Source organism: Anabrus simplex, chromosome 3 (genome assembly GCF_040414725.1).
Source record: "Anabrus simplex isolate iqAnaSimp1 chromosome 3, ASM4041472v1, whole genome shotgun sequence".
In the NCBI taxonomy this organism is placed as follows: domain Eukaryota; kingdom Metazoa; phylum Arthropoda; class Insecta; order Orthoptera; family Tettigoniidae; genus Anabrus; species Anabrus simplex.
This window is the reverse complement of record NC_090267.1, coordinates 490,595,410-490,667,498: the sequence shown is the minus strand read 5'-3', so window position 1 is coordinate 490,667,498 and position 72,089 is coordinate 490,595,410. Positions and strand designations below refer to the sequence as shown.

The window sequence follows — 72,089 nt, the reverse complement described above, 5'->3', positions numbered from 1 at the left end:
TCTTTGTGGCTACTACCTTAAGCACGTAGTAGCGGGCAATTTGAAAAGTTCTGTTAGCTATCATCCGCCATCTTTAATCAAGAGAGCACCGTGCTGCCATCTTTAGCTAGATACCTTTGAAATGTGGTGGCGGCAAATTGAAAAATTCCACGTGCTCTTGTTTGGAAACAAACTCACGTGCTTTTTCGACAGCTACCATCCGCCATCTTTAATCAACAGAGCATAGTGCTGCCCTCTTTGGTTTGAAATGTGATGGCGGCAAATTCCACGTGCTCTTGTTTGATAAACATAGCCATGTGCTTTTTTGACAGCTGTCATCCGCCATCTTTAATCCAGAGAGCACCGTGCTGCCCTCTTTATCGTAGTAGAAGTAAATTCGTCACCTGTCATCCGCAGTGCTGCCATCTTTAGCTAGATACCTTTGAAAAGTGGTGGCGGATAATTTAAAAAGAAAAATTCTACAGCAGCCCTCTCTCGACGCTAATTGCATAAGATGGCGGCTATACATGACTCCTTAAGGGTGCTTACGCAAGATAGCTGCTATACACAGGTTCTTATGAGACGCCCTTGGGATGCTTGCGCAAGATGGCAGTTATACATGGCTCCTTATGAGATACCCTAGGGATGCTTGCGCAAGATAGCGGCTGCTCTTATGGGACGGCTTAAGGGTCCTTGCACAAGATGGCTTGAGACGCCCTAAGGATGCTTGCGCAAGATGGCGGACACAAGATGGCGGCTATACATAACTCCTTATGAGACGCTTTAAGGGTGCTTGCGCAAGATGGTTGCTACTCTTAGCTTAGAGGCTAACGTGTCGTGATAGTTCGATTCATTAAATTTAGGGCTTAAATGCAAAATGTTAAATATATCGAAAACGGTGCACCGTAGAGCAAAACGGACAAAATTTTTCTGCCTAATACCCAGGTTCGCAGTATAAGGAACAAGAAAATCATAGTCTAATGATGGGATCAACGGTTCGGTTCCTACTTAGGCCCTTTGGCATTTGCTCTGTTTTAGCTTGTATTGAAGCGAGTCTTCGTAACATGATCAGGTCTAGCTATGGTAGAGAGTATAACGTACCGTGCAGGTTCGATTCATTAAATTAGGAGGCTTAAATGCAAAATGTTAAATATCTCGAAAACGATGCATCGTAGAGCAAAACGGACAAAATTTTTCCGCCTAATACGTAGGTTCGTAGTATCAGGAACAAGAAAAAACATAGTCTAATGATGAGATCAACGGTTCGATTCCTACTTAAGCCCTTTGGCATTGGCATCTATCTATTTCTACAAGATGGTGGCTGCTCTTATGAGAAACAAGATGCCTTGAGACGTCCTAGGGATGCTTACGCAAGATGGCAGACACAAAATGGTGACTATACATAGCTCCTTATGAGACGGCCTAGGGGTGCTCGCACAAGATGGCGGCTACTCTTATGAAGAAAGCTAGCTTAGAGGCTACTGCGCAAGATAACAGCTGCTGTTATGCATGTGGTGGAGGGCAATTTGAAATTCTATGTGCTTAATCAACAGAGCACCCTGCTGCCCTCTTTAGCTGAAATGTGGTGGTGGATAATTTGAAAAATTCTTTTGACAGCTATCATCTTTAAACAAAGGCGACTATACATAGGCTGTTAAGGCCTTATCATTCTCCTCCTCCTCCTCCTCCTCCCCCTCCTCCTCCTCCTTCTCTACCTCCTCCTCCGCCTCTTATGTCAAGGCATAGCTTTATATCGAACAAGTTTAAACCTGCATCGCGAAGGCAAGCGTGTGCAGCGATAACATTATTGTGCATGTTTAGACTTTCGAAACATAAGAAGAGTAGAATCAAACGCTGTACTCGATACGACATGTGATCAGAACATTGATTGATGCGTTCAGAAAACAAAATAAGTGATCAAGACTAGAATCGAACAATGTACTCAATACATCATGTGTTTAGAATATGTCAGGGGATACGCTTGTTCTAAGAAGATCAGATTGAAACATAACAAGACTAGAATAGAACACTGTAATCGATGTTGTTAACTTCAACATGTGATCAGAACATTGATTGATGTGTTCAGAACACAAAATAAGTGATCATGACTAGAATCGAACACTGTACTCGATACAACATGTGATCAGAACATTGATCGATGTGTTCAGAACACGAAATATGTGATCAAGACTAGAATCGAACACTGTACTCAATACAACATGTGTTTAGAACATGTTAGGGGGTACCCTCGTTCTAAGAAGATCAGAATGAAACATAACAAGACTAGAATCGAACACTGTAATCGATGTTGTTAACCTCAACATATGATCAGAACATTGTTTGATGTGTTCAGAGCAAAAGTACAATTTTGATGATTTGCACAGCTAACTCGCTCGGTAAACGATATAGCCAAAGTATAACTTCAAATTATTTACCTTCCATCATTCGTCTTGTGTGTAAAAATCAGTCGAACAAGTTATCGCATAAACATGGCTGAAAAAAATCGTGATAGGGTATGGAACCCAGGGGTTACATCTTATCAGAAGGGCAAAAAGGATGAAAGGACTCTTCCTCCTCCTTACCGCACATTCCTTGGCTAAAGGGCTAATGGGCTAAAGGGCTAATGGGCAAAAGGGCTAAAGGGCTAATGGGCTAAAGGGCTAAAGGGCTAAAGGTGTAACAACCTCATCGATCGCTATCAGCAAGAACGCTTGTACTTTGTAGAAAATTAATATTTATTGGTAAATGGTTTTATGTTCAGAACAAGGAATGGAACCTAGGGGTTACGTCTTACCTAATAAAATCCCCGAGGTGCGATGAGTTACGTTTTTCGAACTAGTGTTTGGAACACTGAACTTTTCAAGATGGCAAGAGTGAGGTTAGCAATGTTCTGTTGTTGGATTTTAAATTCCGCGCTACAACATGCATAAGGTGGCAGCCCTTGAGGTTTACTCCCGTAAAGATGGCAAGAGTGAGGTTAGCAATGTTCCGTTGTTGGATTTTTAAAATTCCCCGCTATAACATGCAAAAGGTGGCAGCCTTGAGGTTTACCGCCGTAAAGATGGCAGCAGTGAGGTTAGCGACGCTCCATTGTCCTTCAAAGTGAGGTTAGGGTTCGTCAAGAAGACAGCTGTCAAAAAAGCACGTGGCTATGTTTACCAAACAAGAGCACGTGGTCGTGACGTCACGGTCACGTAGTATGCTGCCTCAGCATATAAAGTTCAATGTCTACACCTACGTAGTTAACACTCTGCTATGTTCACAAGATTTTTTACACATAACTATTCTTTATGCTTTAAGTTCATTCACATAGGCTATGCTAAGATAGCAGCACAAACACATGCGAACTTTGTACACTCTAATGGAATAAGTTTAGTACTGTGTGCATCATGGATACATGATGTGTGCACGCATTTAATCTTGACTATACGTAATGCTGCTGCTTTGTTTACAAGATTTTTATACATTGCTATTCTTTATGCTTTAAGTTCGTGCACGCACAAGCGATACTCGTACGCTCTAGCAGGAGAAGTTTAGTACGATATTCGATACATACATTATCGATAGGTGATGTGTACACGCTTTAGAACATAGCTCATCTTTATGCTTTAAGTTCATGCACATGGGTTAGGGATACACAAAAGCGATTGCTACATGCTCTTGCGGAAGAAGTCTAGTACGATAGTAGATGCATGTAAAATCGATAGGTTATGCTAAGAAAGCAGCACACTTACATGATTTTAGCACAATCTAGTGGGAAAAGTTTAGTATGATAGTCGTTTCGTGCAAAATCATTAGGTAATGTGTAAACGCTTTCGAAACAAGGCTATTCTTTGTACTTTAAGTTCATGCGTACAGGTTATGCTAAGATAGCGGCACAATCTAGCGCAAGAAGTTTAGTACGAGAGTCGATGTATGTAAAATCGATAAGTAATGAGTACACGCTTTAAAACATGGTTATTCTTCGTACTTTCAGTTCATGCATCTTAGTTATGCTAAGATAGCAGCACAATCTAGCGGAAGAAGTTTAGTACGATATTTGTTGCATGCAAATCGATAGGTGATGTGTACACACTTTGAAACATGGCTATTCTTTTTACTTTAAGGTCATGCTAAGATAGCAGCACAATCTAGCGGATGAAGTTTAGTTCGATGGTCGATGTATGTAAAATCCATAGGTAATGTGTACATGCTTTGAAACATGGCTATTCTTTGTACTTTTAAGTTCATGTGTATAAGTTATGCTAAGATGCCAGCACAATCTAGCGGAAGAAGTTTAGTACGAGAGTCAATGCATGCAAAATCGATAGGTAATGTGTACACGCTTTGAAACATGGCTATTCTTTGTACCTTAAGGCCATGCGTATAGGTTATGCTAAGATACCAGCACAATCTAGCGGAAGAAGTTTAGTACGAGAGTCGATGCTTGTAAAATCGATAGGTAATGTGTACACACTTTGAAACATGGCTATTCTTTTTACTTTAAGGTCATGCGTATTGGTTATGCTAAGATAGCAGCACGATCTAGCGGAAGGAGTTTAGTACGAGAGTCAATACATGCAAATTCGATAGTTGATGTGTACACGCTTTGAAACATGACTAATCATTGTACTTTAAGTTCATTGGTATAGGTTATGCTAAGATAGCAGCACAATCTAGCGGACGAAGTTCAGTACGAGATTCGATGCATGCAAAATCGATAGGTGATGTGTACACACCTTTTTACTTTAAGGTCATGCGTATAGGTTGTGTTAAGATAGCAGTACAATCTAGCGGAAGGAGTTTAGTACGATATTTGATGCATGCAAAATCAATAAGTAATGTGTACACGCTTTGAAACATGGCTATACTTTCTACTTTTAAGTTCATGTGTATAAGTTATGCTAAGATAGCAGTACAATCTAGAGGAAGAAGTTTAGTACGATATTTGTTGCATGCAAAATCAATAAGTAATGTGTACACGCTTTGAGACATAGCTATTCTCTGTATTTTAAGTTCATGCGTATAAGTTATGCTAAGATAGCAGCACAATCTACCTGCAGAAGTTTAGTACGAGAGTCGATACATGCAAAGTCGATAGGTAATGTGTACACGCTTTAAAACATGGTTATTCTTCGTATTTTCAGTTCATGCATCTTAGTCATGCTAAGATAGCAGCACAATCTAGCGGGAGAAGTTTAGTACGAGAGTCGATGCATGCAAAATCGATAGGTAATGTGTACACGCTTTGAAACATGGCTATTCATTGTACTTTAAAGTCATGCTAAGATAGCAGCACGATCTAGCGGATGAAGTTTAGTTCGATGGTCGATGTATGTAAAATCGATAGGTGATGTGCACACGCTTTGAAACATAGCAATTCATACTGCTGCTCTGTTCCCAAGACTTTTAAGAATAGCTAATCCTAATGCTGCTCTTAGCGACGTCGAGCTAAGGATTGATTACGTGACCGTGACGTCACGATCACGTGCTCTTGTTTGGTAAACATAGCCACGTGCTTTTTTGACAGCTGTCTTCTTGACGAACCCTAACCTCACTTTGAAGGACAATGGAGCGTCGCTAACCTCACTGCTGCCATCTTTACGGCGGTAAACCTCAAGGCTGCCACCTTTTGCATGTTATAGCGGGGAATTTTAAAAATCCAACAACGGAACATTGCTAACCTCACTCTTGCCATCTTTACGGGAGTAAACCTCAAGGGCTGCCACCTTATGCATGTTGTAGCGCGGAATTTAAAATCCAACAACAGAACATTGCTAACCTCACTCTTGCCATCTTGAAAAGTTCAGTGTTCCAAACACTAGTTCGAAAAACGTAACTCATCGCACCTCGGGGATTTTATTAGGTAAGACGTAACCCCTAGGTTCCATTCCTTGTTCTGAACATAAAACCATTTACCAATAAAGATTAATTTTCTACAAAGTACAAGCGTTCTTGCTGATAGCGATCGATGAGGTTGTTACACCTTTAGCCCTTTAGCCCTTTAGCCCATTAGCCCTTTAGCCCTTTTGCCCATTAGCCCTTTAGCCCATTAGCCCTTTAGCCAAGGAATGTGCGGTAAGGAGGAGGAAGAGTCCTTTCATCCTTTTTGCCCTTCTGATAAGATGTAACCCCTGGGTTCCATACCCTATCACGATTTTTTTTCAGCCATGTTTATGCGATAACTTGTTCGACTGATTTTTACACACAAGACGAATGATGGAAGGTAAATAATTTGAAGTTATACTTTGGCTATATCGTTTACCGAGCGAGTTAGCTGTGCAAATCATCAAAATTGTACTTTTGCTCTGAACACATCAAACAATGTTCTGATCATATGTTGAGGTTAACAACATCGATTACAGTGTTCGATTCTAGCCTTGTTATGTTTCATTCTGATCTTCTTAGAACAAGGGTACCCCCTAACATGTTCTAAACACATGTTGTATTGAGTACAGTGTTCGATTCTAGTCTTGATCACTTATTTCGTGTTCTGAACACATCGATCAATGTTCTGATCACATGTTGTATCGAGTACAGTGTTCGATTCTAGTCATGATCACTTATTTTGTGTTCTGAACACATCAATCAATGTTCTGATCACATGTTGAAGTTAACAACATCGATTACAGTGTTCTATTCTAGTCTTGTTATGTTTCAATCTGATCTTCTTAGAACAAGCGTATCCCCTGACATATTCTAAACACATGATGTATTGAGTACATTGTTCGATTCTAGTCTTGATCACTTATTTTGTTTTCTGAACGTACCAATCAATGTTCTGATCACATGTCGTATCGAGTACAGCGTTTGATTCTACTCTTCTTATGTTTCGAAAGTCTAAACATGCACAATAATGTTATCGCTGCACACGCTTGCCTTCGCGATGCAGGTTTAAACTTGTTCGATGTAAAGCTATGCCTTGACATAAGAGGCGGAGGAGGAGGTAGAGAAGGAGGAGGAGGAGGGGGGGAGGAGGAGGAGGAGGAGGAGGAGGAGGAAACGCATCAATCATTGTTCTGATCACATGTAACGACATCGAGTGCAGTGTTCAATTCTAGTCTTGTTATGTTTCAATCTAAACAAAGGTATCCCCTAACATGTTCTACAGCGTTCGATTCTACTTATGTAGTGTTCTGAACACACCAGACAATGTTTTAATCACATGTTGAAGTTAACGACATCGAGTACAGTGTTCGATTCTACTTATTTTGTGTTCTGAACACATCAATCAATGTTCTGATCACATGTTGTATCGAGTACTGGCTGTCTCATAATGAGCTACGTATAGCCGCCATCTTGCATCCGCCATCTTGCGCAAGCATCCTTAGGGCGTCTATAGCCAAGGATCCTTAAGCCGCCTCATAAGAGCAACCGCCATCTTGCACAAGCATCCCTCATAAGGAGCTATGTATAACCGCCATCTTGCGCAAGCATCCCAAGGGAGTCTATGTATAGCAGCCATCTTGCATAAGCACCTTTAAGGAGTCATGTATAGCCACCATCTTGTGCAATTAGCGCCGAGAGATGGCTGCTGTAGAATTTTTCTTTTTAAATTATCCGCCACCATATTTCAACTAAAGAGTGTAGCACTGAGGTTTGCGATGTAAGATGGCGGATGACAGCTGGCAAAAAAGCGCGTGAGTTTGTTTACTAAACAAGAGCACGTGGAATTTGCCGCCACCACATAGATGGCAGCACGGTGCTCTCTTGATTAAAGATGGCGGATGACAGCTAACAGAACTTTTCAAATTGCCCGCTACTACAGAGAGCAGCACGGTGCTCTGTAGATTAAAGATGGCGGATGACAGGTGATGAAATTGCCCGCATGATAGCAGCACAGTGCTCTATTGATTAAAGATGGTGGATGACAGCTGTCAAAAGAAGCACGTGGCTTTGTTTACTAAACAAGAGCACGTGGAATTTGCCGCCACCACATTTCAAAGGTATCTAGTTAAAGAGCGCAGCACTGAGGTTTGTGATGCAAGATGGCGGATGACAGCTGTCAGAAAAAAGCACGTGAGTTTGTTTCCAAACAAGAGCATGTAGAATTTTTCAAATTGCCGCCACCACATAGAGGGCAGCACGGTGCTCGCATGATTAAAGATGGCTGCTGTCACGTGGAATTGCCTGCCACCACAGGTATCTAGCTAAAGAGGGCAGCACGGTGCTCAAAGATGGCTGCTATCAAAAAACATTTTTCAAATTATCCGCCACCACACTTCAAAGGTAAGTAGCTAAAGAGGGCACCACTGTGCTCTATGGATTAAAGATGGTGGATGACAGCTGTCAAAAAAGCACGTGGATTTGTTTATCTCACGCTAGTGAGGTTAAGTTGGTAGCACTAAGGTTTAGGCCCGTTAAGATGGCAGCACTGCGGATGACAGCTGTGATGAATTTACATCTACTACGATAAAGAGGGCAGCACTGTGCTCTATAGATTAAAGATGGCGGATGTCAGCTGTCAAGAAAGCACATGGCTTTGTTTCCAAACAAGAGCACGTGGAATTTGCCGCCACCACATTTCAAAGGTAAGTAGCTAAAGAGGGCAGCACGGTGCTCTGTTGATTAAAGATGGCGGATAACAGCTGTCAAAAAAGCGCGTGAGTTTGTTTCCAAACAAGAGCATGTAGAATTTGCCGCCACCATATAGAGGGCAGCACGGTGCTCTCTTGATTAAAGATGGCTGCTGTCATGTGGAATTGCCCGCCACCACAGGTATCTAGCTAAAGAGGGCAGCACGGTGCACAAAGATGGCTGCTGTCAAAAAGCATTTCTCAAATTATCCGCCACCACATTTCAAAGGTAAGTAGCTAAAGAGGGCAGCACTGAGCTCTATAGATTAAAGATGGCGGATGACAGCTGTCAAAAAAGCACGTGGATTTGTTTATCTCACGCTAGTTAGGTTAAGTTGGTACTACTAAGGTTTAGGCCCGTCAAGATGGCAGCACTGCCGATGATAGGTGACGAATTTTACATCTACTACGATAAAGAGGGCAGCACAGTGCTCTGTGGTTTAAAGATGGCGGATGACAGCTGTCAAAAAAGCACGTGACTTTGTTTACCTCATGCTAGTTAGGTTAAGTTGGTACCACTAAGGTTTAGGTCCGTCAAGATGGCAGTACTGAGGTTAGCGATGCGTTGTTGTCTGTCAAAAAGCACGTGGCTTTGTTTACAAATCTGTCGAAAAGCACGTGGCTGTCAAAAAGCACGTGGCTTTGTTTACCTCATGCTAGTTAGGTTAAGTTGGTACCACTAAGGTTTAGGTCCGTCAAGATGGCAGTACTGAGGTTAGCGATGCGTTGTTGTCTGTCAAAAAGCACGTGGCTTTGTTTACAAATCTGTCAAAAGCACGTGGCTGTCAAAAAGCACGTGGCTTTGTTTACCTCATGCTAGTGAGGTTAAGTTGGCACTACTGAGGTTTAGGCCCGTCAAGATGGCAGTACTGAGGTTAGCGATGCGTTGTTGTCTGTCAAAAAGCACGTGGCTTTGTTTACAAATCTGTCAAAAGCACGTGGTGTCAAAAAGCACGTGGCTTTGTTTACCTCATGCTAGTGAGGTTAAGTTGGCACTACTGAGGTTTAGTCCCGTCAAGATGGCAGTACTGAGGTTAGCGATGCGTTGTTGTCTGTCAAAAAGCACGTGGTTGTCAAAAAACACGTGGCTTTGTTTACCTCACGCTAGTTAGGTTAAGTTGGTACTAGTGAGGTTTAGGCCCGTCAAGATGGCAGCAGTGAGGTTAGCGATGCGTTGTTGTCGATGACAGCTGTCAAAAAGCACGTGGCTTTGTTTACAAATTCAAATCTCGCGCCAAAATTCAAATTTCCCGCCAAAATTCAAATTTCCCGCGGGCGGCGGCGGCGGAGGAGGCGGCGGAGGAGGAGGCGTGCGGCGGCGGAGGTGCCGCAGAACCATCCAATTATACTACTGGCGTGGAGAAAGGTCAAATCCGGCAGTAACTGTGGAACGCCCTATCGCTAGACAACGCGGCATCATGGTTTGGGGCGCTATTGCGTATGATTCCACGTCACCTCTAGTGCGTATTCAAGGCACGTTAAATGTCCACCGCTACGTGCAGCATGTGCTGCGGCCGGTGGCATTCCCGTACCTTCAGGGGCTGCCCAATGCTCTGTTTCAGCAGGATAATGCCCGCCCACACACTGCTCGCATCTCCCAACAGGCTCTACGAGGTGTACAGATGCTTCCGTGGCCAGCGTACTCTCCGGATCTCTCACCAATCGAACACGTGTGGGATCTCATTGGACGCCGTTTGCAAACTCTGCCCCAGCCTCGTACGGACGACCAACTGTGGCAAATGGTTGACAGAGAATGGAGAACCATCCCTCAGGACACCATCCGCACTCTTATTGACTCTGTACCTCGACGTGTTTCTGCGTGCATCGCCGCTCGCGATGGTCCTACATCCTACTGAGTCGATGCCGTGCGCATTGTGTAACCTGCATATCGGTTTGAAATAAACATCAATTATTCGTCCGTGCCGTCTCTGTTTTTTCCCCAACTTTCATCCCTTTCGCACTACTCCTTCTTGGTGTTGCATTTGCTCTGTCAGTCAGTGTATTTGTTGACCCATGTAATGCTTTCTCGAAATTCAGTAAACTCCATTTCTAAACTGTCAATATCTAACCACTCAAAACATTTGGCATTAATGTCACTCATTTGTGCAATATGAGGTTTTGAAATTAAGTTTGTCCAAATCTCGAAATTGGAAAAATCTCTTGGCAACTACTTGTCTTACAAAAATTCAAAATAATAAACTGTTACAAACTAAGAAAAATGTCGCGATGCTGGCAACCGCGCAGAAGCCAAACTTCACTAAATGATTGATGTGGGTGAGCGAAATATCCGTCGGACGCATCTGACATTTATCTCACGTGACTTCTGGACCTATCAGTGTTGCCATAATACCCGTCCGAATGAAACTAGAAATAGGTACTTATTTCTTAAACCTGAAACACTATGACCATACGATGCACGATGTATGTATAGTCTATAGTACAAGATGTACATAAAAACGTTAATACGTGCATTTGGTGTGCCACCGAAATTGTGTTCGCGTGCCACCTAATGACACGCGTGTCATAGGTTCGCCCTCCCTGCTCTAGACAGTAATTGACTGCTCAGGAAAGAATGCAAATCGAAGTATTATCCGCACACTTTATCTTGTTGCATTTACACCCTAGTGCTGAATCGGTCGACCTCGGCGATCTTCGAGATTCGTACTGGCAACCTTTGAAACACAAAGTATGAATCGCTTAAGCACCGTTGTGCGACATCTGGCGTACACTTTACGTACTAGTATTGTTGTTGTTTACACAACAACGCCAAAGTAGAGAATTCATGCTAGGAACAAGATTTGGCATCGAGAAATGTTTTATAATGTTATATAATGTGTATGTGACACAGTTGTTGGCTTAAGATGATAACGGTTTAGAAATTTCATATCGATCGATCATATTCTCGATTCAATTCAGATTTATTTTTTATTCAGTTGGCAGCACTATCGATACCGGGACAGCTCCCTCCTTACTCCTCACCCCCGTACACAAATGCGCCAAGATAAAGTGTGCGGATAATAAGCGAACGCTGATTATAAACATCGCCTGGATAGCCTTCGTCATTTTCAACAGCTATTTACGGTAAACATTGCGAAGAAAGTTTATCTTATTCGTACAAATCTGAGCCCGACATTGTGTTCTAGTGGTTACTGAGATTAGCTGCTACCCCAGAATGCCGGGTTCGCTTCCCGGCTCTATCATTATATACAACAAGTGGTACGAGGGCTGAAACGTGATCCACTCAGCCTCGGGAGGTCAGCTAATTAGAGGGGAGTTCGATTTCCAGCTCAGCCATCCTCGAAGAGGTTTTCCATGCTTTCTGCTTTATCATCCAAGCAAATGCCGGGAAGGTACCTAACCTAAGGCGTCGTTTCCTTACACCTTACTTATCTATCTCGTCCAATGTTCCATTCTCCCCACAGTGCGACTCGTTGGCTGGATGGTCAGCGTACTGGCCTTCGGTTTAGAGGGTCCCGGGTTCTACTCCCGGCCGGGTCGCGATTTTAACTTTAATTGGTTAATTCCTGTGGCACGGGGGCTGGGTGTATGTGCCGTCCTCATCATCATCTGCACCTGGCGAGCCGAACCCGTCCTGGGATATCCCGGCACTAAAAGCCATACGACATTTCATTTCATTTCTCCCCACAAGGTCACTGTTCAGCATAGCAGGTCGAGGTTCTGGTCCTCCTTCGCAATTCTTTCTCCAACCCGAGGGAAAGGCCAATCCTGGATGGTAAACAAGATTAGGAAAGGAGATGAAAGATAACTTGTCTTCTACAGGGATCGAAATCAAGACTAGTGGTTTACACGACTAGTGCTGTGCCACTGAGCTGAAGGTTCTAGAACAAACCTGCTGTCTTGTTTGAGCTTCAAGGGCCATACTGAGTGTAGCCTGTTAGAGTATGAGATAACGTCCCTACTGTGGGGATTTAACTCACGACTCCTGGTTTACGATACCAGTGCTCTTCCTTCCTCCTCTTCTCCATCTTCCCCTACGGTTGTGTCCCATTTGCCATCACAGCAAAATTCTCCCTTTTGCGATCACTTCCGTTACAGTGGAAAACAAGAATGTGAAGAAAGACCAGCTCTTGTCCCAGTTGCGACAACTGTAAGATTAACAGCAGCTTATCAGGGTTTTCCAATGTCCCTGTAGCAGGGGGACTGCGAATTAAGGCGTACTCCACACAACCTCCCTCTTGAAGGTTTTTTGAGGTAATATTAGTCTATAGGTCCGCCTCTGTGGTGTAGTGGTTAGCGTGATTAGCTGCCACCCCCGGAGGTCCGGGTTCGATTTCCGGCTCTGCCACGAAAATTTGAAAAGTGGTACGAGGGCTGGAACGGGGTCCACTCATCCTCGGGAAGTCAACTGAGTAGAGGTGGGTTCGATTCACACCTCAGCCATCCTCGAAGTGGTTTTCCGTGGTTTCCCACTTCTCCCCCAGGTGAATGCCGGGATGGTACCTAACTGAAGGCCACGGCCGCTTCCTTCCCTCATCCTTGTCTATCCCTTCCAATCTTCCCATCCCTCCACAAGGCCCCTGTTCAGCATAGCAGGTGAGGCCCCCTGGGCGAGGTACTGGCCATTCTCTCCAGTTGTATCCCCCGACTAAGAGTCTGAAGCTCCAGGACACTGCCCTTGAAGCGGTAGAGGTGGGATCCCTCGCTGAGACCGAGGGAAAAGCCGAACCTGGAGGGTAAACAGATGATGATGGTGATGATGATTAGTCTATAGTTTTTAACATACTGAAATTATTCCAGCTGTAGACATCCATGGTTGATGTAGCTTTTATTGTTATGTTGTTATCTGCGTATTTATTTACGACATGCATGTCATTGAGACGAAGAAAGGCAAGTCTTGTGCTTTGTATGATGGATACTCTTATATTAATTTACGGAAAACCGGGCGAGTTGGCCGTGCGCGTAGAGGCGCGCGGCTGTGAGCTTGCATCCGGGAGATAGTAGGTTCGAATCCCACTATCGGCAGCCCTGAAGATGGTTTTCCGTGGTTTCCCATTTTCACACCAGGCAAATGCTGGGGCTGTACCTTAATTAAGGCCACGGCCGCTTCATTCCAACTCCTAGGCCTTTCCTATCCCATCGTCGCCATAAGACCTATCTGTGTCGGTGCGACGTAAAGCCGCTAGCAAAAAAAAAAAAATTTACGGAAAAGTCAGGGAAATTTGGTGACATGGGTTTTTTTATCGCTGGCATTACGTCGCACCGACACAGATAGGTCTTATGGCGACAGTGTGATAGGAAAGGGCTAGCAGTGGAAAGGAAGCGGCCGTAGCCTTAATTAAGGTACAGCCCCAGCATGTGCTTGTTATAAAAATGGGAAACCACGGAAAACCATCTTCAGGGCTACCGACAATAGGATTCGAACCCACTATTTCCCGAATACAATCTCATCTTTTCGCGCTATCATTATAAAATTATTATTTCTTCAACTTATTTTAATCTAAATATTTTCTTAACATTAAGTTCTGGAATCTAATACATCTAATCCGAGCGTACAGACAAAAATTATCATTTTATTTATACAGGTAAAAGCAGGCTGAGTAGCCGCGCGTTTTAACGCCCTCTGGCTATGCGCCAACCATTCGGGAAACGCGAGGGTTCGAACCCCACCGTCGGCAATTCTCAGAATGGTTTTCTGTGGTTTAATATTTTCACTTCCAGGCAAATGCCGGTACAGTTCCTATCCAGAGGCCAGAGTTGAGTCCTCCCACCCCTTACCCAATTTCATTCACCATAACACATTTCATCTTCATTACCTCCTTCGCTGAGGTTGGTGCCAGGAAGGGCATCCGGCCGTAGATATATTCCTATAAATTAATCTCATCTCACCCCGACCCGGTATCAAGGAATAAGACTAAGGGGTTATTCGTACATGCAGTTATATGAAAGTAGGCTAATTATATTTTGAGCAGGTGTTAACTTAACGTGTCAGTATGAATGTTTGAACAGTTTGAACATTATTTAAGCAGTAATTTAATAGTGGCCCCTATTGTGTAAGAAAGTGTTAAGTCTGTTAAGTCTCAGATGAGCTACAATTGCTTTAGAACGGGTAGCACTATAGAAGAAGCAAAGTGTTACAGCAAAATCCTGTTCTGAAATTGGAAATTGTAAAATTCAACGGTTTTAATACGGTTTTTTTACCGGACCAGTGCTCTAACACTGAGCTCAGGAGGCTCGTACCAAACGTTTTCCTGGTTCTGCTTCCAATCCAGCCTAAGTATGTACGTGGAATAATATATAACACTTGCCACATGTGACGATCTCATTCACGGCCCCAGTGCTAAGCGACCAGTAATCTACCATTGAGGTAAGAGATCTTGTAAAAATGCCCCCTTCTGTTCCAGCTTCCAAGCAATATTCAGTAAAAACGTCGAAAATAAATAATATTGCCTCCTGTGAGGATTGAACTCACGACCCCTGGTTTACAAGACCAGTGCTCTGCCACTGAGCTAAGGGGGCTAGTGTTAACGGACAACTCTGGTACAGATTCCAACCCAGACTCAGTGTGGATATATGAAAATAAATAACACATAATGTTCCTCCTCTGAGGACTGAAATCACTACCCGTGGTTTACAAGACGAGTATTCTGGTTGTGGTTGCAACACAAACTCATTATCATCATCATCATCATCATCATCATCATCATCATCATCATCATCTGTTTACCCTCCAGGTTCGGCTTCTCCCTCGGACTCAGCGAGGGATCCCACCTCTAACGCCTCAAGGGCAGTGTCCTGGAGTTTCAGGCACTTGGTCGGGGATACAACTGAGGAGGCGGCCTCACCTGCTATGCTGAACAGGGGCCTTGTGGAGGGATGGGAAGATTGGAGGGATAGGCAAGGAAAAGGGAAGGAAGCGGCCGTGGCCTTATGTTAGGTACCATCCCGGCATTCGCCTGTAGGAGAAGTGGGGAAAGCACGGAAAACCACTTCCAGGATGGCTGAGGTGGGAATCGAACCCACCTCTACTCAGTTGAGCTCCCGAGGCTGAGTGGACCCCGTTCCAGCCCTCATACCACTTTTCAAATTTCGTGGCAGAGCCGGGAATCGAACCTGGGCCTCCGGGGGAGGCAGTTAATCACGCTAACCACTACACCACAGAGGCGGACAATTAATTAATTAATTTATTTACTAACCTCCAGGGTTAGTTTTTCACTCATTTAAGTGAGGGTTCCCACCTCAACCGCCCCAAGGGCAGTGTCCTGCAGCGTGAGACTTCCGGTCGGGGGATACTACTGGAGACTAGGACATTTCTCTCGCCCAGGTGGCCTTGGCTCCTATGCTTAAGACGGGACTTGTGGGGTGATAGGAAGGTTGAAAGTGATAGACACAGGAGTCGGAATTAAGCGGCCGTTGCATTAATTAAGGCACATTCCCAGCATTTGCCCGGGGAAGAAGTGAGGAAATCGTGGAAATCCAATTCCGGAATGATTGAAGTGGGAATCGAATGGGAATCCATTGCGTTGAACTTCCGAGACCCCGGTACAGCACTCATGAATCTTTTCAGATTTCGAGGCAAAGCCGAGAATCGAGACCGGGCCTCCGAGAGTGGAAGCTAATCACGGTAACCACAACACTATTCAGGCGGGCTAATTGAATTAATACGATCGTTTTTCTTCTTACTTCCACCATAAATTGATCAGCGTTTAGTTGTTGGTATGCTGTACGTATCTTCTTGATCTTCCCCTTTACTGTCACTGGCATTTTCATACTCATTAATTGTTCAAACTGTTCCGAGGTCTCTGTGGAACAGCAGAGGTGAAAGAAGGTGCGAGGGTGAACAGGTCCCAAAATACGAAATTAAAGTTAAGATAAAATTTAACAAGGTTATATTTTCTTTTAAAGATTAAGAAATAACAAATAGAACAGGTACTCAGTAGCCGAAACACAATTCGAAAATGTACAATTACAATGATTACAGGATTTGGGCTCCGAGAGCCAGACACCTAATTCTTGAGCTTGGTTTCCCGTGGTTTCCCATTTTCACACCAGGCAAATGCTGGGGCTGTACCTTAATTAAGGCCACGGCCGCTTCCTTCCAACTCCTAGGCCTTTCCCATCCCATCGTCGCCATAAGACCTATCTGTGTCGGTGCGACGTAAAGTCCCTAGCAAAAAAAAAAAAAAAAATCTTGAGCTATAAGCCCAACCTTACGATATACAGAATTCAACAAAGGGGCAGAAGACCCCAATCATGCCCAGGAGCACTTGCTCCCAATTACACAGTAAAGACTCCTCGAGGCGCGCAGAAAACACAAATTTAGAAAGAGCAACCCGCTCTTAAGTTCCAGCCTATCAAAGGCCACACCAAACTCCACTTTCAAGTTGTCCTCCCAGGACATGAAAACAGGGGTAAAATATCCAACCTACTGAGGCCTTTTAAGTAAAGAAACAGGTTAATTACCTGGCCTCTAAAATACCAACTTGAGAGGAGGCGAAGCTGCACTCCTAATACATTTTGTTTAAAACCTACTTGGCACTAGGCCGTTAATGCAAGGGCTAATCCCATACTAAAGAGGTGACTTATATGAGAAGACAATTTACATTACGCTAGACTGGAAGAAACGGTTGAGAAAATAAGTTCACCTCAAAGCAACATGAGTGGGAGCTCGAGAGGGTTAAGCACTCTCTATCCCAATTTATAGTTTAAACAGATAGAATTGATACCGAGTGTCTTTACATTTTAAGGGAAAGTTACATGGAAAGGCTTCGGACCTGCCCCGAGAGTTAAACTGCTGAGCTAGCAAGAAAAGAAGTTATTAAACGGCCATTACCTTGTGGATGAACTGCTGCCCGAAGAAAGAGGCGCTTCCGCCCCCTGCTACGTACTTTACACACTGAAAGATGTTACTGAATTGGCGCGGAGACCCGAAAATCAGCAGTTTATATACTCTCGCGGAAAGTTCGAGGCGTTTCAGGAATGAGAACACCCGCCCACAAGAATTTTATTGGCTAGGGTTAAGCAACATATCCAAGTTGAAGAAGATACACCTGATTGGTCATAAATTAATTAAAGAAATTCGGGATTGGCTAAATTCAAACCTGGCCGAAGGAAGGGGTTAATATTGCCAACATAAACAATAACTGAAAGAAATTTAACAAAGAACAAACTTATGAACACAAAATTTCTTCAAAAACATAGTTCTTTCACTTCGCACTAGGGTGCATAATTGTATTTCTTCAGTAGTGCCATCTGGAAGAGAATGTCCACACTTCTTACTACAGGCAAAACAAAAATACATCGAAAACGACCCAGTTCAGAAACTTGAAAATTTACAAGTAGTGACATCTTCTGAGAAACTAGAAAATTAACACAGTAGATAAAGTTCAGACTTCCTCCAGTAGAGGAGTTTCAACTGGCGCAAAGTTTGAATTAGCGGCATGGAGGTGTACCACCCGGTACAGACCTCCCCCCCTCCCCAAAAAAAAAGTTCCTCCAAGGGGAAACACAGAAGAAAATAAGGTCCAAGTTATGATGTTGATTTAGAAGTTAATTGCAGAAGTATTTACCAACAAATTTTCTTAAAATGATTGGATCCAGTTTCGTAATTCTTTGATTACTATTGATGTAATGTCTTTGTGCTTGTAGAGGTTGAAATCAGAAGGGAACTTTTAGTTTTTAAAGTTGAGGAAAAATTTTCTAAGTCCGCCAGATATTGCAGTTGGATTCAAAACTGTAGTAATTGTTGATGTTAAGTGTCCATGTAGCTGATTACATATATCCAAGGTTGATCAAGTTAGACGGCCAGACCGGCCGCTGCTGCTTGTGTCCAGAAGAGGCCGCTCGGACCCCTCAAGTACCCAGAGATACCGCTCGCCCGCACTATGAGAGGAGTAGTGGAGTTGAAGCGCGCCGCGCCCGCGGCGAACATGCAGGTCGCGGGCCAGTTACAGGTTGTGCGCCGCACATCAGCCTTGGCCGGGAGGAGGACTCCGGCTCGCTGTACACTGGTTGGCCTCACTGGAGAAGGGCGGGCCCGTACCCTGCTTCAGTAGAGGTACGGCGCCGCGCTGCTGCGGGGGCACTGAAACATTAAAGCTCGGCGGCAGAATTTTGTTGGTCCAAAATGATTTTAGGGTACATTCATGGTGGTGGAACTGAGGGGCCAGCGGCGTGGTGATATTTATTCAATTCCCATAAGCCACAGTTTGTAGTTGAGCAGGAGACGGGAGCGTGGTAATGGCCTTGGTAAGGACAGGATGGCAGTTTAACTGGTCGGGGAAGGTGTACAATAAATGCTTAAATATAAAGAACTTTATAGAAAGGGCAGAAGGCCTTAAAAGTGAAACCCCTCAAAAAATATAACCTTCCTATTTCTTTCAAGATTATATGAAGCAAGTTAGCACAGAAATTATACTGGTTTCACCTGCGACAGGTGAACCCTAAATATCCTCTCGGTGGCTGGATTACTTAACAATAAGGTAACTGGAGTAAGGAAATAGAGAATGATACACGGCCCATGAAATCTGGGGGCAAGCTTGCCCGCGGGAACAAAATTCTTGACCATCACCTGGTCACCTACCTTCAAATTGGTGGGTCTCCGTCCACGATCATATCTTTCCCTAACCTTTTCATGAGACACTTTAAGATTGGCTTTAGTCTTCTTCCAAAGATCTTTAATGTTATCGGGATCTATTGTCTCAGGTAGAATGTCACTCAGAGACCAGAGGTTAGAGAGCGGCGTGTTGGGAACAAACTTGAACATCAGCGAAGCTGGCGTAAATTTATGTGATTCATGAACAGCCGAGTTCAAAGCAAAAGCTAACCAATGCAGGGACGTGTCCCACCTAGAATGATCTTCATGATGATAGGCAATAAGGGCCGACCTGAGATTACGATTAACCCGTTCAGCCAGAGATGGTTGAGGGTAATAAGCAGAAGTTGTCACATGAGAGATGGATAGATCAAAGCAGAATTTACGAAATAGATTAGATGTAAAAGCCTTAGCATTATCAGACACAATATATTGACACGGACCAAACGAAGCCAAGATTGAATTTAGGCAAGTAATGGTGGACTGAGCGGTAGCCAGCTTAGTCGGAAATAACCAGGAAATCTTGTAAAACCATCTACACATACAAAGATGAACTTGTTGGCATTTCCCTTTGACTGGGGGAAGGGTCCTACATAATCAATATACAGGCGTTCCATTGGGCGCGAAGCCTGATGAGAAGACAAAAGGCCTACCTTGGTGGACATGGTGGGTTTACTAAGCAAACAGGATTTACAAGCCTTTACTACTTCACGGATTTCACCGTCCATACCCTTCCAGATGAACCTTTCACGAATCTTTTCACGAGTTTTAAAGATGCCTAGATGCCCCCCCAATGGGGTCTCATGATAGTACTTGAAGATCATAGGTACAAGAACAGCTGGAACGACAACTTTCATCATCTTATCATGCCTCGAAGGGCAACATAACACACCATTCCTTAGTACGTAAGGGACAACCTGTCCCCCAGAAGAAAGGGTTTCCATTATCGGAGCCAGCGTCGGATCTTCATGTTGGTATTTCTCAATGTCCCTAAAGAGCATGGGAGCATCTGTTAAGATGGCATTAACCTCAGATAGTATGGACTCGGGAGGTGATGAAATATCGACCGGTTCATGGGTCTCGACGTCGTTGGAAAACATACGGCTGAGTCCGTCTGCAACAACATTTTCAGTACCTCTGATATGCCTAACATCAAACTGGAAGGCAGAAATTCGGATGGCCCAACGGGCTATACGGCCAGTACGACGCGGCCTACCTAAGACCCAGCTTAAGGCTTGATTATCTGTCTCCAGGTCGAATTTGACATGTTCCAGATAGAGACGGAACTTTTCTAAGGCAAATAAGACTGCCAAACCTTCGAGCTCATAGATGGAATACTTGGCTTCTTGAGCCGATAGAGTCCTAGATGCATAGGCGATGGGTCGCCTCCCTAGTTCAGTCTCTTGAAGAAGGACTGCAGCTACCGCCGACGACGACGCGTCGGTTTGAACGATGAATTTCTTCGAGAAATCAGGCATAGCAAGGACAGGTTCATTACAGAGAGCTAATTTAAGATCTTCAAAAGCGGCTTGTTGAGAAGGTCCCCACTCGAATTTGATGCCTTTCCTACGAAGAAGGTTCAAGGGCGCCGCTCTATTAGCGAAGTTAGGAATAAACTTCCTGAAGAAATTCACCATATCAATGAACCTGGCGATACCTTTGATGTCCTTAGGAGGTTTAAAATCACGGATGGCCTGTGTTCTAGAGTGATCGACTGCAACACCATCAGGTGACACAATATGCCCTAGGAATGACATGGAGGGCTTAGCAAAGGCAACCTTGGACAACTTCACAGTTAACCCGGCCTTACGAAGGCGGTTGAGAACTTCTCGCAGATGATCTAGATGTTCTTCAAAAGTCTCCGAAAATACGAAGACATCATCAAGATAGTGATACAAGTACTCGAATTTGAAGTCGGAGAAGACCCTATCTAGCAATCTAGTGAGTACAGCTGCTCCCGTGGGGAGCCCGAAAGGCACGCGGTTGTATTCATACAAATTCCAGTCCGTGGCAAACGCTGTAAGGTGTTTAGACTCTTCAGCTAGGGGAATTTGATTATAAGCCTGATTCAAATCCAAGATGGTGAAGACCTTGGCCTTACGAAACCATGAAAAACAAGAATGAAGGTCAGGAAGGGGCACAGATTGTAATACCACCTTCCGATTGAGAGCCCTATAATCAATGACAGGCCTTAAGCCCCCTTGGGGTTTCGGGACTAGAAAAATAGGTGATGAATACGCTGACTTAGAGGGCCGAATAATACCATCCTTTAACATTTGATCAATGATTTCTTTCAGAGCCTTCATTTTAGGTGGAGATAGCCTATAAGGTGGAAAACGGACCGGAATCGAATCCGTGACCTCAATTTTGTATTCGATCAGGTCAGTAACACCAAGAGTATCAGAGAACACCTCTGGAAACGACTGACACAACTTGCGAATACTATCAGCCTGCTCCTCAGGTAGATGTCTAAGGTCTAACAACATCTCATCCTGGGTAGGCGAAATAGATGAACATGATGCAGAATTACATTTCAATAATTGGATTTTACAATTAGACGCAAATTTGAAAGTGCACGACCTACTCTGAAGGTCGACCACTAGACCGGTGTGAGAAATGAAGTCAGCTCCCAATATTATGGGGCAAGACAAGTGCTTGGCCACAAACAATTTAATTTTCCATGTAAATTTAAAAATACGAATTTTGACATTTAAAGAGCCTAAAATTTCAAATGGAGAAGAATTAGCCGAAACATATTGAACAGGAGATGAGCAATAGTCAGGTAGTTTACAAATAGATTTCAATTTTGAATACCATTAGCCGAAATAATTGAACAAACACTGCCTGAATCTAAAAGAGCTGTTACAGGTTCATTATTTAATTCAATCTTAAGAAAAGGAACAGGTGCGGGGGTATCCGCCGCAATCCTAAGACATTCTTTGGGGCATTCAAAAGATAAATCTGAAGATTGAGTTTTCCCTGAATTTTCGACCTGTTTACCAGGGGCTGAGCCTTGGGAAGCTGAATTAGTCGACTCAGCCGAAGCCGCTAGTCACTTATTATTAGTGACATTGGTGGAAGTTGCACCAGAAGTTGAGCAGGAGGGGGTGCTATTTGAATTTGGGCAATTCTTGGCGATATGTGAAAAAGCCCCACATTTAAAACAACCTTGTGATGAACCAGCTCCATTATTTGCCGTACTAGATTTGACCAATGGACATTTATTGCGAAGATGGTCAGGCGACCCGCAAGCATAACATTTACGGGGTGTGACTGGTCGGCGAGGTGGAGGACGAGCATTACTAAAAGGAGGAGGGGGTTCTTTCGCGACACGCAAGGAATCGGCGTATCTAACTCCTTCCGCTGAGACGGCCAATGCTTCAAGTTCAGAGAAGGTTTGCGAGCACGCCGCGAAACACGAATATGACCTATAAGATGGTGAAATACCTTCCACAATAGCCTGTACAATCTGATCTTCAGGGAAGTGAAGAGCAAACACCCTAGTATAGAACTTAATATCTTGGATGAAATCTGCCAAGTTTTCATCCAACCGCTGTACACGATAATAGTACTTCTGAATAAGTGAGGACCTTGCCCTAGCCGGGTTGAAGTTAGCTAGCAAGTGGGCGTGGAAGTCTTCAATAGATGATTGCTCGGCAATGGCTCTTACTATTTTGTCTGAGAGAATACCAATTGCATAGGGATAGATGATTTGCAAAATCTGACATGGAGAAAGAGAAAAAACAAGGGCATGATCCTGAAATTCAACTAAAAACCTTAGGAATGAAATAACTTCACTGGTAGTGTTAACAGAAAACTTAGAAATACCTCTGAGCAACATTGCTAATGGATGCGGCAAACTGCTGAAACCCGGAGACGTAGTAGGAAGGGGCCTAAGTGGCGGAGAAACAGATTCGGAAGGAGCATTATTTAACACAAAGGGAGGAATGGACTTGCGATGATCTGACATAGTTTCTAATGGGGCAGATGTACGTTGGGTAGTCGCCTCAGTACTACTTCCTTCCTCTTTCGAGGAGTCCTCCCCACTAACAGTATTTACTACCATAGGTTGGTGGACTTTAGGGATGGCAGATCCAGATAACAACTGACTAACCTTACTAGACATTTGGGACAAATTTTCGGCAAGGACGCTAGCTTCCTTACCCTGAACGTCATTTAACTTCAGAGACAATAGATCACATACCCTATTATAAAAGTGGTAAAACCTAGCCTGTACTCTTTTGAGTTGATTAGGAGATGGATCACTTACTTCAAAAAAACTAACTACAGAGGCTAGCTCAGTAGTATTGTTATTGATCGTGGAGAGAGCATTGTCAATCCCTTTCTCTCCCAAAGTCGGGATGGTAATAGGCAAATCAAGGGAATCTTTTAGCTTATTGGAGTCGACTGCAACCGTGCCTCCAGATTGAACATTTCTGAGAGATAGTTCGTAAATTAATTCCTCTTTACGCCAATAGAAGGGATGAAGAACCTCGCGAGGGCCGGACATGATGACAGAACAATTTTGAAAAAGGAAAAATCAAAAATTCCAGCAACTGAGAAAATTGTTAGGGTTCGAATCAAAGCAATGTTTAGCCGTCAAAAGGGGCTAAATTGAGACCCATTCATCCACGCTCTGCTACCACTTGTTCCGAGGTCTCTGTGGAACAGCAGAGGTGAAAGAAGGTGCGGGGGTGAACAGGTCCCAAAATACGAAATTAAAGTTAAGATAAAATTTAACAAGGTTATATTTTCTTTTAAAGATTAAGAAATAACAAATAGAACAGGTACTCAGTAGCCGAAACACAATTCGAAAATGTACAATTACAATGATTACAGGATTTGGGCTCCGAGAACCAGACACCTAATTCTTGAGCTATAAGCCCAACCTTACGATATACAGAATTCAACAAAGGGGCAGAAGACCCCAATCATGCCCAGGAGCACTTGCTCCCAATTACACAGTAAAGCCTCCTCGAGGCGCGCAGAAAACACAATTTTAGAAAGAGCAACCCGCTCTTAAGTTCCAGCCTATCAAAGGCCACACCAAACTCCACTTTCAAGTTGTCCTCCCAGGACATGAAAACAGGGGTAAAATACCCAACCTACTGAGGCCTTTTAAGTAAAGAAACAGGTTAATTACCTGGCCTCTAAAATACCAACTTGAGAGGAGGCGAAGCTGCACTCCTAATACATTTTGTTTAAAACCTACTTGGCACTAGGCCGTTAATGCAAGGGCTAATCCCATACTAAAGAGGTGACTTATATGAGAAGACAATTTACATTACGCTAGACTGGAAGAAACGGTTGAGAAAATAAGTTCACCTCAAAGCAATATGAGTGGGAGCTCGAAAGGGTTAAGCATTCTCTATCCCAATTTATAGTTTAAACAGATAGAATTGATACCGAGTGTCTTTACATTTTAAGGGAAAGTTACATGGAAAGGCTTCGGACCTGCCCCGAGAGTTAAACTGCTGAGCTAGCAAGAAAAGAAGTTATTAAACGGCCATTACCTTGTGGATGAACTGCTGCCCGAAGAAAGAGGCGCTTCCCGCCCCCTGCTACGTACTTTACACACTGAAAGATGTTACTGAAGTGGCGCGGAGACCCGAAAATCAGCAGTTTATATACTCTCGCGGAAAGTTCGAGGCGTTTCAGGAATGAGAACACCCGCCCACAAGAATTTTATTGGCTAGGGTTAAGCAACATATCCAAGTTGAAGAAGATACACCTGATTGGTCATAAATTAATTAAAGAAATTCGGGATTGGCTAAATTCAAACCTGGCGGAAGGAAGGGGTTAATATTGCCAACATAAACAATAACTGAAAGAAATTTAACAAAGAACAAACTTATGAACACAAAATATCTTCAAAAACATAGTTCTTTCACTTCGCACTAGGGTGCATAATTGTATTTCTTCAGTAGTGCCATCTGGAAGAGAATGTCCACACTTCTTACTACAGGCAAAACAAAAATACATCGAAAACGACCCAGTTCAGAAACTTGAAAATTTACAAGTAGTGACATCTTCTGAGAAACTAGAAAATTAACACAGTAGATAAAGTTCAGACTTCCTCCAGTAGAGGAGTTTCAACTGGCGCGAAGTTTGAATTAGCGGCATGGAGGTGTACCACCCGGTACACAAACTATCTGCAATTTGGGTGCACAAGAACACGCTTAACATAAAAAAAAACTATTCCCCAGGTGAGGCTCGAACTCACAATCCCGGCATCTCTCGGCTACTGTCTTATAAGTACCGTGCGCTAACCAATTGCACCACTGGGGAAGTTCGTTTACGTGACAAATCAATAAATAATTAATTACTCCCTGGGGATTTTAAGGACTTAACAAAGGTCACTAGGTGGCACGCGAACACGATTTCGGTGGCAGGCCACATGAACATATTAAAAGTTGTTATATACATCTTGTTCTCATGGATCGTATAGTCATGGTGCTTCACGTGTAAGAAATAATGGCCGTCAGTCAGCCAGGGAGTGAAGTTTGACTTGTGTGCGGTAGCCAGTAGCGCGTGATTATTCGTTGTGTGTTACTGTTTATTGAATGTCGTTTGTATACGGAGCTCACAAACATGTTTTCGGTGCCGAAAAGAACAGGAACTTAACAAAGGTAGTGACCGGATTCTTCAAGAACAGTGGACAAGGGTATTCGGAGTGATAGAAAGAAGCAATAAAGCTTTGTGTTGCCTGTGCTTGAAAACCGTTGTGTCTCGCACATTTAATGTAGGCATAAAGCGCCGTTTCGAGACGAATAATTTAAATGTTCGTTCCATTCCAAATGAAAAGGAAGGGAGCTCGTTTCACAGAAAATCGAACAATACAAAAAACAAACTGGTTGTTCTGTATCAGGCCAAGGAATAGTATCAGTGCGCTTGTCTGACTGCAAATTAGAGCATGGGAAACAGATTTCTGACGATGAGTTCTTGAAAGAGACTGTCTTATTGATGTCCGATACATTCACTGAAGGCTTTCCTAACAAACAACAAATAATAAACAGTGTTACGGAGTTACCCGTGGAAGGCAGAGGTGAAGGAAGGTGCGGGCTAGAATGGGTCTAACTACAAGGCCGAAAGATGAATTAAAATTTTAATAAAGGTAATATTTTCAATAAACAATAAGATTTAACAAATTTTCACTAGGTGAAATAACAATTAAAGAAACACAGGTTCAATGATAACTTTACAAACGAAAGCACAAGTTCAGGGGTCTTTCCAAATTCTGGGCTTCGAGCCCCAATTTCACAATCCTTGAGCAACTAGCCCAACTTTACCAAATCACACATTCGATCAAAGGGCAGAAAACCCCTTCATTCAAGGAGCATTAGCTCCAAAAACCATATCTGTCCTCCTAGAGGCTCTTTACCACATCATCAAGAGCTGACCTGCCCTCAATGTTCCAAGCTTATTAAAGGCAATGCCAGGCTTTTACACATGATTGCCATCAAGGCACAACTTACAATGAAACAGGGGTATCTAGTACCCAGCCTACTGGGACTTAATAGAAAAAAATAACAGGTTAACTTAAATTGCCCTAAACGCAGAAAGAATGGAGGCGTGTATCAGCACTCCCAAATACACATTTTAAAACCTAAGATGCACTAGGCCGATGACACCTGGGCTATCCCAAACTAGGGAGGTGACTCGTATAAGAAAAATTTTAACACGTTAAGGAAGAGTAGAAAATTGGTTACGAAAACGTAGTCACCTACAATGAAATGAAGGGGAGCTCGAGATGGTAAAGCACTCTCTATCCCAGAATTACAGTTAAAGATAAATGAGGTTTTACAAAGACTGAAAAAAGGTTTACATATTTCAGGAGATAGGTTACATATTAAAGGTTTCGGACCTACCCCGCGGGTTAAACTGCTGAGCTAGCAAGAAGTAAAGATGTTAAACGGCCATTACCTTGTTGAAGAGCTGCTGCCCGAAGGACATGGCGCTACCCGTCCCCTGCTACACTTCCATACACTAAGCTAGATGTTGTTGAAGTGACGACGAGACGTGAAAATCAGCAGTTTTTAAACCCTCGGGGAAAGTTCGAGACCTTTCATGAATAATTAAGACACACCCACTCAACTTTATTGGGTAGCTTAGAGTTACACATCAACATCGAAGAAGGACATGATTGGTCAAAAAATAATTGAAGAAATTCGGGATTGTCTAAGTTCAAAACTGGCGGAAAGAAAGATTAATTTTGCCAACCCATAAATGAAATAACAAAATTTAGTAAAGACATAAACTTCTGAATAAAAATTTCTTGAAGAAAGTTCATTCACATCGCACCAGGGTGCATGATCCCAGTTTTACTGTAGAGACATCTATGAGAGAATGTCCACACTTCTTGATCAATAGAAAACAAAATACATTGAAATCCACACAGTAATGGCAACTTTGTAATCACAAATTTTACTGTAGTGACATCTTCTGAGAAACTTATGAGTTAATCCAGTTTCTAAAGTTCAGAGTTTCTCCGGTAGAGGATTACTTAAGGCGGAAAATTCAAAAGTGCGGCGTAGGGGGGTACCAACCGGTACAAAACAGAATTAAAGAAATGCAAGCCAGCCGAAATATTGTCAGGGGTAGGATAATAAGAATGAGTGAACATGTTTCGGAGCATTTGAAAGCTGATTCGGATAACTTCCAGATGTATTCACTATGTCTTTATGAAAGCACGGATGTGACCTTACAATAAACGATTGCTCTTTTCGTCTGATTTCCTTGTGGAAATGTGATGAGGGAGGAATTAGTTAAATTGTTGAGTTTACGAAATACGACAATAGGTAAAAATATAATGACGGATGTGAAGCAAGAACTTGTATTAAAAATGGGGTTTGATTTACAGGATATTGCCTCAATTATGGTGGCTATTCATAATGGGTTTGTCAAATTCCTTAAAGAACAAGTTAAAGACCCTATTTTATATTTCCATCGAATGATATACAAGGAAGCCCTATGTGTGAAAGAAGGTAGATAGAAAAGCACGAAGAATTCCCAGAACTCATGGATCCTATTTGGCTGTGCGAATGAATGTTTCTCCGTGATTTTACATCAGTGTACAATGATATCAATAAGGAACTCCAAGGAAAGGGACACACTTCAGATAGATTGTTTGAGATCATAAAATAATTCCAGAGAAAACGTGAATTCTTCAGAGATGTTGAAACCAAGAATTTTAAGTACTTTACTTCAGTTAAAGTACAAGTTGAACTGATGTCAAATTTTGCAAATCAATTAATTTTAAGTTAGAAAAGGTATTTGTAAGAAGTGTGTGGACGTCTCACAGAATTTAAAACCAATATTTTCCAAGAGATTTTCCCACTTTCGAGAGTTGAAGAAGACATTGCACTTTATTACAAAACACAACATTGTACGAATGAGTGACATTAAGGTCAATTTTTGACTGACCATTTAGAATTGATTGAATGTGAAGAAAGCATTACATGGGTGAACAAATTCGTATAGCTTGGTGAAGCATGAGTGAAAATAGACTGTGCTGTTGATGGTGAATACTTTCTACAGAAGCCAGTGAACAATGGGACAGCCCCTCACAAACGTTTTCAGTGATGAAGAAACTTACTACAGCATTACTTACTTTGATTGGGTCACCATATGACTACGAACATCTATTTTCTACAATGAACGTTGCGAAGTAAACAGTTATAATTAAGTACTTCGTGTGTGTTACTGAAGACAAGAACTTACGAACTTAATATACATGACATGGGTACTAAATGTGAGAACGATATTTCACTTAAAGCCCATTAGCAATATTAGTACTTTTAATTGTTATATCTAACAATATTTATAGACGAAGTGTGTTACAATGGGAGCTTATTATGTATATATTTACAAGTAATGTTAAGTATCCTCCAAACTTACATACTTAAAAATGTGTTGTTTTTTTTGCTAGTTCTTTTACGTCGCACCGACAGAGATAGGTTTTATTGCGACGATGCGAAAGGAAAGGGCGAGGTTGGGAAGGAATCGGCCATGGCCTTAATTAAGGTATAGCCCCAGCATATGCATGGTGTGGAAAATGGAAACCACGGAAAACCATTTTCAGGGCTGCCGACAGTCGGGTTCGAACCTACTATCTCCCGAATACTGGGTACTGGCCGCACTTAAGCGACTGCAGCTATGGAGCACGGTATTGTATTTTTAATGTATTTGCAAAATACAGCCACGAAACATGCAATCGAATGCATTTAAAAGATATATATTTAAAAAAACAACGCATTATTAAACGTCATTGGGAATTAAGAAGGCGGGAGTTGGGGGGGGGGGGGTTTGGGTTGCAGCCATTCCTTAAAGGAAAATAACAAGTGGTACAGTCAACAGTTGAGAATAATAAACCAGACTTAAAATGGCACACTAGCGGGAAAAGGTTTGCCATCCCTGCTCTAGATAGTACTTGACCAATCAGGAAATAATGCAAATCGAAGTAAGCGAATGCTGATTATAAACATCGCCTGGAGAGCCTTCGTCATTTTCAACAGCTTTTTACGGTAAACATTGCGAGGAGAGTTCATCTTATTCGTACAAATCTGAGCCCGACATTGGTTTCTAGTGGTTACTGAGATTAGCTGCTACCCTAGAATGCCGGGTTCGATTCCCGGCTCTACCATTATATACAACAAGTGGTACGAGGGCTGAAAAGTGATCCACTCAGCCTCGGGAGGTCAGCTAAGTAGAGGGGAGTTCGATTTCCAGCTCAGCCATCCTCGAAGTGCTTTTCCATGCTTTCCGCTTTATCCTCCAGGCAAATGCCGCGAAGGTACCTAACCTAAGGCAACGGTCGTTTCCTTACCCCTTACTTATCTATCCCGTCCAGTCTCATATTCTCCCCACAAGGTCACTGTGAAGCATAGCAGGTCCAGGTACTGGTCCTCCTTGGCAATTTTGGTCCCAATCCAATGTCCCTCGCTTTAGGACAATCCCCTTGAGGGGGTAGACGTGGGATCCTTAAATGAATCCGATGGAAAAGCCAACACTGGATGGTAAACAAGATTAAGAAAAGAAATGATAGATAACTTGTCTTCTACGGGGATCGAAATCAAGACTAATGGTTTACACGACTACTGCTGTGCCACTGAGCTAAAGGTTCTGGAACCAACCTACTATCTTGTTTGAGCTTCTAGCGCATACTGAGTGTAGTTTTTAAAGTAGGAGATAACGTCCCTACTGTGGGGATTAACTCACGACCCCTGGTTTACGATACCAGTGCTCTTCCTTCCTCCTCTTCTTCTTCTCCGTCTTCCCCTACTTCGTCTTATTATCTTTTTTCCGACTAAAGTCGGTGCTCTACATTTACCGCCTCAAGGGCAGTGTCCTGGAACGTGAGACATTCGATCGGGGTAAACAGCTACAGAGGAGGACCAGTGCCTCGCCCAGGCGGCCTCACCTGCTGTGGAGAATCACGGAACTTGCAGCGGGATGGAAAGATTGAAAAGAATAGACAAGGAAGAGGGAAGGAAGCGGCCGTGGCCGTAAGTCAGGTATCATCCCTGCATTTAATTTGAAAATCACTTCGAGAATGGCTGAGGTGGGAATGGACCCACCTCTTCTCAGCTGAGCTCAAGAGGCTGAGTGGACCCGGTTTCAGCACTTTTCAAATTTCGTGACAGAGGTGGGTATCGAACCCGGGTCATGCGGGAGTGGAAGCTAATCATACTAAGCACTACACAATTCCTGCAGAATATAGTGCTCTTCCAATGAGATAAATGGGCTCTAATTGCTGTGTTATGCTTTTTCATCTTCTAAACCAACTTCTGTATAGTCGTGTGAGGTTTAATATTACTTGCAACCTATGAGGATTAAACTCACGACCCCTGGTTTACGAGACCAGTCCTCTGCCACTGAGCTGAGATGACCTGTGGTAATGGGCTCTTCTGGTTCAGCTTCCGTGCCAAACTCAGTAAGGATAAGAGGAAATATAATACACCTGCCTCCTGCGAGGATTGAACTCACGACCCCCTGTTTACGATACCAGTGCTCTATCACTGAGTTAAGAGGGCTTATGTTATCGCCTTTTTCTGGTACGGCTAACAGGTAAACTCAGTAAGGACGAGTGAAGAAATATAGGAACAGCCCCCTGGGTTTATTGAACCCAAACACCTCGTAAACAAGATCGGTGCCCTCCCACTCAGCAGAGAAGGCCTGTACTAAAGCTTTCTTCTTGTTGAGATTCCTAACCAAACTCAATAAGGATGTGCGATAATATATATTACTTGCTTTCTGAGAAGACTGAACACATGACTTGTACCAAAACGCTTTTCGGGTTCAGCTTCAATCGGACCTCAGTATGGACGAGTGAAAATATATCTTACCTGCTTCCTGTGCACATTGGACTCACGACCGCAGTTTTACGGGACCAGTGCTCTACCACTGAGCTCAGGAGGCTCGTACAAAAAGTTTTACTGGTTTTGCTTCCAAACCAGCCTCAGTATGGACGTGGGATAATAAATAACACATGCCACATGTGACGATCTCATTCACGGCCCCTGTGCTAAGAGACCAGTGATCTACCATTGAGGTTAGAGATCTTGTAAAAATGCCCCCTTCTGTTTCAGCTTCCAAGCAATATTCTGTGAAGACGTCGAAAATTAATAATATTGCCTCCAGTGAGGATTGAACTCACGACCCCTGGTTTACAAGACCATTGCTCTGCCACTGAGCGAAGGGGACTTGCGTTAATAGACTCCTCTGGTACACATTCCAACCGAGACTCAGTATGGACGTATGAAAATAAATAACACATAATGTGCCTCCTCTGAGGACTGAAATCACTACCCGTGATTTACAAGACGAGTTCTCTGCCACTGTACTAAACAAGATCTGAATGCGCTGTATTCTGGTTGTGGTTGCAACACTAACTCATTATCAATATGTATAAGAAAGTGTACCTGCCCCTTGTGAGCTTAGGAGGCATCGATTTCTTCTAAATTACCGTAGCGGCCATCAACTTGGGATCGTGTATTAGTTATCAGGAGGTCTCTAGCTGTTGCTAGCAGACTATTGTTTCCAGTTGCCCGAACTGGGCTCAACGGTCTCTTCGAATTCCCTCAGCTACCAGTGGTAGAGTATTAACCTGTGGATCTTAAGAACATGGGTATTATCCGAGAGTGGGAGCCGTGCTTTTGAACAAAGTCAATCTTTCGACGTCGGCATTTAAAATATTATTAGTTACATGTTCAGTAACGCTTTATTTATTTATTTATTTATTTATTTATTTATTTATTTATTTATTTATTTATTTATTTATTTATTCATTTATTTAGGTATTTTTTCGTCATCATCTGTTTACCCTCCAGGTTCGGCTTTTCTCTCGGACTCAGCGAGGGACCACACCTCTACCGCCTCAAGGGCTGTGTCCTGGAGCTTCAGACTCTTGTACGGGGGATACAACTGGGGAGTATGACCAGTACCTCGCCCAGGCGGCCTCACCTGCTATGGTGAACAGGGGCCTTCTACGGGGATGGGAAGATTGGAAAGGATAAGCAAGGATGAGGGAAGGAAGCGGCCGTGGCCTTAAGTTAGGTACCATCCCGGCATTCGCCTGGAGGTGAAGTGGGAAACCACGGAAAACCACTTCGAGGATGGCTGAGGTGGGAATAGGACCCACCTCTACTCAGTTGACCTCTCAAGGCTGAGTGGACCCCGTTCCAGCTCTCGTATCACTTTTCAGATTTCGAGGCAAAGCGGAGAATCGAGACCGGGCCTCCGAGAGTGGAAGCTAATCACGGTAACCACAACACTATTCAGGCGGGCTAATTGAAATAATGCGATCGTTTTTCTTCTTACTTCCACCATAAATTGATCAGCGTTTAGTTGTTGATATGCTGTACGTATCTTCTTGATCTTCCCCTTTACTGTCACTGGCATTTTCTTCCTCATTAATTGTTCAAACTTTCTGCAATTTGGATGCACAAGAACACGCTTAACATTAAAAAACTATTCCCCAGGTGAGGCTCGAACTCACAACCTCGGCATCTCTCGGCTACTGTCTTATAAGTACCGTGCGCTAACCAATTGCGCCACTGGGGAACTCGGTTAACTAGACTCATCAATGAACAACTAATTACTGCCAGGGTATTTTAAGGATCCTTAGTACACGCTCTTTGATCATACGGTGCTGTTTATTGATACTCTAGACAGTACTTGACCGCTCAGGAAAGAATGCAAATCGAAGTAAGCGAACGCTGATTATAAACATCGCCTGGAGAGTCTTCGTCATTTCCAACAGCTATTTACGGTAAACATTGCGAAGAGAGTTTATTTTATTCGTACAAATATGAGTCCGCCTCTGTGTTCTAGTGGTTACTGAGATTAGCTGCTACCCCAGAATACCGGGTTCGATTCCCGGCTCTACCATTATATACGGCAAGTGGTACGAGGGATGAAACCGGATCCACTCAGCCTCGGGAGGTCAGCTCTAAGTAGAGGGGAATTTAATTTCCAGCTCAGCCATCCTCGAAGTGGGTTTCAATGTTTTCCGCTTTATCATCCAGGCAAATGCCGGGAAGATACCTAACCTAAGGCAACGGTCGTTTCCTTACCCCTTACTTATCTATCCCGTCCAATCTTCCATTCTCCCCACAAAGTCACTGTTCAGCATAGCAGGTCGAGGTACTGGTCCTCGTTCGCAATTTTGTCTCCAACCCAAAGTATCTCACTTCAGGACACTCCTCTTGAGGGGTTAGGCGTAGGAAATGAGTCCGAGGGAAAAGTCAAACCTGGATGGTAAACAAGATTAAGAAAAGCAATGGAAGATAACTTGTCTTCTACGGGGATCGAAATCAAGACAAATGCTTTACACGACTAGTGCTGTGCCACTGAGCTAAAGGTTCTAGAACCAACCTACTGCCTTGTTATATCTTCAAGCGCTTACTGAGTGTAGCATGTTAAAGTAGGGGATACCCTCCCTACTGTGGGGATTTAACTCACGACCCCTGGTTTACGATACCAGTGCTCTTCCTTCCTCCTCTTCTTCTTCTCCGTCTTCCCCTACTTCCTCTTAATCTCTTTTCCCTCCAAGGTTGGTTTTTTCCTGCGACTAAAGGCGGTGCTCTATATTTACCGCCTCAGGGGCATTGTCCTGGAACCTCAGACACTGCCCATGAGGCAGTAGAGGTGGGGTCCCTCGCTGAGTCCGAGGGAAAAACCGAACCTGAAGGGTAAACAGATGATGATGATGATGATGATTTGGCTCTTTACTAATCTTTATCATTATAAAAAATATCTTTCTTTCTTTCTTTCTTTCTTTCTTTCTTTCTTTCTTTCTTTATGTGTTTACCCTCCAGGGTCGGTTTTTCCCTCGGACTCAGCGAGGAATCCCACCTCTACCGCCTCAAGGGCGGTGTCCTGGAGCGCGAGATTTTGGGTCGAGTATACAACTGGGTAGGATGACCAGTACCTCGCCCAGGCGACCTCACCTGCTATGCCTTGTGGAGAGATGGGAAGATTGGAAGGGATAGGCAAGGAAGAGGGAAGGAAGTGGCCGTGGCCTTACATTAGGTAGGGGCCTACATCCCGGTATTTACCCGGAGGAGAAATAAATGGGAATCTACGGAAAACCACTTCGAGGATGGCTGAGGAGGGAATAGAACCCCATCTACTCAGGTGACCTCCCGAGGCTGAGTGGACCCCGTTCCTGCCCTTGTACCACTTTTCAAATTTCGTGGCAGAGTCGTTAATCAAACCCGGGCATCTGGGGGTGGCAGCCAATCACACGAACCACTCCACGACGGAGGTGGACTACAAAACAAATATATATCATTTATAATTATCAACAAGTAAACGGCCCAATGCATAAAGTATTCCTGAAAATGTATGCCTGTTGTGATTTGTGAAATCCCTCATATCTGACAGTGAAATCGAGTATGGTACCCGGAACTGCTTTGCACCTGGACGCTCTGACCTGCAATATATATGAAAGAATATGACCAGTGTTGAAAAACAAGAAGTGAAAAGCGAGACTCGATCCAGTGATCCAGCGATTACGGAGCTTCAACGCTAACCTCTCGACCATCGCCACCTCGTGCTTGTGATCGCAACGCACCGGTACACATTCGACGCGAAAATTCTCTTGCGATTTTCTTGAAAACGCCTTATAGGAGCGGTGACCAAGCCGTGAATCGAATCACTGTATCGATTCAGTAACGTGAACGGAATCAAATGAATCGATTCAGTAAAATGAATCGAATGTCTCATCACTATTTGTAAGTTGAGGTTGCCTTGAGTAGGCAGTAAGAAACTGAGAGCCTGTTAGCTCTATTCCAAGTTTTGTAACTGTAAAGTGTGCCTCTGGGAGGCTAGATATTGTGATTTAGGGAGCAAGTGCTCTTGAATTAGGGGATTTCTACCCCTCATTAAATAATACCTCTCCCTTTCGTAAAATTGTAAAATTAGGGGCTTAAAGCCCAAAGAGTGAAGGTTCTGAATCTTGGATTTTCCCCAATCTTGTTTAATGATTGCTACTTGTACCTGTATTATTGCCATGAAATATTGTTAAGTTTGAAGTTCTGAAAATATAACCATCAGTGTAAGTTTTAAATTTAATTCTTGACATTGTAGTTAGATCCATTCACCCCGGCACCTTCTTTAACCTCTGCGTTCCACGGATACCCCGGAAAAATTATTATTATTATTATTATTGTTACGGAGTTATCCGTGGTAGTTAGAGGTGAAAGAAGGTGCTGGGATGAATAGGTCTCAACTTACGAAATTAAAGTTAATTTAAAATTTAACAAAGGTTATATTTTCTTTTCGAGATCAAGAAATAACAAATACACAGGAACTCATATATATATATCAACAAGTTAAGAATGTACAATTACAGTTTATTAATGGCTTTTGGGCTTCGAGCCCCACAATCACAATCCCTGAGCGATGAGCCCAACTTTACTTATACACAACGTTCAACAAAGGGGCAGAAAACCTCAATCATACCAAAGAGCTCTAGCTCCCAATTACCCAGTAAAGCCTACCCGAGGCACACAGAAACCAAATTTAAGAAAGAGCAACCCGCTCTCAAAGTTCAAGCCCATTCAAAGGCCACTCCAAACTCCACTTTCAAGCTGTCCTACGGGCACACAAGAACAGGGGTAATGATACCCAACCTACTGAGGCCTATTCCATAAAGAAACAGGACAATTACATGGCCCCAAAATAACAACTTGAGTGGAGGCGTAACTTGCACTCCTAACACACCATTTTAAAAACCTATTTGGCTCTAGGCCGCTTATGCAAGGGCTAATCCCATACTACGGAGGTGACACGATAGGAAAACTTTATTAGATTATGAAACGAAGAAAAACGGTTGAGAAAACGTAGTCACCTCAAAAACAATATGAGCGGGAGCTCGAGAGGGTTAGGCACTCTCTATCCCGATTTGTAGTCAAAGAGACAGAATTTTATACCAAGTGTCTTTTACATTTTAAAGGAAAGTTACATGATAAAAGTTTCGAACCTGCCCCGAGGGTTAAACTGCTGAGCTAGCAAGCAAAGAAGTTATTAAAAGGCCATTACCTGATGGATGAACTGCTGCCCGAAGAAAGAGGCGCTTCCCGCCCCCTGCTACATAATCACACATGTAAAGATGTTACTGAAGTGGCCAGGAGACAAGAAAATCAGCAGTTTATATATCCTCGCGGAAAATTCGAGACGTTTCATGAATGAGAACCCACACCCCCACCTCAACTTTATTGGCTAGGGTCAAGCAACATATCCATATCGGAGAAGACACACATTATTGGTTAAAAATTAATTAAAGAAATTCGGGATTGGCTAAATTCAAAACAAGCGGAAAGAGAAGGGTTATACTGCCAACCCAAATAACTGAAAGAAATTTAACAAAGAACAAACTTATGAACACAAAATTTCTCAAAAAACAGTTCCTTCACTTCGCACCAGGGTGCACAATTGTAGTTCTTCAGTAGTGCCATTTAGAAGAGAATGTTCACACTTCTCACTACAGAGAAAACAAATATAAATCGAAAAAGACACAGTTCAGAGCTCTTCAAAATTTACAATAGCGACATCTTCTGAGAAACTTTAGAATTAACATGGTTGTTAAAGTTCGGGCTTCTTCCGGTAGAGGAGTTCCAACTGGCGCAATGTTTGAATTAGCGGCGTGGAGGTGTACCGCCCGGTACAATTATTATTATTATTATTATTATTATTATTATTATTATTATTATTATTATTATTATGTTGTTGTTGTTGTTGTTGTTGTTGTTGTTGAAGGAGCATATTATAAAAGACCCATGCTTCGTATACAAATAGGAACTACAACTAGTGCCAATTGATGTACAGTTGACCCTACTGCATTTGTGATTGTGATAAGTCACTTATGATAAGTGAATGTCATCTGTTTATCTTTTGCCCTTGAGAGTTCACTTATGTTGCAATCTGTTGGTGGTGTGTGGTTCACTGAAGAATGATACTCTTGTTCTATTCTTTCCATAATTGTCCTGTAGGCTATGTGTCACTCTTTGTTTCCTTGGGCCTGGGCATTGCTCTGATGCAGGCCTATTTCGGTCAAAAGTACACCAAGCACGGTAAATACAATATTTTACAGCTGTTTGTGAAAGTTATGAAGTGTTTATTGCAGATGGCAGTCGAAGTTATATTCCAAAATTAGGCTACACTTCCTTATGGTCAACTTTCAAATTTCAGCTCTTAATCCCAATACGAAGCGCCAGTTGGAAAAGATGATACAAAGGGCACTAGCAAAGTTTTGCAGTACACAAAAACGATTGGCTGGACACCTCTGTTATGATGAGGGATGAAAAGAGGGGTGGAAACCAGTCTAGAAGACAGCAAGGCGCGATCTTCACATCAGCCGTTACAAAGCAGTGGGATTGAAAGCAAGTTAAGATATCAGTGTGGTCAAAAGGTGAATAACTGTTGACCAGTGCCTGGAAGAAATGACTCCTGTGCTGGGGAAAGACTGTCCACATCGGACAACAATTTTCCGTTGGTAGAAAGAGTTCCAGAGGGGAAATTTTGGGGTTGAAGACGATCCTTGTTCTGGACTACCGTCTGAAACAGTGACTGAGGAATACATTGAAGCCGTGAGGAAAATGTTGCAGCAGGAGAGGCGGTTGACATATTGGCAGGTAGAAGAGACCCTCCACATCCCTGCACCAGCTATTCATTCAGTTCTACACCACCATTCACTTTCCCCATTCACTTTCAGAGGAACAAAGGGCACATCGAGTGAAATGGTGCCGAAAAACGCTAGAACAGTTTGAAAATGGGACTTCGGGTAACGTCAATAGCATCGTTACAAGTGACGAAAGTTGGCTTTATTATTACGATGTCTCAACAAAATCTCAGAACAAGATGTGGCTGTTTGAAATGAGGGTACTCATGTGACTGTGCGAAAGTCAAGGTCAGTGAAGAAAAGTATGATTGCAGTATTCTTCACTAAACGGGGCATCCTGACTCGGGTTGTGCCAGAAACACAAAGCACAATTACTGCGAAGTGGTACAGTGAGACTTGTCTGCCTCAGGTCATCCACACTCTCAAGTAGCTCCGTCCAATGTCATCGCTCAACACTTGGCTCTTGCATTACGAGAATGCTCCAGCACATCGTGTTAATGTGACAATGGATTTTCTTGCCAGATGAGGGTTGACTCTGCTTGATCACCCTCCATACAGTCCTGGTCTTGCCCCATGTGACTTCGTATTCTTTCCAGGAGTGAAGATGAAGCTGAAAGGGTGGCGTTTTGCATCCCACGATGAGCTTCTGGCAGCATGGGATCAAGAGTGTGAAAATGTAACCGAAGAAAAATGGCAGAGTTGGTTCAGTGAATAGTTTCAACGTATGGGGAAATGTATTGAGTGTGGTGGAAATTATTTTGAAAAAGACTAAAGCGTTCACTCACATTACAAAACTGTCCGAGTGCCCTTTGTATATCCCTTAGAATATAATAAGTAATTAACATTAAACAATACACTATTACTCACGGAGATATGATCGTAATGAGTTATCCGGTCATAGGACGCTATCAGTTTTAATACATACCAATTTGTGTCCACGGTTCTTATTGTAATTTATGCTTAACCACAACAGCCAAGCAGGGTACCTCCCTTGTTCCGATTTCGTGTCCTTTCCGAACGTCACTGTTTGAGAATTCTCCTCATATCCTCTGAGAACCGACTTCGAACTAACCCCCGATAACCTGATCGTGATGTTGGCTTCACGAGGTGGCGCTATGCGCACTCTATGAGTAGTGATGCTCTAAGGGGCCGAGTATAACATAGACCTCAAAGTTAGAACGTGAAAGTAGTGATGCAGTGAGAAAGAGAAATACTTGTAGAACAATGTCGCAGGTGGGAATCCAGAATGGACCAATGAGCAGCCTGAACATTAGCGGGTGTAATAGGTCTATCAACCTTCTGCAAGGACTGGAAAAGTGTATAGTTAAGACTTACGAGGCTTTCCGCCATGTGCAGTTCGTGAGCGAAGAACGTCGGCTCTTGGGTATTTTCGGAGAGAGATGATCGCGATTTATTGTGCGCCAGATTAGGAGTTTCCAAGTTCCATTCCAGGCAGGTTAGTGATTTTAATCAGAGTTACAAGTAATTGAATTACTTATAAGGATAATTTTTTATTCATTTTTGTTACAGCAGCACAAGGTAACAATATTAAGTACGGTACAGGACAGCAAGCAAAGCAGAGAGGCCTCTTCCCGCATGGAAATAATTTAACACGTATGGGGGAAGTTCAGATTCGTGCTAGAAATACTACGAACCAACAAATATTAACTAATTGTTACGGAGATATTTAAATATAAATTAACGTTCTCGCAACGCACATGCCAATATAACATAACGGCGAATTTATATTTAATTTTCTGCCTAACTATCCCGTTTCTAACACGTCAAAGAAAGCTTAGAGTAGTCTCACCGTTCACTAATGTTAGATGTCTCTGTTTCCTGCTACGCTTTCAAGAAAGCCAGAACCGCCCTAATACACAATAGTGGAGATGCGGAAAACGTAAGAAACTGGAGACCGATCACAATGTTCTGTAATTAGATGAGTGATCGAACGAATAATGAACAAATTTATAAAATTTGGCTAGTTCCTCTATCGATATGTTTGTATCATATACTGAAATGCTCCTCATTTTTGGCCTAAAATAAGTAACTACGGGCAAATATTAAGTTTTAAAACTCGTTCTGTACTTATACACACAGTTATGTCTACTGAGGTTATCTATACAAAATTAGTGCAGGCAAAATAATTACCGGCGTTCACCTTCGACTTCATTAAGAGACCTGTCTGAAATGAATCTCCTTCCTCCAAAGAAATATCCATGACTGTTTACCCAGGAGATAGCATTGCTCTCTCGAGAATACCACGTCAGTACGAGGGCTTACATTTACTGGAATGTAATTAGACGTCACGTCTATATGTGGTAGCCTTTATTTGTAATATGACCGTAATATATAGTTTATAATAGTTTTTGTTTTTCAATGTTGGTAACATGACAGAAACGTTGCGCATGTTCATCGGTGCTGGGAAGGCAGCTTTTGTTGACGTTGTTGTATTATTGTTATATTTTCATTACTATGGAGACATGTGATGGTGTTTATTGCGCTCGTAGAGATTTTTGTACGTTTGGCGTATATTTTTTAACGATAGACAGGATTAAGAAGATTTTTAAAATATGAAATTTACGGTAAGGGTAGAGTAAATCTTGCAATAGTACCGTTAAGTGATACAGATGCAGAATTAACAATATTATCAAGTTGTAGGTATAATACCAGTGTAACTGAAACATTTGGGAGGCCTCGTTCACGAAAGGGAGAAAAGCTTTGTTTGGAGTCTGTGGATAAATAAGATTATTTTGAAATCAATACAAGTGAATGTTTTGTCATTACCATTAGTGCTTTAGAGAAGCAAATTGCAAAGTCGTAATACTGTGAATGTTTTGACTGGCTACTAAATTAACTATCGTGCTGAAGCTATGAGTATGACATAAACTTGGGACTTGATTTGTAGTTTGAGGGTGCATAGGGAAACATAGAATATCTGCTCATATTCTTACGATGACGTTTTTACCAACTGTCCCTTACAAAATTGACAAGCAAAATACCTTGGTCAAACATCTTATATCGGAGAAAATTAGGTTTGAAAATTTGGAGTCTTTCATCGTCAATATCATGTCTCAGAATAAGAAAATTATTTATTTTTAAATTTAAGCGGTATTTAGCTGAAAATGTATTATTGTATTTCACATTAATGAACTCCTCTCTTGAGAATTAGCGACAATGCCCGATTGGACTTCTGACCCTAACTCGGGGGTTCTATCCTAGAATTTGAAAGTGGACAAATACGTCAGACTTACTAGCACGTAAGAGAACTCTTGCGGGACTAAATTCCGTCACCTCGGCGTCTCGGAAAATCGTAAGAGAAGTTGATCGGACGTACAGCCAATAACATTATTATTAATTAAATAAACGCTGCAATCAAGTGTATGATCGCAAAATGTGCGCAAACACATGCGAAGGAGAAAATATGTGATGGTACATTACCGCATTGATCGCGGTCGACTGACTGATACACGCATTGACCTACTACAACAATATTGCGGTTTTGCAATAAGTGCAGATACACATGAAATAAGGCTGAGGGTACGGACAACCTATTTTCTTAAGTTTTCCACTGATTTTAATGCGATGGTAAAGTTATGGCTTTGGCTATCAAAAGTCAGAAGTGATAGAAAAGGAATATCGTCATAAATATTTACTGCCGATCGCTGCAATGGTGAAAGCAATCAAGCGGTGTGTCCGCTTTCAGTAATAGGTACTTCCTTCCTAAGTACTTGCAAAACCTTAAAATAAAGAGCAGTCTGACCGAGGGTATCACAGGAAGCGTTATGAAATAGGAGTACTTGATATAGTTAACAGCTTTTATAATGAAACTGCACTCGGAAAAGACGAGTTGTAATTCCTAGGGACAAAACCTAAGGAAACAAAGTGGAGGAGGGACAGGTTTTCCTGCGGGTGCCCAGGCTTTCTCTGCCATAATTTATTCCAGCAACACTCTCCAATAGCACTTCATTTCATCTTTCATTCATTAATCATTGGCTCAGAGGAGTGCGACAGGCTTCGGCAGGCGGCACAATTCCTATCCTCGCAGCAAGATGGGGGCTTCATTCATTTCATTCCTGACCCGGTCGAATGACTGGAAAGAGGCTGTGGATTTTCAAAACCAGGTCATCATACTATTGATAAACATCGACTGCTAAAGGCATAAAAAGTAATTCAGGCTATGACAAAGAACGCAATGATCGAAAGAAGTGAAATATGGGTCAGTGATATTCTAAAGAGCGGTAGATGACCTTGACCTTCTCCAGGATGTTCAACTCCATTGTCACTTCTTACTTTCCTTCTTTTATTCTATTTCTTTTTAAAGGTGTTCCATGCTTTGAAAGGAATACCGTAACGCTGGAGCATTGATATGTTACCTCAGTTGAGAACATTCTATTCCAAATGAGGAAATGAAATACAGACCAGGATAATAGTAGCTACAGTATTTTAAACACTCACACACCGCATACGGAAACAGTGTTGACTTTCAGAAATTTACACTAGAATGTTCATACAACTTACATACTTCCTGGTCAAAACGAAATCATTCTCTCCTACCACCCGGCCGCGTTTGTCACAACTAATTTTACTATATTTTTTCATTTCGGTAGCGTCATATGCCCTCAGTCCACATGAGCAATGCAGAGAGGTTTGGAATTTAATCCAGGCTTTTGGCACTCTATCTAGTGATTGGAAATTGTATAACACCACCTCCCCTATCCTGCCGGCCAGCATTCTGATGGTGAATCATTTTTCGACCAAGGGGACTCGAACCGGCTAACCACGGTGTCAGACCAAGTAGACTTGGCGCCTTAGCGATTATGGCCACCAGGCGGGCATTGATTGATTGATTTATTTATTTATTTATTTATTTATTTATTTATTTATTTATTTATTTATTTCAGGACAAAGTCATTTTAGTAATCAGACACTGTGTAGGTGTGTTAATGCATTCTCAGTCAAGCACTGTCCTACGTACATGTCACATGGTCATGCCGAGATCTGAACGCTGGGTTCAATGGAGGATTACTATGAGCTTGCATCCGGGAGATAGTGGGTTCGAACTCCATTGTCGGCAGCCCTGAAGATGGTTTTCCGTAGTTTACCATTTTCACACCAGACAAATGCTGGGGCTGTACCTTAATTAAGGCCACGGCGGACTCTTTCCGACTTTTAGGCCTTTCCTGTCCCATCGTCGCCATAAGACCTATCTGTTTCGGTGCGACTTAGTGCAAATTGTTAAAATACTAATAATAATGTAAGTTATATTCTGTATTAGTTTCAACAGAAACCTGTCATTCGGTACTCACTTTGTTGTTGTTGTCTTGAATTTAATTCTAATTTTCTTAATACTTTAGTGCATATTTTATATTTTTGTTTCACGGAACCCGTAAGGTGGATAGAAGGAGTTGGAAAGTGTAATTAGTACTTCATCACATCATAATATGAAATATAAAGAGAATACTGCTTTCAAAGGATTTGCAAAGAGGCTACTCTTGCAACGCCATTTACCTGTGACTGTGTTTAACAATAGGGCTGAAGTGCAGTGTCATCATAGCTATCTGCAGGATCTGTACTAATAAGTATTTGTTGCTTTTTAACATTTCAAAATGTTCAGGCTTTGTTGTTTGATGACATTAACTAAAACTGCTACTTTAGAAAAATTCTTCCTTGCATACAGAAACATAATAATCGTCTACGATATGAAACCTGATTTTAAGGAACCTCGATAATGTAATTTTGAAGCCGTTCATTGTAGTTAGATTGTATAACTCTTTCCTTCTTCCTTGGTTTAAACATACATTTTGCCGAAAAGTAGATTATTTGAAACTTAACGGAGATTTTGAACAGCCTAGGTATAAACTTCTTCAGGCTATGAAGTCTGAATTCGTTTCAAGTTGTTCAAATCTCTTGTAGGTAATTTGACTTTCACTTTTAGTTTACTGTCATTTATATAGAAATGTCTTATTTCCTTTCCAAACTGCGCCCCTTCGTTTCGGTTTCAACTCACTTTAACAACTCAAATCATAATGGAGAACTCCCCAGTTCACTTCAAACTTCAAACACTCGTCGTTAATTAATCGAGTGGCGTACGACATAACGACTTAAAGTACGTAGAATAATTTTTCAGTAGATACTTGTATATAAACTAGGTAATAGTGAAAACTATATATATAAAATAACTTGTCCTGACTGACTGACTGACTGACTGACTGACTGACTGACTGACTGACTGACTGACTGACTGACTGACTGACTGACTGACTGACTGACTGACTGACTGACTGACTGACTGACTGACTGACTGACTGACTGACTGACTGACTGACTGACTGACTGACTGACTGACTGACTGACTGACTGACTGACTGACTGACTGACTGACTGACTGACTGACTGACTGACTGACTGACTGACTGACTGACTGACTGACTGACTGACTGACTGACTGACTGACTGACTGACTGACTGACTGACTGACTGACTGACTGACTGACTGACTGACTGACTGACTGACTGACTGACTGACTGACTGACTGACTGACTGACTGACTGACTGACTGACTGACTGACTGACTGACTGACTGACTGACTGACTGACTGACTGACTGACTGACTGACTGACTGACTGACTGACTGACTGACTGACTGACTGACTGACTGACTGACTGACTGACTGACTGACTGACTGACTGACTGACTGACTGACTGACTGACTGACTGACTGACTGACTGACTGACTGACTGACTGACTGACTGACTGACTGACTGACTGACTGACTGACTGACTGACTGACTGACTGACTGACTGACTGACTGACTGACTGACTGACTGACTGACTGACTGACTGACTGACTGACTGACTGACTGACTGACTGACTGACTGACTGACTGACTGACTGACTGACTGACTGACTGACTGACTGACTGACTGACTGACTGACTGACTGACTGACTGACTGACTGACTGACTGACTGACTGACTGACTGACTGACTGACTGACTGACTGACTGACTGACTGACTGACTGACTGACTGACTGACTGACTGACTGACTGACTGACTGACTGACTGACTGACTGACTGACTGACTGACTGACTGACTGACTGACTGACTGACTGACTGACTGACTGACTGACTGACTGACTGACTGACTGACTGACTGACTGACTGACTGACTGACTGACTGACTGACTGACTGACTGACTGACTGACTGACTGACTGACTGACTGACTGACTGACTGACTGACTCATCATCATCATCATCATCATCATCATCATCATCATCACCGAGCCAAAACTACTGGACGTAAAGAAATGAAATTTTGGGGATATATTCATATTAAGATGTAGGTGCTCGCTAAGAGAGAATTTTTGGATATTCCGTCGCTAAGGGGGTGAAAAAGGGGGTGAATTTTTTAAATGAGTGCATCTATATCTCAAAATTTTTAATGTTTACAGATGTAAAAATTGGTATTTAGAATCTTCATTAAAAATTAAGAAACACTTTTTTTTGTTTTCGGAAAATCCCAAAAGGAGGGATGAAAATGGGTGAAAAGTGGGGTGAATGCCTTTAGAGTGGATACTTATATCTCAATAACTGAAGATATTACAGACCTGAAAATTAGTGTTCGGGATCTCCTTAAAAAATACATAAACACGTATTTTCTGTTTTTGTAAAATCCAATTCATGTGGGGGGGATGAATTTTTAAAATGAGTGTATCTCTATCTCAAAACTTTAAAAGTTTACAGATGTAAAAATTGGTATTTAGAATCTCCTTTAAAAACAAAGGAACACGTATTTTTTTGTTTTCTGTAAATCCCAATAGGAGGGGTGTAAAAGGGTGAATAATGGGTTGAATGCCTTTAATGAGGATACATATATATCTCAGAAACTGAAGATATTACAGAACTGAAAATTTGTATATGCGATATTCTTTAAAAATAAAGAAACACGTATTTTTTGTTTTTGGAAAATTCAATTAATGGCGGTTAAACAGGAGTGACAAACTGGGGTGAATGTTCTGAAAGACTATATCTACAGAATACCTGAGAAACGTAAAATGTTACAGACGTAAAAAGTGGTTATTTGGAATCTCCTGTAAATGTAAAGAAACATAGGTGATTTGTTTTTGGAAACTCCACTTAAGGGGAACTAAAAAGGGGTGAAATTTTAAAATGAGAATTTCTACAGTATATCTCAAAAAACTTAACATGTTACAGAAATGAAAATGGTATTTTTTATCTCTATTAAAAATAAAGAAACGTGTATTTTTAGTTTTCGGAATTACCACTTGGGTGGAGGGGAGGGGCGGTAAAGTGGTGTTGAATTATTTTAATTAGGCTACTGATATCTCAAAAATTAAGATGTTACAGACGTGAAATTTGAAATTTGGAATCTGCTTTAAAAGTAAAGAAACACGTATTCTCGGAAAATTCAATGAAGGCGGCGGGGGGGGGGGTAGGGAGGTGAAAGTTTTTTTTTTTTTTGCTAGTTGCTTTACGTCGCATCGACACATATAGGTCTTATGGCGGCGATGGGACAGGGAAGGACTGGGAGTGGGAAGGAAGCGGCCGTGGCCTTAATTAAGGTACAGCCCCAGCATTTGCCTGGTGTAAAAATGGGAAATCACGGAAAACCATCTTCAGGGCTGCCGACAGTGGGGGTCGAACCTACTATCTCCCGAATACTGGATACTGGCCGCACTTAAGCGACTGCAGCTATCGAGCTCGGTAGGAGGTGAAAGAATTGATAAATTAATTGACTTAATTCTATGAGAATACATACAACTAATAAAAACTAAAGTTGTTACAGACGTGACAATTGGTATTTGTATATCCTTTGAAAACAAAGAAAAATGCGTTTTTTGGGGGGGAACCATCTTGGGGGGGGGGGCGGGAGTGAAAAGGAGTTGAATTCCTTTCACGAAGACACATACATCCAAAATTGAAGAAGTTAGAGTCGTAATAATTGGTATTTAGAAGATCTTTTACTATTAAAGAAACAAGTATTTTTTTGCGGGAAAATTCACTTAGGGTGGAGGGGAGTGTGAAATTAAGTGAAAAAGTGAATTACGTTTATGGGGATACTTATATCTCAAAACTGAAGGTAATGGACGTGAACATTGGTGTTTGGAATCTCCTTCAAACATAAAGAAACAGGCCTTCTTTTTTGGAGGGGGGGGGGGTAAAAACATTTAACGGCAGTGGGGTGTAAAAGGAGGTGAGACCAATTGATTTTACTGTTCATAATGTACTTATAAGGAGCCTTCGTTGCCCAGATGGCAGCGTGCCGGCCTCTCACAGCTGGGTCCCGTGGTTCTGTTACGAGCTCAACTTCGCCTACCTTATGGCTGCTTCTCCGTCTTGATTTAGTGCACACTATATTGCGCTGCTCTATGAACCTTCTGCTTGCTATGCTGTTTCACCACTGCTTCAGCTGCTACACCGCCACGCGCAATCTCCGTGACGTCACCTGGTTCTAGTGTGTTCTCGAGCTCGCTTCGCTCCGTGTATATATACTCGCCGCTTTCTCCTGTCCGGCGATCAGGTGTGACTTGGTGTTGTAATCGGCAGTGGGAGCTCAAGCCCTGCACCGGCTGGTCCGAGTGCATTTGGACTTTACTTGGTTCTCCGTTACGTGTTGGGTGAGCAGACTTTTACTGTAATTATTTACCATTCATTTTAATTTCGCCCTCTCATTTATCATATGGGCTTGAATAACGCTCCGATATTGAACTATCGTCCCTTCAGGACACAGCGAAATTTCACGGTGCCAAATTATTGACTTTGACTTTATGATGGAAATATGAAGGAGGAAGCGTGCTGGGCTTCAAGTTTTGAACAGTTGTACTGGAACTTTTTCTCTCGTTTGGAGCGGACATCGTACCCTGGTCAATCCCCTTTCCCTGCTTGAATCTCTTTCCCGATTTTTCCTTCTTTTCGTCTACCTTTCGTACCTCTAGTAACATATTAATAAATTTGTAGCTTGGTGCTCTGCTAAATTTTTACACTTCATCTGGTGTGTGCTTTTTGATTATTCTGGTGTCTACTTGTTTTAAAAAGAAAAAAGGTGTGCCTTAGTTTTAGGGGGATAGCCTGTTCTTTTATCACGTGCCTTTGTGAGCACTGGAAAAATTCCTTTTAACTAATGTTAATTTTCTTGTTCCTGTTTCCATAATTCCTTGCTACTTTTGTGGCATTCGCGTGTACATTGGTATAAAATTTTATTCTGGTTTCGTGCTTGGCGCCCCCCCCCCCAAGCTATATTGTGGTTTGGTGATTACCCCTTTAAAATACGTACACTAAACAAAAAAAAAAGGGAGAGAAAACCTGTTGATAATTTGTACAATTTCCCACTTTAATGGTGTATCAAATGGTCGAAGTTCTCATTCTTATAGTGTAAACAATTGTTATTTCTTGGAGTTGTTTTAATATATGTGTTCATTTTTTGAAACCTGTGCTTGTGGGAGTTTTCTTGAGCCCCTTTTTCCACGTGTCCCTACCGCGATAGTTCCTCTGGGGAAAGGCCTCATAATTGAAATTACCACTTGATTTGGGATGTGATCACTGCTAACTGGTTATTCTAGACACGACATTTCAATATTGGCGTTACCTCACTTTACGCCCTTCCCTGCGCATTGCCCTGCTGAGTCCTCTTCCTCCCCGCACCGGCAAGTATTTCTTGAGTCCCTTTGCTTACTTTACGTCGAACTTGGTCGGTTTATGCTTAGTGATTGCTGCAAGCACTCGAAAGTACATATCTGTTTAAATGTGTCAACACTCTCCGTAACAAAAATGGTAGCAGAGTACTTTCTATTTTGACTGCTTCATTCCTTTGTGTGCTTTCATTCATGGCTTGTTTTTCCGATAATTTCCCTTTAGGGGATGACTCTTCCGTACTATCTTCTCCGCTAACACCAAATTTATCATTACCTAACCCTCCTGTGCCGAATCTAATTTCTTTTTCGTCTACCCCATCTTCTCCTTCCCTATATCCGTCTTCCTCAACCCATACACCTCATTTGCAATCTGATGATACTAAACCTTCCGTTTTACTACATCACATGGTCCCGTCGCCCCCTCCTTATTCTCAACCCCCAGTACCTACTACCCCCTCTGTTGATAATGCACTTAATGTACAAATCATTACGCAGTCGTTATTACAAGTTCCCCAATTATCCGCAACAGATCCCCGTAATCTTACCATTTGGCTGTTTTCAGTTCGTAAGTTCTTAAATATAAAAGTTGCCTCCTTTCCCCAATTAATTGGTCTCTTATCCACCAAAACTACGGGTTTTTTCTCCACCTTTTGGTTGGATAATATGTCGAATTTTTCAAATTGGTATGAATTGAGACATGCGATACACAATTATTTCTTGCCCCTAGAAGTCCGTTACAAACTAAGTACAGAGTTCATCAGACGCCACCAGCTACCCAATGAACCTGCGCACGACTATTTGGACTCTATCATCACTTACAGTGACGTTTTGAATGTTTCATATAATACTTCCGAACTGATATCTATTATTCAGTTTTATGCCGCTCCATCATTCCGCATGCTTTTTAATGTTCTTACCCCCCCGTCTCCCTTTTTCAACTCTACAATCTTGCTCAACAACATATGATACATTCTCTAGGGGATCGTTCCTACTATGCTTCCGTCTCTCCCCCACCGATCCCTGCTCCTCCTTTACGTTCTTCTTTGTCTGCCGTACCTACCCTTAGTGTCCGTCCTCCTATAACCTGTTATCGTTGTAAATTACCGGGCCATATTGCCCGTCAATGTACTAATTTGCCTTCGGGAAACGCCTTCCACCCGCGTCCTTAGGCAGTAGGCGTTCACATAGGGAAAATCTGCCTCATTCCTCCCAGCTTACCTCCGTATCCCCATCTTCCCAATCCCTTCATAATTCTATTTCTCTCTCACCCCCGAGTTGTCATGTTATGCTCACAGTTAATAACTTTCCTTCTGTTGCGCTCCTAGATTCTGGGGCGACAGTGTCACTCATTAGTTCCCGATTTTATAGCGATTTACTTCACAATAATCCTCATCTGCAATATCTTCCATCTCCCCTTCGATGTCTTTCAGTCTCTAATCAACCCTTAAAAATTTTGGGTAGTATCTTGTTACATATTAAACTCCAGCACCTTTCTTGGCCTTTCACTTTTCAGATTGTGGAGGACTTGTCCTTCCCGGTTATCTTAGGTTATGATTTCTTTTCACATACTGGTCTTCTTCTTGACTCTGCCCAGTCCAAAGTTTCTTTTTCCTTTTCACACAAGTCTGTTCCGTTGATTAATATCTCTGATTTTCCCTCTCGTTCACATTCTCTACTTCCTGCTATTAACTCTATTCATTCTAACCAGGTTCAAGCTTTGCTCACTGAGTTCTCTGACGTTATTACCCCTAAATTGGGCACGGTTAAGAATTTTTTTGCACATATTGATCTAGTGGATTCTACCCCTGTCCGTTCTTCTCCCTATTTTCTTAGCCCTCCTCGGATGAACACTTTAAATCAATTGATTCAAACAATGCTTAAAGATAATACTATTATTCCATCATCTTCCGATTATGCTTCACCTGCCTTTGTGGTCGCCAAGCCTGATGGTTCTGCGAGATTTATTGTGGATTATAGGAAGCTTAATGAGAAAATCGTCTATGACTCCTATCCGATGCCTAAATTAAATTCGGCATTCCAACATTTTTCCGGTTCCAAATTTTTTTCAATTTTCGACCTCAATTCTGCTTACAATCAACTTCCCTTAGATGATCTCAGTTCTCGGTATACGGCATTCATTACTCCTACTGGGCTCTATCAATTTAAAAAAGTTCCCTTTGGCCTTAATCTTGGCTCCCAAATAATGCAGCGCTTTGTTGACTCCCTTTTTGCTGACATTAAGTATAAGTATCTTTTTCCTTTTGTTGATGATATCTTAGTTTTTTCTCCGGATTTTGATTCACATTTGTCTCATGTACGCGAAGTCCTTACTCGTCTTCGCAATGTCGGCCTCACCGTTAATCCTTCTAAAGTTTTGATCGCCCAAACTTCGATTAAATTTCTTGGCCACATATTGAGTTCTGATGGCATTGCTGTTGATCCTGATCGTGTCTCTGCCATTAATAAGATACCCCCTCCTACGAACTTGAAACATTTACGTTCCTTTTTGGGAATGGTTGGCTTCTATGCCAAATACATCCCTAATTTTTCATCTATTGCTGATCCATTGAATAAACTCAAAAGAAAAGGGGTCAAATTTCACTGGTCCCCTCAGCAACAAATGGCCTTTGATCTTCTTAAATCGAAACTATCTCATGCTCCCCTCTTACAAATTCCTGATTTTAATTTTACCTTTGAATTATCTACCGATGCCTCAGACATTGCCATTGGTGCTGTCCTTCAACAAACTATTAATGACCGTACGCTCCCCGTGGCCTACTTTAGTCGCCTGTTATCCCCTGCTGAACAAAAGTATTCTACTTACGAAAAGGAAGCCTTGGCTCTTATTCTCTCAATAGAACACTTTTCTGAATATCTCGACCATCGCGAGTTTATTGTCAGCACTGATAACCAGGCCCTTTCTTGGCTCTTAAATAATGCCCCCAAAATTGGTCGTACTGGTCGTTGGTTACTCCGCCTGTCTCGTTTCAGGTTCTCTTTAAAATTCGTTTCCGGTTATAATAACTCTGTCGCCGATGCTCTTTCTCGTCTCTTTGATGACCATCAGCTTCAACCTTCCGAACTTGATTCCCTTCCTATTAACTCTGTTATTTCCGTCTCTTCCTTAACTAACTTTCCCCTCTCTTTTCAATCTTGCTTGCACCATCAACAGCATGACCCTTACTGTCAACAAATTTCCCAAGAAATTACTTCTCCTGATTATTCTGGCCCTTTTCGGGTCCACCACCAACTCCTTCTTTTTAAACCTACTCCTAAGGCTACTCCTCGTCTGGTTCTTCCTTCCACTCTCCGGTCTATGGTATTTCAATATTTTCATGATTCGCCTATCGGCGGCCACTTTGGGAGAGCTAAGACCTACGCTCGCCTTGCCTCCCAATTTTTTTGGCCGCAGATGCGTAAAGACATTTTTTCGTGGGTTCGATCTTGCCCTTCTTGTCAGAAACATAAACCGTTAAATCACCTTCCTTACGGCTCCTATGCCGCTTCTCCCGCCACTTACTCGTCTGAAAAGTATTACATTGACATTGTTGGGCCTATTGTTAAATCCTCTAAGTCCAATTCATACATCTTTACTCTGTTAGATGGGTTTTCTAAATTTCTTATTGTTCGTCCTTTGAGAAATATCTCTTCACAAATTGTTATTAATCTTTTGTTCAATTACATTTTTCCTATCATTGGCCTCCCTAAAGTTCTCATTTCTGATAATGCTTCGATTTTCACCTCTAGACAGTTCTATAATTTTTGTTTTTCTCTTGGCATAAAAAAGGTTTGTACTTCCCCCTATCATCCTCAGGCAAATACCGTCGAACGCTACCACCGTAACCTTAAAACATTTCTATCTATTTTTCACTCCCATAACCTGAAATCATGGGATACTGAACTCCCTTCTTTTGTGCTCGCCCTCAACTCCACCATCAATTCTTCTACTGGTTGTACACCGGCTAAACTCTTTCTTGGCCGTGAGTTGAATAACCCCCTTGCCCTTACGTGGGATCTCCCCTCGCTTTTGGATGCACACTCCGATCGTCTTAATCACTCCCAATTGTATTCCGCTTATCAAAAGCTCCTTCAGGCCAGTAAAGTTCATAAAAATCTGTGTAATTCTCGTGCCTTACCTTCTAAATTTAAATTGTTTGATTTAGTTCTTCTTAAAAATCATCCATTTAGCTCTGCACCTCAGAATATTTCGGCTAAACTCTCCCCTCGTTGGCTGGGTCCCTTTCGTATTCTTTCTTTTCCCTCGCCCAATACTGTTCAGCTTCAGTCTGTGGAATCCCCTACTGATCTCCGAAAGGCTCATTTTTCTCGACTAAAGCCCTTCCATACCTAATCCCTACGTTCCCCTTTTTTTCCTGTGGGGCGGGAGAGGGGTATTGATCGGTTCTTTTATTCCTTTTGTATTTTCTTGGTTTTACGATATTAGTTTGCTGTCCATTACTCTCCTTCCTTCATATTTCTTAACAAACAATTTTTTTCCCCTTGTCTCTGCTCACCCAGCTCTTCTCCCACTGCCGAAAATTTCATGCCTGATCCTCCCCCTCTTTTAACTAAGTTTTGTCTTGTTATCCCTTTGGGGTATATTATTGATAAATATAGAAAATTTTTTTTTACTGTCATATTGTTATGCAGGGCACTAGATAATTTGGTTTGATCATTTAAATCATCCTGTTTGTTTTCTTGCTCTCTCCTTTCCCCCCGTCCTTTTCCCTCTTTTTCTCATCTTATTTTTTTGGTGACTTATTCTCTTTATTTCTTCTTTCCTATGATGCTGCGTCTTCCTGTCTGGCCCTGAGACCGCGCTTCCTTCAGACTTCCTGGGACCTGGTGCTTCTACTATCTTCATGTTTTCGTCGGTTCTACCCTTTTGCCTGTCATCGTTTTCGCCGCAGTTGGATCTCCGCCACTCTTCATCTTCGTCCGTATCGATTTGGACCACCGGTACTGCTTTCACCATCTTCTGCTCTCATTTGGCGTCTCGTCAACCTTGGACACCAATCCTTCGGATTTCTCCTGGTGGTGGGAGTATGTTACGAGCTCAACTTCGCCTACCTTATGGCTGCTTCTCCGTCTTGATTTAGTGCACACTATATTGCGCTGCTCTATGAACCTTCTGCTTGCTATGCTGTTTCACCACTGCTTCAGCTGCTACACCGCCACGCGCAATCTCCGTGACGTCACCTGGTTCTAGTGTGTTCTCGAGCTCGCTTCGCTCCGTGTATATATACTCGCCGCTTTCTCCTGTCCGGCGATCAGGTGTGACTTGGTGTTGTAATCGGCAGTGGAGCTCAAGCCCTGCACCGGCTGGTCCGAGTGCATTTGGACTTTACTTGGTTCTCCGTTACGTGTTGGGTGAGCAGACTTTTACTGTAATTATTTACCATTCATTTTAATTTCGCCCTCTCATTTATCATATGGGCTTGAATAACGCTCCGATATTGAACTATCGTCCCTTCAGGACACAGCGAAATTTCACGGTGCCAAATTATTGACTTTGACTTTATGATGGAAATATGAAGGAGGAAGCGTGCTGGGCTTCAAGTTTTGAACAGTTGTACTGGAACTTTTTCTCTCGTTTGGAGCGGACATCGTACCCTGGTCAATCCCCTTTCCCTGCTTGAATCTCTTTCCCGATTTTTCCTTCTTTTCGTCTACCTTTCGTACCTCTAGTAACATATTAATAAATTTGTAGCTTGGTGCTCTGCTAAATTTTTACACTTCATCTGGCGTGTGCCTTTTGATTATTCTGGTGTCTACTTGTTTTAAAAAGAAAAAAGGTGTGCCTTAGTTTTAGGGGGATAGCCTGTTCTTTTATCACGTGCCTTTGTGAGCACTGGAAAAATTCCTTTTAACTAATGTTAATTTTCTTGTTCCTGTTTCCATAATTCCTTGCTACTTTTGTGGCATTCGCGTGTACATTGGTATAAAATTTTATTCTGGTTTCGTGCTTGGCGCCCCCCCCCCCAAGCTATATTGTGGTTTGGTGATTACCCCTTTAAAAAACGTACACTAAACAAAAAAAAGGGAGAGAAAACCTGTTGATAATTTGTACAATTTCCCACTTTAATGGTGTATCAAATGGTCGAAGTTCTCATTCTTATAGTGTAAACAATTGTTATTTCTTGGAGTTGTTTTAATATATGTGTTCATTTTTTGAAACCTGTGCTTGTGGGAGTTTTCTTGAGTGTTCTCCTTCCCCCCCCCCTTTTTCCACGTGTCCCTACCGCGATAGTTCCTCTGGGGAAAGGCCTCATAATTGAAATTACCACTTGATTTGGGATGTGATCACTGCTAACTGGTTATTCTAGACACGACATTTCAATATTGGCGTTACCTCACTTTACGCCCTTCCCTGCGCATTGCCCTGCTGAGTCCTCTTCCTCCCCGCACCGGCAAGTATTTCTTGAGTCCCTTTGCTTACTTTACGTCGAACTTGGTCGGTTTATGCTTAGTGATTGCTGCAAGCACTCGAAAGTACATATCTGTTTAAATGTGTCAACACTCTCCGTAACAGTTCAAATCCCGGTCACTCCATGGGACATTCGTGCTGGACGAAACGGAGGCGGGACAGGTTTTTCTCCGGATACTCCGGTTTTCCCTGTCATCATTCATTCCAGCAACACTGTCCAATATTTCATTTCATTTATCATTCATCGATCATTGTGCCGCTAGATGGGGCTTTATTCACTCCATTCCTGACCCTGTCAGGCTGTAGATTTTCGATGTACTTATTCTGATCATAAATCGATCATTTTTAATCTTTCCAGGGTTCGTTTTCAACAGCCATCTTTTCCTTCGGAGAACGTTCTTAGAATACAGTAGATTCTCCTGACATATAAATAAAAATTTAAACACATTTGAAATAAACAATAGGAATGAGATTTCCCGTCAAAATGTTCACCTCTATAATAAGGCCAATAATGCACGGAAGTATGTCATTCGTAACGCCATAAATCCCGCTCACTTTCCTACGCGCGACAACGGTGCTGGTCACATTGCCAACAATGATAATGGCAGAAGATGTAATTCACCTCCAAGTAGTGGTCTTGCATCTTGCTGTAGAGTCCAGAACATCTATAATAATAATAATGTTCTGGACCGTCGTGAAATGTGCGGACCGCGCTTGAAACGGGTCCTGGACGGGTAATGACTAAGAATGCAGTCCGGCTCCGGGTTCAGTACCGCCAAGGCACTCAAGACGACACCACGCTGGATCTCCTGAAGGATTTGTTCCATATTAAAAATGCTTATAGGAAAAGATGGCAAAGATTTAGGGACCCAGCTGACCGGGTGGAATACGTGGACCTAGCCCGGGAAGTACGAAATCGATTGTTGGAAAGAAAGATTGAAAAATGGGAGGAAACTTACCGTAAGCTATTAGAAAACGAGTCAGATCGCGAATTTTGGCGGATTCTCGCAGAAAACGATTCAGATCGCGAATTTCGGAGGATTATATATCTAAAACAATAAGCATTCAATTATAAATTTCAGTATAATACCGTAGCGAAGCACGGGTATCTTGCTAGTTCTCTTATAAATATACTTAGGAAAAAATATTTAAGAAACAGAAATTTACTAAGATTGTAAAATTCCTAGTCCGCCTCTGTGGTGTCGTAGTTTGTGTGTTTACCTGCCAGACCCGGAGGCCTCGGTTCGATTCCCGGCTCTGCCACGAAATTTGAAAAGTGGTACGAGGGCTGGAACGGTGTCAAGTCAGCCTCGGGAGGTCAACTTAGTAGAGGTGGACCTCAGCTATCCTGAGAGTGATTTTCCGTGGTTTCCCACGTCTCCTTCAGCAAATGCCGGGTTAGTACATAACTTAAGGGCACGGCCGCTTCCTTCCTTGTCTATCCGTTCGAATCTTCCCATCTCCCCGCAATGCCCCTGTTCAGCATAGCAGGTGAGGCCGCCTGAGCGAGGTTTTGGTCATACTCCCCAGTTGTATCTCCCGACACAGAGTATGAAGCTCCAGGACACTGCCCTTAAGGCGGTACACGTGGGATCCCTTGCTGAGTCTGAGGGAGGAGCCAACCCTGTAGGGTAAAGAGATTAAGAAAGAAAGAAAAAGGTACTTGTATATTAACAAGGTAATAGTGAAATTCTTCTATTAATATACATAAACACTAGGAAAAATATTTAAGAAACAGAAATTCAATAGATTGTAAAATTCCTAGTCCGTCTCTGTGGTGTAGTGGTTAGTGTGATTAGCTGTCCCCCTCCTTCGGAGGCCCGGGTTCGATTCCCTGCTCTGCCACGAAATTTGAAAAGTGGTACGAGTGCTGAAACGGGGTCCACACGGCCTCGGGGCGTCAACTCAGTAGAGGTGGGTTCGATTCCCACGTCAGCCATCCTGGAAGTGGATTTCCGTTGTTTCACATTTCTCCTCCAGGCAAATGCCGGGCTGGTACCTAAATTAAGGCCACGGCGGCTTCCTTCCCTTTTCCTTGTCCATCCCATCCAATCTTCCCACCCCCCGCAAGGCCCCTATTCAACTTTGCAGGTGAGGACGTCTGGCCGAGGTACTGGTCATCCTCCCCAGTTGTATCCCCGACCCGGTGTCTGAAGCTCCAGGACACTGCCTTTGAGGCGGTATAGGTGGGATCTCTCGTTGAGTCCGAGGGAAAAACCAACGCTGAAGGGTAAGCAGTCTAAGAAGGCAAGAAAGTAAAATTCCTAAAACCACTTGTTATACCAGGTGGCCCGCCAAACACGTACTATCTACTTACAAGTGTCCCCCATGCATTAGTGACGAATGGGATGCCTAATCACAGGTTCACAAAGGAGCGCTACAGCGTGCTGTATTTCGGATGTGAAACAAATAGCAATCATCTTACCACACACGTTCTGTAACAGGATTCATTTGTAAATTCGCTGAAGATGTACAAAAATAAAAATAACTCATTAATTTACACACGTATGGACATTCCAGTAACGCAAATGTAGCCTGTATTTGGTATGTGCCTTGAACGATCCATCAGCTCTTAATTGCAACTCTGTTCAACGAAATACGTGTATAGAAGGCTGTGGGTATTTGGAGACAGATTCACCATAGGTTAACATGATGTCTGTGTGATCTTCGTTGCTGAACACACCAGTCATTGCCGAGTTGTACAAAATACCTGCCTTATACTGAGCGGTCAGAAACGAGGCTAACTCACGCTAGGGGGCGCATTTGACGAGTAGCGCTGAGGAGCATTCCGCGAGCGGCCTCTCGGTTGTTATCTCTCCATACTCCGTGTAAGTAAGCTCCGGGCAATAATACCCCTGTGAAAATCGTATATCAGGCAACCCATTCACCACTATTGCATGTGGGACACTTACAAGTAGAACGTACGGCGGTGACGCTGTAACAAATGGTTTTAGAAATTTTACAATCTAATAAGTTGCGATTTCTGAAATACTTTTTCCTAGTGTTGAAATGACGTTCACAATTACCTAGCCTATATAGATAAAAAAATATCTACTCAATATTAATCAGCGTGTTTAAAGTAAAACTGTATGTCGTATGTCACTCGATTAATCAACGATAATTGTTTATAGTGTATATTTCCATGGTTAATAAATCTTGCAAATACCTTTTTTTGTCTTTCTCGCCTTCATTTACTGTATTAAATTAGTTGTAAGTATTGAAATGTCTCAATATACCACTGTATACATTAAAAATTGCAAAAACAGAAGGGGGAGGAAACTTTACACCACAGCTATAGCAAAACATTGGAATTATTTTGCTGTGTTACCGTACATCAAGGGAAGATCTGTTATTTAAACTAGCTTTATCAGTTGCGTTTGGTTTCTATATGTGTATAAGTAAAGCTGTCAGTAATTTCGTTTATTTTACCAATTATTCACATATTTATCCGTTTTAGGTCAACTCAAGACCATATCAGTAGATTTTAGCTTTCGTGTCTCTTTGTCCGTCCGTCCACCCGTTCCACCATCATGGCGAAACAGCTGGATAGATCTCGACTAAACATCATATTTAGAGTATACTCACCCAGGAGCAGGCATATATATGCATACGATTTAAAAATCACAGAATAGACCGTACATCGGAAGCAACGTATGCGGTCGTCCTCGTGGTTTTTCTCGGATAACGCTTAGAGACATGCAATTCAATAAAATCTTCGCACTGCGTGTACAGCAATTAACGTATAAATCCTTAAACAATATAGAATACCGTAGCGAAGCACGGGAACATTCGCTAGTAAATTATAAATTTGTTTTTCCTTGTGTTATGCTTTAGTCTATATCAATTTAAAATGAATGTACAATTCTACTACACTTTATTCTTTCTTATTTTACTGTCAGCTGTGTGCAAATACGATTTTTAGTATCACGTTAATATTATACCTTTTGATGAATGAACTAACATTTTCTGTCTTTCTTCAGAATACTAATAATAATTTCGTGTGGCTATTTCTAGCCGAGTGCAGCCCTTGTAAGGAAGACCGTCCGAAGAGGCTGGGCGGCATCTGCCATGCGTAAGTAACTGCGTGTTAGTGTGATGGAGGATAGTGTTATGTGTGGTGTGTGAGTTGCAGGGATGTTGGAGACGGCACAAACACCCAGCCCCCGGGTCATTGGTATTAACCAATGAAGGTTAAAATCCCCGACCCGGCCGGGAATCGAACCCGGGACCCTCTGAACCGAAGGCCAGTACGCTGACCATTCAGACAACGAGTCGGATTTCAGAACACTATAAGATGCTCATTCAAAAATGTATAAACGCAAAAACCTGCTAAATTAAAGGCTTAAAAACGCAAATATATAAACAACCCCACATACAATCTTTCGTGTAGATCTTGAAGAGTAGTAGCTCTACCATAACAAAGAATGGAACAAAAACGTGACGATGTTAATTACTTTCATGTTGTTGTGGTGGTGACTATTGTTTTAAGAGGAAGTACAACTAGGCAATGATCCTCGGTATCACACTAATCGGGGAGAGAAGATGGACGGGATCCGCCACTTCGGAAAATGAAGGTATCGGCCAAGGAAAGACAAGGTCCACGAAGGGCGCGAAATTGAAAGGCTCCAAATTCGGAAACCTAATAGCGTCGGGTTCGGAAAAGAAAAGAGTTGACCAAGGGAGGTCGGATAGGAATGATCAAATCGAGGAGGCTGGAATCAATGCCAGGACCCAGCTAAGGACCCCGTGGTCGTAAACCCACGCTTCAAAGTTCAGAGCCCTAGGGGCCCATTTAGTCGCCTTTTACGAAGGAAGAGGATACCGTTCGTGTCATTCTAGCGCCCAAACCCACACGAGGATGGGAAGTATCCGGCAGATCGAAAAATGAAGGTATCGGCCAAAGAAAGACCAAGTCCACGAAGGGCGCGAAAATGAATGTCTCCATAGCCCTCGGAAAAATAATAGCCTCGGGTTCGGAAAGGAAAAGAGATAACGAAGGGAGGTCGGATACGAATGATGAAATCGACGAGTCTGGAATCAATGTCAAGACTCAGCTAAGGCCCCCTGGTCACCAACCCACGCTCCCAAGTTAAGAGCCCTGGGGGTCGCATGTTCTTGTATAAGATCCATAGGTTCTTACCGGAAGGAATGGAATAATTTACGGCTGCTGAATGACTATTGTAATTAAACGTAATAAGCGAGAAATCAAGCCTGCACATATTACGTTAAAGTACTTTAAAATGAACATGTTATTTATGATTCCTTGATATACGGTGAGAGGGAAAGATTTTATGTAGCTTGTAAGGTAGTATTTAGATTTCTTGGGACATGCATGTGGACTCTCGGGTAGATACGGCCTGTATATCACAAAAGAAGTGCTCTGTATAATCGGAAATGATTTTACGGTTCAGTTTTTGGAAGCTTGACATGTCAGAATTGTTTCTAAGGAAACGTATAATCTCATTGTGTTTACAAAAACGTATTAATATTTTATGAGAAAGTGACACATAGTAATCACTGAACATGATGAACGTGATGCACCATCTCCAGGACTCTCCTTAATGTAACATAATTTTAAGATCTGGTAGGAAATGATGGGATTGGGAGAAGCCTTCATTCTGCTCCATAGTCGCAACACAATCGGTGCCCAGTCAACAATAAGACACGATAGAAGCATACTATTGTTGAACAGGTCGTTTACTGTGCAGTCCGCATTCAGTTAATATAAGAAGGCTAAGAAAGATTTCGCCATTCCCCGTTCACCCAGCACGCGTCCGTAAGGATTCCGGGGGCAATCAAGCGTGCTGACTCTCTGGATGGTTGCCACGGGTGATGGCGGGGAGGGGCCATCACTACGGGGAAGCCTGTTGCGATCGCAGCTGGTACTCCCCCGCTGTACTTCTTAATATCGTCGGGGTGACAGTCGAACTCGACACGAGGTACTGCTCCTCAGAACAGGGGTTTTCTCTGTTTGGGGATTCAGTCCCGAGTGTCGGAAACGACTGACACTTCGGGGATATTAACAAATACGCGGGATGAGGTGCGCGTCCGAAAGGATTCCGGGGGCGACAAAGCGCATCGACTTACTGGATGGTCGCCACGGGTGATGGCGGGGAGGGGCCATCACCTCTACGAAAGCTTCCTGGGTTGAGTCAAGGAGGCAAGACACCCTCATCGTATTTGGTGATATGGACTTAGAAGAAGTTCTACCCACTATCTGACAAGAAAGAAGAAACGTGCTGTGAATCGACAAAATGACGCATGTTCAGCTGATGTGAAGAGTTCAAATGTAAAATGTTGGTATCAATGAATGGTAATAAAATCCATGTATGAATATTTTTTTCTATCTATATGATATTCGGTAAATAAAATTCAACATGATTGTTCCTAACTGCAGTATTCTTTATTGTTCAATCAAATAAAGAAGGCTAAATATATTTGCACTGATGGGTTATTGAAAAGGTCTCCACCATTTTGTTAAGATGAGATTTAAGATAATACCCATCTCGCATAATTTCGGGAACCATACATCCGAGAGAAGGTGTTGATAATTATAATCTTAATTTTCGATACATGCAGTTTACAAAACTGAATATAGTATAATTGGAAAACATGCACTAAAATCACAAATAAAGAATAACACGTCCGGAAAATGTGAATCAAAATTTAATATTTGTAAGTAATTTAGAAATTGAACAGAGAAAGAATGGCCTGAAAGGTGTGTTAGAAGTATTATTGCGAAATGAAACTACTCGGACATGCTATCTAGAAAACGACACCCGCCCCAAAGTGGTCATCACAGCAGTTATCCTCAGTCCCTCCATATGTCCGACTCTAGATATGAATATTAATATTGACTCTCGAAAGAAAAAAACATGCAGACAAATAGAACTACGACGATAAACTAATTATATAACCTACGAGCCTAACTGCTCTACTCTTCAAAGAAGTTATATTTTCTAGTTGCCTTAAGTACATTTCTATTAGTAACAAGCATGTATAACTTCTCTTCCTTCCATGACTTTACTACTCCACACTCCCCTAATAATGATGAATAATTTTTCAGTTCTTCCCGGATGCATCCACTCTCTGTACAATAACGTTACAATCGTACACACCTGAAATGGTTACCAATTTTTCTCATATCCTCTTCATTACTTCCCTTATCTTTTATAAGGTGTGCTCATCCCATTTCTTCAGAACATAGTAAACATTTATTTTCATCTCTATTTTGTCTATTTAACACCATATTATGCTCATTTCATTATTCGTAATATTATCCATATTTACCCTCATTGTCCCAATTACAATACAAAATTCCGCTACTGACATTTTGTCGCTTTTCAGTATCATTAAACCTTAGAACTATTCTTTTACATATTCCTAGCTGCTCTATACAGTCCCTTTCCCATTAGTATTCAATTCTTATCGTTTCTAAAATGAATGAATCACTCCCACCAATTTCTGGCTTTTTAATCCCTCTTCCTCTTCGTTTTCTCCTGCTCCTTCTTCAACGCTGTCTCCGTCTCTCACATTTCCCTCGATGTTGCTCCTTGCCATGTCAATTTTGGTGGTCCAGCTGCTATTCGTTCTTTCATGTGAAATTTTTACATATTTCTTTGATATTCTACTGGAATTTAAACATTCCTCTGGCCATACGACACGACTCGACTCGGTACATCTCGATTTTGACGTGCATCCAATTTGAACCACGTCCCTCATCATTACCAATATTCTCGTCTTGCATTTCCAACCGTGTTTCTGAAAAATCTAATCTAAGCTGCCTGAATTCTCCTATCATTCATCCTAGAGACCTGCTAACTTCGACTGCTGCGCTGTCTTGTTTCCCAGGTAACTTACCACATTATCAGACATCTGTTCCCCAATCCGCAAACGCTTTTTCTTCTTACTCTTCTTCGAAGGTCTTATGAAGTACTCTGTCCATCCACTGCTTCCTTGAATTTCCGGCTGAAAACATGACTGTATCGGATAGAAGGAAGAGGATACAGGGACGCGGAATAAAGCTAGAGAGTATCCAACAAGCGGCTCGTTGCAACAGATCCCGACTGCAATGATAAGAACTCAAGGGCTAAGCAATAAGGAGAATAAGGAAGAAAGGAGTACAGGTTTGTGACAGTCACCGTCGGCACAAAGACAGGAAGTGTTTGGAGGTAATTGAGGCGTGTTCAAGAAACAATATGGAAGGAGGATAGAAGTAAACAGCTAAATCTTTGGCACAGCCTCATATACTGTTTTGTGACTAGTCGAAGAGTAGGCGTGGGAATTCTCCCGGGTACTAAGATCATTTTCTCGGTGGTCTACATATTGAGACAGGGTGGCCGAATAATATTGTGTAAAATGTATTTAACTGACTGACTAGTCTCCTGCGTGAAGTGACAAGGCACGGATATTACAAAGATGGATGAGCGGCTTTTTCCCCACGCAGTTGGCCCTACATAGCCGTGCAGAGTTTTGACGTGGCACCAGTTACTGAGAAGGTCCGCGGACGAAAACTTCGCTGGTTTGAGCTTGCACCACTCCGGTACTTCCAGTTGGGAACACCTTGTAGTCGCCTGTCTAGTGTTTTATCTCCGTACCCACAAGAGTGGGTGAAAAACCAACGTGTTGAATGAACAGGTAAAGAGAGAGTTTCTGCTTAAGAACGCAGCCACGAGCCGAGAAACTATCATGGTCTACACGAGTTGAAAACGAAAAGGACTGACCAGCAGAGAATCACAAAAATACGGTTTCGCTCTAAGCAGCGTGAAAAGGGTAACTGGATCAATACAGGGGGTTTCAATTGTGCAAAGTGCTGTTGACCACCAGACGACCATGAGAGACTTGTAGATGTCAACGTGTTCTGAAGTGATGAGTGGACGCAGTGATGGTGATAGTCAAGTACAGTCGTTTCCTATCGTGCTGCTCATTCCAGGTGGTTACATTAACTTCAACTACATACCAGACTCTGTTAGTCTTACATCTGTAAGAGAGTGGGGGATTGAACCCGAGGCTCCAAGGGCAGTAGCTAAGAACAGAGGTAGACTGAGCGAGAACGATCAGGATCATCTAAAGGTAATGAAGTGAAGTAAATAATGTGAAATAGTTTCTCTTTAGGAGTAGGGCAGGCGCATGCAAGGTTCAGTCGGTCATCATTTCTATGGGAGATTCCTGACCTTGACACAATGAGGGTCCCTTTGTGATGAATTATTATTATTGTCAGTTACAGCAGTATCCTAGACAGGACTGCCAGGCGTCTCTCACTTTACGTACTAAATGTCCGACATCCCAGTCTGTTTCTATGAAGGATGGCAACAGTCAATTATTTGCCCATTATTGAACTTTGAAAGGATTTCGCCGGTGTTTCAATCTCTGACGACACAGTCACTCTTATTTCCTTCAAAGTGTAAAAAATTCTTCTCTAGGGTGAGAGTTTGCTGTGTGTTTGTTCTTGTTTGTTAATATACAGAGAGGATAATTTCGACATGAACGTGAACTGAAAAGTTGTAAAATATGGATTTTGTGTCCGAGCTTTTCATGTCAGTAAATTTACCTTAAGTGCCAGGCTTAGATTTGTACAAAATTGCTATGAATGACATAAAAATGGTATTGCCTGTTCTGAGGAATTTGCTATTTAATGAACTGATATGAACGCTGTAATAAAATATAAGTTTCAGTATATGGAGCGACGTTTACAACGGGTACATAACGAACCTCACTTACATCATCGACCATACATTTTTATTGCTATTTCATGTACCTGACAACTCCTATCATGTGATTTCTTTTGTCTGTATTTTCTCCTTTGTCATCCCATATCTCGGCTGATGTTGATAACTAGCGATCCGCACAATTCGCGACAGAGTAGTTTAGAATGTACAAGCTTTGCTTGAAGCTAACATTACTCGTCTTCCTCCTGGTGTATGTATTTCAGTGGATCTTATGTGCACCTGCCTATTAGCTCCCAACTTCCTCCTCGTGAGATATTATGCCATTCCTGCGTTTTCACTAATACAAAAAGTCCTAAATCATCCGTGTAAATTATGTACTAAAACACAATTATTGAGGTGAATAGAGAATTTATTTTGAGAAGCATATCGCGATTAAACCGGAAATGAGATTTATAATTATTAGTTTGATTCTTTACTCCAAACTATAGCATAAAACTGCTTATTGAAGACTGTCTTTTACAGATCGGGAAATAGAGACTTTATTGTACTCATGTATTACTTTAGGCATACTCGGATCTGTCGGTGATGTACACTAAAAATGGATTGTCTATTTCTTAGTAAGTTCTTCATTCATTGAGGATTCAAAATATTCTACATCCTTAAATGTAATTGCAATTTACAAATGGATTCAACAAAACAGAGGTAACATTCATGAAGTTCCTAAAGAATTTTTTATCCAAGGTTAAAGAATTATAAATTATCACCAGAAAGGACGTCGAAATTTTTAAGGGTAGATATTTTCACTTCCGGGGTACACATGGCCCTGAGGTTCACTCAGCCTGCAGCAAAATTGAGTACTATATTAATTCCTGGGGTCAAGGACGGCCGGGCGCAGAGCTAACCACTCTACCCTCCCCCCCCCCCCCCCCCGCCAAGAGTCGAAGTTATGGATAGTGGAAGCCTTTACCTTCCACACCTCCAAGGTCCTTCGTAGCCTGTACGGTGATGATTTTACTTCGCTTTGCCCTGCTTTAAAAGAATCAGGAACGGTCTCATAGTTCTTACTTGGATCTATCCATGTAGGATGCACAGTTTCCTATTCTCATCCACAACTAAGACTTTAACTCTATATGGTACGATATCATGGTTAGATTGTTGGCCGGAAGGGAAGAAGAGGTTGTGGTGTGCAATTTATAATCACTAAATTGTGTGCCAAAGAATGTATTAAATTCCAAACCAGGCGTACGGAGTAAGAGGATACGACGCTGCTTATGGTGATTCATCCGCCGAATGGGGGCCTAAACACTTGAGCAGACCCCTCGGTGCTATTCGACAGGAGTAAGCTATGTGCCGGCGCTGGGTTTCACACTCTCCTTTCCTACTGTCATATAGCAGGTCATTCATTCCATGTCATCAACTCCTTTCATAAGGTTGCATCCGATTATAAAACTGACTAAGATTCATCTGACTTCATAAACGACCCTGTGGAGAAACGGGACAAGTGTTGGACACACAACAGACAGGAAGTCCACTAATGTGGTTGGCAACAATGATCTACTCCATCACTACAGAAGTAACCCAATAACGGCGCAAGGCAATCAGTTAACTCTGAGGAAGGAACTAACTGTATACACTAGAAAACAGTGACGGGCGGTCGAAATGGGACAGGGAGGTTTCATAGTAGGGGATTTCTATCCTACAGCACAGAAGACGAACATTGGCCCTCTCATCGTGATGACCAGAATATATTTAGTCTCTTGTTCTGTTGACGTGTGTCAATGTTCAACTTATTATTTATAATGTGAGTTGTCTGTGAAAACATTTCTCTATAGTAAACTCACCTTAATTTCCGTATGTTCGTTTCACAGAATGAAGCAATCCTGGTCCTGTCAAGAAACTTTTACTTGAAAATCAATTAAGATATTTGTTATTGATTTGGAATGTTTAGAGTGATAAACCTATACAAATACTAGGAGGTATTCTCCAAATTTACTCGGAATGTAGTTCAAAATGACTCAACATTGCATCAAAGTATGAAGATCTGAACACTTATTGATTCACCAACTGTTCCATAAGACCTGTCAGGTGTCCATTGAGCTATCTTCATCAGTTCTACACTATTAGCACAGACTTTTGATCTAAACTAATAATTTGTTTAGGAGAGAACTCCAAAGTGCCCACATGAAATAATGATGAAGGCACGTATAGTGGAATACTGGGTCATTTAGATCTTCAGTGTTACGTTTGGGAAGAACAACTTGCAAGGTGTTGGTGTTGAAATATGCACGCAAGAGAAAATGGATATGTGACGTATAGTTTGAATAACGTAGGAAAAGAAAGCTTTGGAATTTTAATTTTCAGCATCCCGATAAACCATGATTATTAAGCTGTAGGCTACATTATCCGTCCATGTAAATATAGGAATTGCTATTAGTTGAATATTACTACCAATAGGAAAACGGGAACAGTAAGGCTTTCTAATAGCATTGCTCCCACATTTCTTGGTTTTGATGATGTTTATTGCGGTTTAATTAATTTCAGTTTTCCTGATGATGAGCGAGGAAAACACAATGGGTACCTAGTTTCATTAAGAAGCATTCAAGCATTCAGGATTATGCTCTAAGCATTTTTCGCCGGAGTGTTTTGATAATGAAGCATTTCGTGTGGGAGTTAAAGTAAAGCCAAATTCGGTATCAACTATTTTTAATTATCCACCCCACATTTTACCAGCAGAAAGTTTTCTCTTCTTCAAATCTTACCACCAATTTGCAGGCCTACCTCAAATGCGGCCTGTGCATTAGTTTACGATGGGCTTTAAACTAAGATTAATGAAATAGGTGGCAGCAGTGGAATGAAATTTTCCCTGTGTTGCTTTTTATGCTTACATTTATTATTATTATTATTATTATTATTATTATTATTATTATTATTATTATTATTGTTCCGGGGTATCTGTAGAACGCAGAGGTGAAAGAAGGTGCCGGGATGAATGGTTCTAACTACAAAGTCAAAGTTAATTTAAAATTTTATCACAGGTTATATTTTCAGAAGAAACAACAAAATTATAACAACTTTTCACTTGATAAAATAACAATTTGGAAACAAGACTTAGAGAGATCCAAGATTTCAGAATTTTAACACTCTTGGACTACAAGCCCCTAGTTTTACAATTTTGAGCTCCTAGCTCAACATTACAAAACACTAATTTGTTCAAAGGGCAGAAATCCCGAAACACATGGAGCACTTGCTCCTAATTACAATATCGAGCCTCCCAGCAGCATTCTTACAATAGGGCCTACTTTAAAAGAGCTGAGGTGCTCTCAGTGTTCCCAGCCTCCTCGAGACAACACAATGTGAAAATCTAGTAATTACTGGCCGTACAAGGCACTTTTTACAAATAGCAATCTTATTCCACAGAGGTATCTAGTACCCAACCTACGGGGCCTTAGTGAAATTAATAGGTTCAATAAACGGCCCAAGTACAACTGGAATGGAGTCAAAGATTGCGCTCCCAAAGATAAATTTAAAAAACTATAGGGCTCTTGGCCAACGAAACAGGGGCTAATCCCAAACTCCTGAGGTTGCTCGGATGAAGATAACTTTAATACATATTAGAAACTAATGTGGTACCTCAAACCAAGATGAAGGGGAGCTCGAGAGGGTGTATCACTCTCTATCCCCGATTTACAATTATAGATTTTATGAAATTTTTTCATAAGGCGGCAGAAAATTACATTTTAGAGAAGGTGGTCACATATTAAAGTTTCGGACCTATCCCTCGGATTAAACTGCGGAGCTAGCAAAAGGTGAAGATTGTTAAGTGGCCATACCGTGTCGAAGTACTGCTGCCTGATGAAAGAGGCACCTCCCGCCTCCTTCTTCACACACACACACAGTTAGATGTTGATCAAATGGACAAGAGACGTGAAAATCCGCAGTTTATAGACCGTCAGGGAAGGTTCGAGACCTTTCATGAATAATCAAGACACACCCACAGAATTTTATTGGAGGATACAAAAATTACACACAAAATCGAAGAAGAAATATGTGATTGGTTGGAAATTAATTACAGAAATTCTTGATTGGTTGGATTAAAAACAGGCGGTAAGAAAAGATAAATATTGCCAACCCAAAAATGGATGATCGAAATTTAGTAAAGAAAAAACTTATGAATACATAATTTATTCAAAAGGTTCTTCCACTTCGCACCAGGGTGCATGATCAAAGTTTGTTAGTAGTGACATCTGTTGCAGAACATCCAAATTTGTTGTTAAATGGTAAACAAAACACGTAGAATTTTATACAGTACGGGAAACTTCAAAATAACCAAAATATTCGGTAGTGACATCTTCTGAGCAAAAGTTTAAGTAGGTCTAGTTTCAACTTCAGTGTTTCTCCTGTAGAGGAGGTTTTATTAGGCGCAATATATAAATGTGCGGCGTATAGGTGTACCTCCCGGTACAGACCTCACCCCCCCCCCTCCAAAATGTCCTTCCAACGGGTGACACAGAAGAATTTTGAAGAAATATTATTATTTAACTTGGAGAAAGAAAAAGTTTCTGAGTTTTCTTTGAAGTAGACAGGTAGCAACTAGTTAAACTTCAGTTTTAGAGTGTCTTTGTTGCTGCAGAATGTGAAATACATACGAATATTTTTGACGGCAAGAACTGCCACAGCTGCTGATATCCAGTTGAGGTCGCCCGGACCCCTCAAGAACCCTCAGATACACCTCCCCCGCTACTATGAGAGGGGTAGTCGTCGTGAAGGACGCCGCAGATCAGAAGGATATGTACAGTCCCCAGATGAATTGGCGGTAGGGGCGCCGCACTTCAGCCTTTGCCGGGAGATGGACTCCGGCGCGCCGTACACAGGTAGACATCACGGGAGTGGAGTGGGCCCGTACCCCACCTCAGTGGCGGTACGGCGACGAACGGCTGCGGGGACACTGAAACAGTAAGATCTCGGCGACAGAAAAGTGTTGCTGGTGACTTGAGAATCGAGGGTACGATCTTTATTGGTGATGCTGAGGAGTGGGCGACGTGGAAAGCTTTTCGTGCCACGGTGTGGATCTGCAGGAGGCGGGGGCTTGGTAATGGCCACTCAGGAATGGACAGCAGAAAAACCGGGAGGAAAGATCGTACATTTAGTATGCCTACAGATAAGACAATACAACCAAAGTGCAGAAGGCTTTAGATTTAAAGAAAATATAACATTCCAAGCTCCAGCAAAAGTTTAGTGGCTATGAACAAACAACAAAAATCAAATTATACAGGTTTTACTTGGGAGATGTGGACCCTGAAGATCCTCTCGGTTGCTGGATTGCTCACCAATAATGTAACGGTAGTCAGGAAATCTAAAATGATGCACGGCCCATGAAATCTGGGGGCAAGCTTGCCTGCGGGAACAAAGATTTTAACCAAGACTTTATCTCCTACCTTTAAATTGGTGGGCCTCCGTCCACGATCATATCTTTCCCTAACCTTTTCATGAGAAGCTTTAAGATTGGTCTTAGCCTTCTTCCATAGATCTCTGATATTATCGGGATCTATTGTCTCTGGTAGAATATCACTAAGAGACCAAAGGTTAGAGAGCGGCGTGTTAGGCACAAAATTAAACATCAGAGAAGCCGGAGTGAACTTATGGGACTCATGAATCGCCGAATTCAAAGCAAAGGCCAACCAATGCAGGGATGTGTCCCACCTGGAATGATCATCATGATGATAGGCAATTAGAGCCGATCTGAGATTACGATTGACCCGCTCAGCCAGAGATGTTTGGGGATAATACGCTGAAGTAATTACGTGTGATATAGACAGGTCAAAACAGAATTTTCGGAAGAGATTAGAGGGAAAGGTTTTAGCATTATCAGAAACCAAATATTGGCACGGACCAAAAGAAGCAAAGATGGAATTTAAACAAGAAATGGTGGACTGAGCGGTAGCCAGCTTAGTCGGAAATAACCAGGAAAATCTTGTAAAACCGTCTACACACACCAGAATGAATTTGTTGGCATTACCCTTTGATTGGGGAAAGGGCCCTACGTAGTCGATGTAGAGGCGTTCCATGGGGCCCGACGATTGGTGAGAAGATAATAGCCCTAGCTTAGTGGACATGGTGGATTTACTAAGCAAACAAGATTTACAAGCTTTTACCAATTCACGAATTTCACCGTCCATACCTTTCGAGATAAACATCTCTCGGATCTTTTCCCGAGTTTTGAAGATGCTTAAATGCCCCTCTAACGTGGTCTCATGATAGTACTTGAAGATCGTAGGTACAAGGACAGCTGGAACCACAACTGTCATCTTTTGATCATGCCTCGACGGGCAACATAAAACTCCATTCCTCAACACATAAGGGACGACATGTTCCCCAGAAGAAAGGGTTTCCACAATAGGAGCCAGCACTGGATCTTCACGTTGATATTTTTCAATGTCCCTTAACAATGGGGGCATCCATTAAAATGGTGTTTACACCAGGAGGTATGGGCTCGGGAAGAGAAGAACTATCTTCCTGTTCAGAGGTCTCCACATCATGAGCAAACATGAAGCTTAATCCATTCGCAACAACATTTTCCGATCCTCTTATGTGCCTAACATCAAACTGGAAGGCCGAAATCTTGATGGCCCATCGGGATATACGACCCGTACAACGCGGTCTAGCTAGGACCCAACTTAAGGCTTGGTTATCAGTTTCTAGGTCGAACTTGACGTGTTCCAGGTAGAGTCGGAACTTCTCTAATGCAAATAAGACTGCCAAACCCTCGAGTTCATAGATGGAATACTTGGCTTCTTCGGGGTGCAAATAAGGCAAGAGGGTTGGCAGCCCTGGCTTATACTAGGAGTTGTACTAGCATTTGTCTTTATAGGAGAATGGAAAACCACGGAAAACCATTCTCAGGACAACCGACGGGGAAGACCAGCCCCTCTCCGCCTCCCGAATACAGAGGTGTGGAACCACTGTACGGTCGGGGCCACCGGTAATCCGGAACTCAATCGGCATCCGCCAACCGACAAGAATCGACTGATTGAGTTTATAGTAAAGTTGAAAGTGGTAACCTCACTCCGCTAAGTCGGTGTAGTACCAGACGGAGCCAGTGTTCTGCGGTTAGAAACGCACT

At 42.3% G+C, this 72,089-nt stretch overlaps 3 non-coding genes across 3 annotated transcripts; all 3 read right to left on the bottom strand.

Annotated features, from left to right (window-relative positions):
* Positions 1-14,939: 14,939 nt before the first annotated feature.
* TRNAT-UGU (transfer RNA threonine (anticodon UGU)) lies at positions 14,940-15,011 on the bottom strand. Its single transcript has one exon. It is a non-coding gene; the product is annotated as a tRNA-Thr (tRNA).
* A 10,273-nt stretch (positions 15,012-25,284) lies between these two features.
* On the bottom strand, positions 25,285-25,374 carry TRNAI-UAU (transfer RNA isoleucine (anticodon UAU)). The gene is given in 2 exon segments: positions 25,285-25,320; positions 25,337-25,374. It is a non-coding gene; the product is annotated as a tRNA-Ile (tRNA).
* A 7,683-nt stretch (positions 25,375-33,057) lies between these two features.
* Positions 33,058-33,147, bottom strand: TRNAI-UAU (transfer RNA isoleucine (anticodon UAU)). The gene is given in 2 exon segments: positions 33,058-33,093; positions 33,110-33,147. It is a non-coding gene; the product is annotated as a tRNA-Ile (tRNA).
* Positions 33,148-72,089: the final 38,942 nt, after the last annotated feature.